The 55,873-nt window shown below is 41.7% G+C and overlaps 4 protein-coding genes and 1 long non-coding RNA gene across 5 annotated transcripts; 4 read left to right on the top strand and 1 right to left on the bottom strand.

The window, feature by feature from the left end:
* Nucleotides 1-12,316: 12,316 nt before the first annotated feature.
* On the top strand, nucleotides 12,317-14,703 carry LOC133732426 (metal tolerance protein 10-like). Its single transcript, XM_062159972.1, has 6 exons — nucleotides 12,317-12,613; nucleotides 12,738-12,850; nucleotides 13,086-13,331; nucleotides 13,480-13,560; nucleotides 13,671-13,901; nucleotides 14,047-14,703. Exons 1-6 carry the CDS (start codon nucleotides 12,424-12,426, stop codon nucleotides 14,389-14,391), a joined length of 1,206 nt encoding a protein of 401 aa, XP_062015956.1. The 5' UTR covers nucleotides 12,317-12,423; the 3' UTR covers nucleotides 14,392-14,703.
* A 517-nt stretch (nucleotides 14,704-15,220) lies between these two features.
* On the top strand, nucleotides 15,221-17,412 carry LOC133732427 (metal tolerance protein 10-like). The gene is made up of 6 exons (XM_062159973.1): nucleotides 15,221-15,486; nucleotides 15,571-15,683; nucleotides 15,892-16,137; nucleotides 16,275-16,355; nucleotides 16,464-16,694; nucleotides 16,835-17,412. Exons 1-6 carry the CDS (start codon nucleotides 15,294-15,296, stop codon nucleotides 17,180-17,182), a joined length of 1,212 nt encoding a protein of 403 aa, XP_062015957.1. The 5' UTR covers nucleotides 15,221-15,293; the 3' UTR covers nucleotides 17,183-17,412.
* An 883-nt stretch (nucleotides 17,413-18,295) lies between these two features.
* On the bottom strand, nucleotides 18,296-21,512 carry LOC133728701 (uncharacterized). Its single transcript, XM_062156128.1, has 11 exons — nucleotides 21,418-21,512; nucleotides 20,598-20,890; nucleotides 20,437-20,520; nucleotides 20,205-20,335; nucleotides 20,029-20,120; nucleotides 19,761-19,849; nucleotides 19,544-19,658; nucleotides 19,221-19,375; nucleotides 19,001-19,071; nucleotides 18,789-18,903; nucleotides 18,296-18,648 (listed from the first exon to the last, which is right to left on the bottom strand). Exons 2-11 carry the CDS (start codon nucleotides 20,841-20,843, stop codon nucleotides 18,502-18,504), a joined length of 1,245 nt encoding a protein of 414 aa, XP_062012112.1. The 5' UTR covers nucleotides 20,844-20,890; nucleotides 21,418-21,512; the 3' UTR covers nucleotides 18,296-18,501.
* Nucleotides 21,513-21,571: 59 nt separating this feature from the next.
* LOC133728702 (uncharacterized) lies at nucleotides 21,572-23,296 on the top strand. The gene is made up of 2 exons (XM_062156129.1): nucleotides 21,572-21,726; nucleotides 22,561-23,296. Exon 2 carries the CDS (start codon nucleotides 22,564-22,566, stop codon nucleotides 23,047-23,049), a length of 486 nt encoding a protein of 161 aa, XP_062012113.1. The 5' UTR covers nucleotides 21,572-21,726; nucleotides 22,561-22,563; the 3' UTR covers nucleotides 23,050-23,296.
* A 4,537-nt stretch (nucleotides 23,297-27,833) lies between these two features.
* On the top strand, nucleotides 27,834-28,988 carry LOC133728703 (uncharacterized). Its single transcript, XR_009855968.1, has 4 exons — nucleotides 27,834-27,946; nucleotides 28,047-28,126; nucleotides 28,255-28,326; nucleotides 28,492-28,988. It is a non-coding gene; the product is annotated as an uncharacterized LOC133728703 (long non-coding RNA).
* The last annotated feature ends 26,885 nt before the right edge of the window (nucleotides 28,989-55,873 follow it).

Consider the following 55,873-nt stretch of genomic DNA (forward strand, 5'->3'; position numbering starts at 1 on the left):
AATGTTCAACACAATCAACAACAACAAAAACGCCATAGCCACTAAAGTTTGAACCTTTAGCCTCATCATCACAAAAAATGTGCGCTAAAATTCACAAACCAAGTTACATCCAGAACAAACACAAAAGGAAAATTAAGAAAGAACATATGAAAGGGTAAAGTCAGAGACTTTCAAAGACCAATATGTATGCATGAAATGAAAAATTCAAATACAGAATCGAATCAATGGCAAGAGATAAATCTAAGCGCGGAGGCGGAGAGTGAAAATGAAGCTGAGAATTAGAAGTAGTGACCATTGTGGAGGTGGGAAGATAGCCGAATCTTAAACCTCGAACAGGTTGCAGAGAGAGGAATGTTAGGGTTTGATGAGTCTCTCTGACGCTAGTACGCACAAACAGAGTCGCTCGCTCTGTATATATCTCAATAGGATTAGGGTCTGGGTTCTTAACCTTTTTTGTGTTTTCTTAATTATTTTCTTTATTTTTATTTTTATTTTTATTTTTTTTTTATTTTATTTTTTTTTTAAAGTAAATATTTTAAAGGTTTTGGACCAATAAGATGATAAAGAAGGGAACTTTTTCCATCCAAAGAGAGAAGTAGAACAAGGGCAAAGAGAGAAGTGTGAAACTTTCAAGAGTGATAATACCAATATTTTTTCTTGATAAAACGTTATATTTTTGTGAAATTATTTTCAAAGTCGAATGAGTCAGTAACCGTTTTTTTGATATATTTATTTCATAATTTTTAAGAAATAACATTTGATGAATTGATTAGTGCAAAACCAAAATAGTTCGTACATTGACTTCTTCAATGGGGTTCACCTTGTCACCACCGATTTTGTGATTGGTCACCTTTAGATTTAATGTATTATCAAGTGCATACCAAAATTAAATGCATGGATTTTGAGTGTTTTAACATTCAATATTAAATTTGAGGTGGCCATGAAATCATGGTCATTAGAGCATCTTTAGCAATGCTAGTCATTTTTTAGTCAAATTTTAGCTAGCCATAGACCTGTAAATGGATCGGATTTTGATCCGGACCCGCTCCAGATCCGTGACTATTGGACGGGTTTGGATCGAAATTTTTGATCCGTTGATCCGTTAATGATCCGAATCCGTTAACCCGTTTATTTAACGGATCAAATACGGATCTAGGTCTATCCGATCCGTTAATGATCCGGCCCGTTTTTGTAATAATAATTTTTTTTAATTAATATATTATTATTTTTTTAAAATATAAAATATGAAGAATTTCTAATACAATTTTTTTGTAAAAATCTAAAGGACAGTCTATCACCCAAGATTCCAAGAAGCATTAAAAATTTTGATAATGTAATTCTACTTTTGGTGATACTTTTCATATTGTTTTAATATTTTATTAATATCTTATGAGGTATCATGATATAAATTTAATGTTACTATTTAAAATTTTAAAATATTTGAAATTATAACGGGTCGGATTAGCGGATCGGGTATCCGTTAACCCGGCGGATACGGATTTGGATCGAGCTATCAACGATCCGTCGGGTTAACGGAGCGGGTTTGGATCAAATTTTTTTTGTAAGTAAACGGATTTGGATTTAGGTCGATCCGATCCAGATCCGGTCCATTTACAAGTCTAGCTAGCCACTTTAAAATTATGTCTGCATCAATGCTCTCTATTTTAGCTAGTTTTGAATTTATATTATTTTTTAAATGAAGATTAAATAGTTTAAATATATTTATAAATTACATAAAATAACTTAAAATGAATGTTTTAAATTATAGAGAGCTTCATCCCGCTCTCTATATTTAGGAGCGAGATAGCTAAAAGTTATAATAGAAAGCCACTTAAGAGTCTGGTGCAGCTGTTAAAATAGATAAAAAGTTAAACATGCTCTCTAAAATAGCTAAGGAGTCAAAATAGAGAGTCTGCTAAAGATGCTCTTAGTGACTAGATGAATAACCTTATTGACTTATGTAATTCTAACATTGGAGAATGCTAGTTTCATCATCAAGACCCAAAACTTATCTGCTCATTTGGGAGTTTGCGATTTCTCATTTCTCTCCACCCTTTTATGGTGAGTTATTTTAAGCTTGGTCTCAAATCTAAAACTTTATGTCTCAATTTCATTCTCTCGGTTATCTGCTCCTACCCAATTTCTCACTAAATTTCCAATCACTATCACACATCTCATCCTCTTTCAACTCAAATACCTCATCCTCTCATATTCCATCATAATTTTCTCTTTTTCCACAACCTCATCTTCATTTTTTTTTTTTTTGAATCAAACCCAAATCGAGTGTCAATATATTGCATTACAAGCCAAAATAGGTCGTTACATACCCTTCCGCAGTAGACAAGAAGCTAGTGGTAATACCCATAGTGGTACATAGCTATAGACCCACTCATTAGACAATTAAGTACGTAGACATAGCGAGAATCCTTTTTCGGTACTACTCCAGAGGCGCTAGAGGTACATAGGGTGCACAAAAGTGCATAGGTTCCTAAAAAAGAAAATTATTGAAAAAAGACTAAGCTAAATTCATACTATAAACTTAGGGAAAAACACCCAGCCAAAATTACCAAACCCTAAAGAGCAGCCCAAAGCGAAAAATGCTCAACCCAAGGCCCAGCAAGACTGGCCTGACCCAAACCAAGCATCATCCCTTTCACTCGGGAGATCCATGTACAGTTCTGGTGCATCGCGGCCCGACCACTCCGCCATAGCCACCACGACCCGTACAGCCACGACCCCTGCTACCACAGCCTCCGCGACCGGTGCCACCAAGACCTAAGCAGCCTCGGCCCGCGCCGTTACGAAGCAAGCAACGATGCAGCGCCCAACAGTCCAAAGCTCCACGATCCCAACGCCCCGTGCAAGTCTCGAAAGCCTCCAATGAAGCGCCGACCAAGGTACAAGATGACCACCGTGCTCCAGAAAAACAGCGCCGAATTGCCCCCGCTGAAACACCCTGCTAACACCTCGAGCAAACCACAGTTCCTCCATGAACCCTCCCGGGCAATTGCATCAATCACTCGTCCGGCAGCAGACCACAACACGTCGGCGAGGCTAGAGGACAACCAAGACGTTCGAGCACCACCGAACAGGAGTGATTTCACGGAGACGGAAAAATGTCGGCCTTAGGGTTTTCTCAGCACGAGAGAGAGAGAGAGAGAGAGAGAGAGAGAGAGAGAGAGAGAGAGAGAGAGAGAGAGAGAGAGAGAGAAACTTAGCCTAATCCTACTTATTAAATATATGCTTTTAATAAGTGTATACAACCTCATCTTCATATTCAACCTTTAGAGTCTCAATATAATCTATTCACCTAACTTTATACTTGAAAATTATTGTTGTACCGGCACTTACCAGTGGTGTTATATTGCTTGGTAGTCTCTACTTCCACGACTACCTTGACTAAGTTCTTTGGTATCTTTGTTTTTCTTTTACATGCAATTTGGCAGTGGAGAATGATGGTGGAGAGATGTTTGGTCTCTTGAAGTAAAGCTCCTGTTGGAGTTTTTTTTTGTTACGACTTGGTGGTTGGTAGCCATGGCGGCGGGTCTCTGAATCGCTATGAAGCTTCTGGTTTGATATCTAGGGTTTTTGGGTTTCGGCTTTTATTTTGTAGCACATTTAGTGTGATGCCCCGGAAATTCGTATTTATTTTTCGAGGATTTTCTAGAATTAAATTAGTAATTATTGGATGGTTTCGTGGCTCGTGGATGGAGCGGAAGTGTTTCGGACAAATTTTTATTCGGAAAGTATGACTTTAGGGGGGTTGCAAAGGGTTGACTTTTGAAGCGTTGAGATTCTCTGAAAACTTCCTTCACAAAAGTTGTAGAGCGTGTCGATACGAGTTCGTGGACATGTGGAACGCGTCAATCAGAGTTCGTATGAGAAAGTTATGGCCATTTTAAGGAATTTTCATTTTGGTATAAATAGAAGTTTCCAAAGTGGGAAACTTACTATTTTCATTTGTTTCCTTTTTTGGAAGCCAACTCTTTTCTCTCTCGGTCGACTCCTTCATAAACGAAGATTTCCGTCTGACCCGACCCGAACCCGACCAGACTTTTCCGGCTGTTTCCGGCCGAGAAATTTTCCAGATAGGATCGCCTCCTCCGTCTGGTCGCCCCTGTGGTGTCCTCTAGCACTGATTCTCGGTGGTGGCGACGGTAGAAGGCGGCGCAGTTAGGTGTTTTCAGACCAGGTCGAAAATCCTTGTTCCGACGTCGGCGGGGCTTCTAGCTGGGCTTGGGAAACTCAGAGCAGCCTCATTGATCGATCCTTGGTGGTTGTTTGGATCGATTCACGTAAAACTTAGTTCAACTCAGCTTGGATTACTGTTCAAGGCTTGTGAGGTAGTTTTCGACCCTTTATGCTTGTTTTCTGACTTCGAGCTAGTTATGAAAGTTCACAAGCATGCTTAGATGAAGAACTTTGATGTTGGGAGTTTTGTGAAATATTGAGTTTTGGCCGGCGGCGGTGCACCACCGTCTGTGGCGGCGTTCTGGCTGTGTTCCGGCCATGTATGAGACTGTTTATGGTATTATATGTCTTCTACTCGTCGATATGAGCGTTTTGATATATAATACGTATATTTTGGAGTTCGTATGAAATTGTTATGATTTTTACGGTTTCATACCGGTTGATTTATTCGATCCGTGAGGATTCGAGCATCCAATCGACTTGTGGTTTGGTCATATCGATCGTGGACGTATTCCGAAGACTTTGGGAGGTCTCGGATGTGGTTTTGCCTCGATTGGCGCCACTTTAGGAATTTTGGTTCGATTTAGGGTTTCGAACGTTATTCCTTGTGATTCGTTGACTGAATCAGAGCTGTGCTTCCTTAGGTACTTAGCGAAGTATTTGGACGGTTATTTTGTGGATTGGCTGCTTTGTTCTATATTGAAGATGCAGCGGGAGTTTCGAGGTGAGTAATCTCACAAAGTTCAATTATGAACGGATTTAAATTGGTTGATTTTGATTAGCTTTCGAAATGAACTATAGATGATATTAGTGGCATTTCTGAGTGGATGACTATGTGTGTACATATATATATTATGGGATATATATATATACATATGTATTCATGTTTTGGTGGGTTGTGGATTGATGAAAACAATAGGCATGAATGATGCGTTTTATTGTTTTGGGTGTGGCTTTTGGAAAACAAATGATTGTGGAAATGTTGATTTCGATTTGTTTTGAAAAGCGTTGAGATTTGTGTATGAAAACAATATGCATGGAATGATGCTTTTTATTGTTTTGTGTTATGGCTTTTCGGAAAACAATGATTATGGAAATGCTGATTTCAATTGTTTTCAAAAGCGGTGCGATATGTGTAATGTTTTTGAGTCCTGTGCGACTGTTTTGATGATTTGCTCCAAGGGACAGTGCGGCCCGAGGATCGAAGGTCTATGACCTTGGGCAGAATATCAGGTAATCACGTCTTTGGCCGGACGAGTGGTTACGTTCAGTTAGAGCTCTAGTCTGTCTGCCATATAGGTAATTCATGGGGTAACGGGAATTGGTTATTGATAACTCATGACATTACGTGTTTTTAGGGAACAAAGTGTGAGTTGCTTCCTTATTAACGGTTTTTAAGGGGACAAGGTGCAAGTTGTTTTCCTTATTAACGATTTGGTACGATTTGGTACGATATGGTACGATTGATAGAAATCAAGGTGTGAGTTGCTTTCTATGTTATATTGATAGAATTCAAGTGTGAGTTGTTTTCTATGGTACGATTTGGTACGATTGATAGAAATCAAGGTGTGAGTTGCTTTCTATGTTATATTGATAGAATTCAAGTGTGAGTTGTTTTCTATGGTACGATTTGGTACGATTGATAGAAATCAAGGTGTGAGTTGTTTTCTATGTTATATTTGATAGAAACCAAGGAGTGTGTTGCTTTCTATGTTTCGTTTTAAAAGGAACCAAGGTGTAAGTTGCTTTCTTTTATTTCGATTTAAATGGAAATTAAAGTGTGAGTTATTCTCCTTTATTTCGTGTTTTTATGGATCAAAGCATGATTTGGTTTCTCGATTGAAAACGTGCGGGCTTTTATCCCGTGATTTTGGTGTGAGTTGTTTTGAGTTACTCATATGGGCTTGCAAAAGCTTACCGGGTTTGTTGTGTGACAACCCGGTGCACTTTCAAACGGTGTAGGGGTTAATCCTGCAGGTCAGGGTAATCGTGGCTGAAGCTGAGGTAGCTTGTTGGCAGCAGAACTGGTAGGAAGCAAATTTAATTCTTAAGCTTATGTAATATATGACTCTGTGGGTGGGTCAATATTGACATAGTGGGTTCAATGCATCAATACGTATGTAGTTTAAAGGGAAAAAGTTTCCAGGTATTTGGTATTGATGGTTGAACGATCACGCATATATAATTATGAGGTTATATATCGATTTTTATTTATGTTAAAAATCAGGGGCGTGACATTTAGATTATTTTATATTTTGTCTATTGGGTCTTTAAGTCTAGGGCGCTTGCTTCCTTCATATAACGATTGCAAAATGTGATTCATCTTTTTTTTTTTTGAATAAATGTGATTCATCTTATAAATGCGTTATTTGGAAAGAAAAAAAAACTTGGAGAATGCATTTGGTATATTATACTTTATTGAGAAAAGAAATTGAAAAAGACCATTAGTGACATGCCCTTGCTTTTGGATGAGAAAATTTTAGTTATGTAGAAATTTATAAATGAGGGAATCTACAACTCCGACCCATTAATTAGAGGAATTCTAATTTCAATTTCAATTTTTTTTTTCAAGAGAAAGAGATTTCATTAATCCCAAAGCTATAACAACACATACAATAAATAAGTTATACTTGCACCCTAAATCAGTGGCCAAGTAGTTCGGGAAAAACTAATACCATCATTCGTACATTGTCTCTCACTTATTAAAAGTGTTTGGACCCAAAATAAGCATTTTGGCCTGACAAGGCGTGTCTTGGAGAAATTGAGCCAATGTCAGTGGCTCAAGCTATATATTGTCGACAAGTTCGAAATATATATTTAGAGGCTAAATAAAGCCTACTATGAAAGCATGGAAGCATGGAAACATGAAAAGTCAACTTTAGCACATTTTCCTACTTCGGCTAGGAGAAATCGAGCTAAACAAGGAAGGAGGGGCGGCAGACTGACCAAATGAACTTGAAATGAGCTGAAACTCTGCAGATCCATTCTAGACAGCCCAAGGATCATTTCTTATGAATAGTGCCAGAGCTTTTTTTGAGTGGAAGGCCTTCAAACAATCAGCCCAATTTTCTACAGAAGCAAAACTGGAAAACTGGACCTGTAAGAGGTCCAGCAGCATTTTCGGCCCAACCACATGGAATAAAAATCTGAAAATTTGTCAGGATGATCTACACTCATAGTGGAACATTTCATATGAAGAAGTCGAAGGCATATAATGAAGTCTTGTTGGAGAAATAATTGAAGGAATAAAGGGGCAGAAACTGACCTAAAACCAGCTCAATATTCACATGTTCATGTTTCCTACCCACATGAAGAAAGCTAGATGCTTTTCTCTTTTTCCTTGGATATATTTTTTTACAACAATCTCTTTAATAGATCATCACCACTTCCATGTTGCTGCACCTTCATGCTTTGCTTTCATTTCATCTTTTCTCTATCTTTTCCATATTTTACAAGTGAACTTAGATCTACTTTCATTATTTTTCTTCCACTCATCATTTCACTCTTCTTTTTCTTCCCTATATAAACACCTTCTCCTCTCATTCTACAAACACACATTCACATTCAACAACAACATCTCTAAGATGATCTAAGTTCTCTCTAGAGCAAACCTCTCTAAGAGCAACTCCTCTCCCTCTCTTTCTCTTTCTCTTAGCGGTGATCACACTCCTAGTCCTAGTCTTCTCAGAAGCCGACTTTCAGTGCCACCAAACCCTCTGTCAACGTGCTTCGGTCCTAGTCTCCTCGGGAGCCGACGGTAGTGCCTCGACCACAACGGTTACAGAACCAGCCAAGCAAGGGTAACGCCCTAGCAACCCAGCCAAGCTAAAGTCACGCTTTAGCAAGATCTCAACATTTCCCGGTGATGTCGCTCTGCTCGATCTACAACATTGAGTATCGATTGTGTTAACAAGAAGAAACTTTAGCAAAGTCCTCACCACGAGGCAGAAAGAATCCCACGACGAGGTTGGTGCTCTCCTCGTCTACAATCGCTTGATAGAAGTCAGGTCAAGGGACACCCCCGACGACCGCACCCGAACGGTGCTGGCACGCCCGCGCAAGAAAAGAGACTGTTGACCAGCTGCAGCAAAATTGGAGACAAACAAAAAGCAAGCATACAAAAGACAAAAAGTCTCTTATTACCTAAGAAAATAAATGAATCTTCCACCGCCTGTACTCAATTGTGGTACACTTGAAAGATTCTTCGATCAAATGATTATGTGAAATTTTTCGCAATTGCAAGCTCAAGAAAACCAAGCATCAGGGGAAAAGTGAGGATGCCAAAACACTCTCCCTTAGGGCCTAGCCTAACATGGTAACCCACTCCAATTGAAGCTCAGAGTGAGACCTAAAAGCCCCACCCCGTACCCAACATATGCGAATCAGCCTGGCTAGGCCAAAGTTGGTGGAAGACAACACTGCCCAAATAGAAGAATCCGGCAGCTTGGACTGCCATCAATCCATTGTCCCAAAAAAAGATCCTAGTAAAAATCCGCCGACCCGCAACTATTGTCACTGCCAAATGCTTGAGCCGCCGCCAAATAATCAATAAATCAGCAAAAGCACCTGCCAAATATATATTAACTTAACTTTGAGAGAATCGATCTTGTGTGGTTTTCTATTGAACATATGTGTGGTGTATGTCTGTATGAAGTAGTTGTCATTTTTAGGTCATGTTTACTTTGTGAAATGAGACTGTTAAAAAAAAAGGGCAATGATATAGGGCCTCAATGAGGCCTAAGATTTGTGGCCTCAATCTTAGGTGTCAAGCCATGTCATCTATACACATCACTAATTTGTCAAATCATGCCATGTAATTCTTGAGTAAAAATACCATCTTATCATTCCAAAATCTAATGGCTCTAAATTATTTTAGCTTTCTTCTAAAAAATATATATTATTTTGTTTTTTTTTCTTACTTCTTCAATTACTAGATTTCATAGGTTTTAATTACGATTTCAATACATTTTCTTTCCATTTTTGTGGATCCAATTTAATTTTTGACTTTTCTAATTAATTTGTTAGTGTAAGGAAACTAATATTCCATTAATTTTATTAAATTCATTTATTAAAAGAGTAGAATATTACTTCAATTTACCAGATTTGATGGATTATAATTAAGATATTAATATATTTTCTTTCCATTTTTGTGGAATCAATTTTAAATTTGACTTTCTTTTTTATCAATTTTTTTTTTTTTACTTTTGTGGGTTAGAATTATGACATATATATATATATATACAGATCATATCCAGAGCGGAGCTCCGCTTTGAAATTAACGGTGTGAAGTTCGAGTTTTGAGTCACTTTTCGGTCGCACATCCACATCTCGACCGTTCAGTTTTTAGGTACTACTGTATAGATCATCTCTTCAAATTTTCAGCCAAAATGATGATCGTTAAGGCATTGATAACTTCCTTAAAGCTAGTACGGTTCATGTTGACAGATTCAGTCCATCCATTGGTTTAAGTGAGTTAGATACCTTAACGATAATCAATTTGACTGAAAATTTGCAGAGATGATCTACACAGTAGTACCTAAAAACTGAACGTATATATATTATATATATATATACAGATCCTATCCAGAGCGGAGCTCCGCTTTGAAAATTTACGTGTGAAGTTCGAGTTTTCGGTCACTTTTCGGTCGCACATCTACATATCGACCGTTCAGTTTTTAGGTACTAGTGTATAGATCGTCTCTGCAAATTTTCAGCCAAAATGATGATCCTTAAGGCACTTAGGCATTGATAAGTGCCTTAAAGCTAGTACGGTTCAGGTTGACAGATTCAGTTCGTCCATTGGTTTAAGCGAGTTAGATACCTTAACGATCATCAATTTGGCTGAAAATTTGCAGAGATGATCTATACACTAGTACCTAAAAACTGAACGGTCGAGATGTGGATATGCAACCGAAAAGTGACCCAAAACTCGAACTTCACACGTTAATTTCAAAGCAGAGCTCCGCTATGGATAGGATATCTATATATATATATATATATATATATATATAAATTTTGTACGAATTATATATATACATATATATATATATATATATACATATTTATATATAATTTTTTTTATGAATTATATATATATATAACGAAAAAAGAAAAAGAAAAAAAAATAATATATTTTATTTTTAGATGAAAACCAAAATAATTTAGAGCCATTAGATTTTAGAAGGATACTATAGTTTTTTTACTCAAGACTTACATGGCATGACACCTAGGATTGAGGCCACAAATCATTTTTCAAAAAAAAAACCAATCTTGAATAAAAGGTAAAAGCTTATGGTCGAGTTGTACAATGTGTGGCCAAAGCCGGTTTTTTTAAATTTTTTTTTATTTTTTATGAGATGTTATTGCTAGAGAATTAGCCTAATGTGAAAGATTTTTTTTTTCTAACACTTTACGAAAAAATATAATGTAATAGTTTATTGTTAAATGGGAAGTAGTACTAACTCTTTCCTTTTTGCAAGACAATGTTTTGATCTTGAATATGTATGAATGTATGATTTATGTTATTCATGAAATCTATTTTCATATCACACACAAAAAAATGAAAAAGGGAAAAGCAAACCCAATGCACCTCAGACCTTGTTAATTTGGTTAGCATAAATAAAAGTGATTCCTTTGTTTTTTTTATGGGATAGAAAATTAAGATTCCCATGAACTTTTAATTCCTATGTTCGGTAACATCGAAAAAGTTATTTTAAAAAATATGAGTAATTAGTGTAAGGATAGTAAGGGAAAATGAATCCTTTTGGGGTATGGGAGGATTCACTTTCCCCCACTTTTTTGTTTTTTTCTTGAACAATGGTATTTGGATGGGGGGAGGCAGCCCACTAGTACAGTACAGGAACATTATAACTCAACTGTGGCCCTTAGGAACCCAACTAACATCTGTGTCTAGCGCCAATTACCACTTGAAGGCAGTCAAATCCCGCTTGCCAAATTTTCCACCTTGAAAGCTCGCAGGCATTTGACAATCAGGTCTCGTGATGACTCAGACTCTCTGGAAGTTGACACATTTACTAGCGTCACATTGGTCCCGCATGATCCCAATACTCAGCAACCTACCAGTGAGAGACTTGTAAATATTGGGGCTCGAATTTGGGTGATTTTCGTGGATTTGCTGCTCTTGTCAAATTATTTTAATATTTAATTCCTACAATTAAATACAATTAAATTACTCAGGAACAACAACCCACAGAAATCACTAGGGTTCCACTTAAGCAAGTGTCTTGCCATCTTTGCCAAACTTCATTGGCTTTTTCTGTTCTTTGGTAAAACTTGTTTCTATCCTTGTCTTATCAAATACATGAAGTGAATTAGTTTCCTCTCCCAAACCATCAATTCCACTAACCAAACGAGACATAAAGGTTCATTTTCTCATCACTTTTTGGCAAATCTATTTCTTATGGGGCAGGAATCATTCTCCTAAAGTTTCACTTCATCAAACGTGAAAAAGTCACTTTCCAGATACATGCATCAACAGTTATGCAGGTTGAATCCATTGTTCGAAGTTAGAACCACCTAAAAAGTCGACAATGACTTGGAAATACACGGGTGATAGTTACTAATATCCACTTGATTTTGATTCATTGAAGAGACCCGATCTTGTGGGATACATAGAATGCGTTATACAGGCATTGATTTTTTTTTTTTTCTGATGCAAAATAATAACACACAGATTTGCAGCAGATATCCAAATCATACAAAGTATCAATCTGTGTTCTTTAGTCATTGTGCACTAAATGGAAATTAGAATCAGTGTTCTTTAGTCACATCTGATCCACATGTCAAGCAAAGCACACCAAAACTATTATAAATCTTTATCTCTATGGTCTGAACAAGAGGAAGACAGATTCCCCAAGTAGATGCTATGGTTCCTTCCACACACATTTTATATAAATGGGGTACATATTCCTTGCAGGAAAAGTCAGCTCTTATGATGCCACAGACGAATATAATTTAAAATTGTCTCCAATTGCTGAAAACTGCATGTTATTCCGTATAAATTTTCAAGGGTGACTTTGTACTGTTAGCATCAAACCAATAACATCGTCCATGCTTTATCTAGTGACTATAATATGATTCTTCAAGTTTCTGACTGATTCTTTCTTGACTCGGAAATCACATTATATAGTACAGGAAACCTTGCTATGTTTTTCTTTATATATTGAGTCACAATACTTGCCTTCTCTATAGCAAGTCTTTCTGCTCAGAAAAATGGTGACGGAACTTCGAACAGATTCTTTGGATTACCGCACAGAGCTGCTGTCGCCGGACCTGACAAGAGAGACTGTGACACTGCCAAGTGAGCCCGCATGGCAGCTCAATATGGATGGCTTCAAGCTTCCAGCTGAGAGAAACAACATGGATCCTTTTTTTGGCTTTGGCTCTTTTGTTCAGTCATTAAGTGAGGACTCATGTCCTCTTCATACAGTGCTTTGAATCTGATTCACAAAGACAAACTATTATTTGTGCTTAAAACTTAAGTTAGTATTGAATTTTTTTTTTTTAATTTTTTTTTTTTATCACAGGGACGAAAAGAAAGGTTGCACAGTATTACAGGAGGCAGAACAAACTTCTCAAAGGTTTCAATGAATTAGACTCATTTTCTGAAATGGGTTTTTGGCCTGGTAGTTTGACAAAGGTCTGCTTTTAATTTGGTTAACAGTAGGATCAGTTGTCACTTTTTGTTTACACATGTTTCTTAGATTAGTGTTTATTTGCTTGTATAGATTTTCTTTTAGTCAAGAATTTGCTTCAATAGATGATCAACATGAATTAAAATCTCAAAGACGCATTTCATTTACGTCACAAACTTAAGCAGTGTGATATAATCAAAACCTTTATGTTGATATTCACCTAAGAACTTTTGGTTTCAGGATGAGATGACACAGCTTGAAAGGAGTGAAAGGATAGCAATATATGCATCCAATGCGGCTAATTTGGTGCTTTTCCTAGCAAAAGTGTATGCTTCTCTTCAGAGCAGATCATTGGCAGTAATAGCTTCAACTTTGGATTCCCTCTTGGACCTCTTGTCAGGGTTCATCCTTTGGTTTACAGCTTCTGCAATGAGAAAGCCAAATCAGTATCGCTACCCGATTGGCAAGACTCGGATGCAACCTGTGGTAAGCATTAACTAACTTCAGGAGACATCAGAACCAAATGTTCTGAAAACCCTTAAGGAGTCATCAGTGATCATAAGTCATAACAATCTATTGCTTTTCTTTTCCTTTTGTCTTTGGCTGCATCTAGTAACTCTCAAATAAATTGCAGGGAATTGTTGTTTTTGCATCAGTAATGGCAACTCTTGGATTGCAAATTTTGTTTGAATCAGGCCGACAACTTCTCATGAAGGTATCTGAAGTGTTCAATCAATGGATGACATTCTTTACGTATACAAAAATGTAACAGAAATGTAATTTTGTTCAATACCATCTTATAAATTCACCATTCACTTCTTGCAGACTCAACCTGATAAGGACCCAGAGAAAGAGAAATGGATGATAGGGATAATGGTCTCTGTCACAGTAGTCAAGATTGTTCTAACGGTATACTGTCGAAGATTCAAAAACGAAATTGTTCGAGCATATGCTCAAGATCATCTATTTGATGTCATCACTAATGCAATTGGTCTTGCATCAGCAGTGTTAGCCGTCAGGTTTTACTGGTGGATCGATCCAATAGGAGCTATCATCGTAAGTTCAAGATACTAACTCTCAAAATTTATCTCTCGTCATACAATGTGACATGTCACGGTCTGAAAACATAACATGTCAGATTGACATCTAGTGCCTAAATTTGTTACTATGAAGAACATAATCATACACATAATGAATGCAGATTGCTTTGTATACAATGGGGAACTGGGCAAAAACAGTGATGGACAACGTGTGGTCACTAATTGGGAAGACAGCACCGGCAGAGTACTTGGCCAAGTTAACATATCTAATTTGGAACCATGACAAGGAGATCAAGCACATTGAGACAGTGAGAGCATATACATTTGGTGTCAACTATTTTGTAGAGGTTCATATAGTCTTACCTGGGGACATGTCTCTCAGTGATGCACATAATATCGGAGAGGTACTCCAAGAAAAGCTTGAGAATCTTCCTGAGGTTGAACGAGCTTTTGTTCATGTTGATGTTGACATTACTCACAAGCCAGAGCACAAGCCAAAGGGATGAAGATGAAGAAAATGGGACAAATGCTAGAATATATGCTATAATGTTGTGAGGTTATTATTTGGTGTCAATTGGTTTTTTTGTTACTATTACTTTGGTATCAATTTATTGTAGAATTGAAGGGTTCATTTCTTTTTTTTCTGAACAAGCAATTACAAAATTTGAAGGGGAAATTGGATATAAAAAAACCAATAAGGTGGGATGTATGGCCATTTGCTCAAGTTATTTCCCAACCTAAACTAGTTGAAGCTTATATGATTAGTAAAATACTTGTAATCTGATTGGATGTGAATAAAAAGTCCTTGTTTATGTGAAGTTTCTCCTAAAATAATGTTCAAATTGTAATTTCGAGCTATTTGAACCGCAACCAACTTTGCCGATAACGACTTATACATTCTTAACTTCTAGTCTTTTGAGACTCTTATGAGATTCTCTTACACGAGGAATAAGATGTATAAACACTGATGCTGTTATATTGTGTTGGTGGTTGGTAATTTAAGTGCAAGGCATTGATAATACCCGTGTTCATATTCAATAGGACTTCAGTTCACATCATTCCAATATACATATTTAGGTGTTGAACATTTCCTTTTTTATCATGTTGTGTAGATGGAGTAGTTGCATATATGGTTCTTTTTCCTTCTGTGCTGCTGTTAATGGAGTAGTTAGAGCTATGGTTACGTCGTTACCATACCTACGAAAACAAAAAAAGCAACATCTTAGGCGTAGATATTAGTGTCGTTTTGTAGGAGTGGATATTTCGGTATACTCTAAATTTTTTAAGGGGTCGTTGGCACAGTCAGAATCAAACCAGCGTCATTGAACATGCTTGCTATATGTTTTTGTTTATAAATTGAGTCACGGCACTTGCCTGCTATTGCTAGCAAGTCTTTCTGCTGAGAAAAATGGTGACAGAAATTCGAACAGATTCTTTGGACTACCGGACGGAGTTGTTGTCGCCGGACCTGACAGCAGGGAGTGTGACACTGCCAAGTGATTCGCCGGCATGGCGGCTCAATATGGATGGAGTCAAGCTTCCAGCTGAGAGAAACAATATGAGTTCTTGTTTTGGCATAGGCTCATATGTTGAGTCATTAAGTGAGTACTCATGTCCTCTTTTGCCTAATTAGTACTTTTGCTTAGAACAGTTAGAATTCAAATTCTCTTTCTTTTTTATCACAGGGAGGCAAAAGAAAGTTGCAGAATATTACAAGAGGCAGAATAAACTTCTCAAAGGATTCAATGAATTAGACTCATTTTCTGAATTGGGTTCTTGGCCTGGAAGTTTAACAGAGGTTTACTGTTAATTTGGTTGCAAAAGGATGAGTTGACCCTTTTTATTTATGCATATGTTTCTTAGATCAGTTTTGCTTCTGTACATGATTATCATGGACTAATATTTTAAAATTATATTTCATCTTATGTTAATTATCATCACAAACTTAAGAAGTTTTCTACAAGAAATTAAGAATAATGTTTGTCTTTACGGACTTTTGGTTTCAGGATGAGAAGAAAGAACTTGCAACCAGCGAAAAGATAGCAATATATGCATCGAATGCAGCTAACTTGGTGCTGTTCCTAGCAAAAGTGTATGCTTCAGTTGAGAGCAGATCCTTGGCAGTTATAGCTTCAACTTTGGATTCCCTCCTAGACCTCTTGTCAGGGTTCATCCTTTGGTTTACAGCTCATGCAATGAGAAAACCAAATCAGTATAGCTACCCGATTGGCAAGCATCGGATGCAGCCCGTGGTAAGCATAAACCAGCTTAAGGACGCATCACTGTAGTAACACTTCTGAACATTAAGTCATTAGTGCTCATAACAATTTCCTTTTTGATTGTTTGGTTTTTGGTTTACTGCATATATCAAATCTCAAATGCACTGCAGGGAATTGTTGTTTTTGCATCAGTAATGGCAACTCTTGGACTACAAATTTTGTTTGAATCGGGGCGGCAACTTGTCAGTAAGGTATCTAAAGAGTTCATTCTATGAATGAAATTTTAACGTCACAAAAGTGTAAAAGGAGAGTAAATTGTTTTCCTTATCATCTTCTAAACCACCATTTACTTTATGCAGACTCAACCTGATAAGGACCCGGAGAAAGAAAAATGGATGATAGGGATCATGGTCTCTGCCACAGTAATCAAGTTCATTCTAATGGCATACTGCCGCAGATTCAAAAACGAGATTGTTCTAACATATGCTCAAGATCATCTATTTGATGTCATCACTAATGGAATTGGTCTTGCATCCGCAGTTTTAGCAATCAGGTTTTATTGGTGGATCGATCCTGTTGGAGCCATCATTGTAAGTTCAAAATACTAGCGTATTGAAACTTATCTCTTTCTGGAAAATCTGGCATGTCACAGTCTAATAACATAACATGTCAGATAGATATCTAGTGTTTATTACAATCATTACTCTAATCATATACATATGAAATGCAGATTGCTTTGTATACAATTGGGAATTGGGCAAACACTGTGATGGAGAATGTGTGGTCACTAATTGGCAAGACAGCACCAGCAGAGTACTTAGCCAAGTTGACATATCTAATTTGGAACCATGACAAGCAGATCAAGCACATTGACACAGTGAGAGCATATACATTTGGTATTAACTACTTTGTGGAGGTCGACATAGTCTTACCCGGAGAGATGTCCCTTAGTGAAGCACATAATATTGGAGAGGCACTCCAAGAAAAGCTTGAGAATCTTCCTGAGGTTGAACGAGCTTTTGTTCATGTGGATGTTGATATTACTCACAAGCCAGAGCACAAGCCAAAGAGTACATAAAGATGGGAATAACAACTGCTTGTTTATGTTGAGTTGAACAACTCCTTGTCTATGTTAAGTTGATGCTAAAATAAACTCACTGATATTTAGAGGAATTCGAGCTTTTCATTAAAGGGGGAATTTTGCTTTCCTTAAGTTCTCCTAAAAAACCAGCTGATCAATCAGAGTTGGACTTATTGTACTAGTTGTGTATTATAAGTTCAAGGGTGTGTGAGATTTCTCCACTTAAAGTGTAACGCTGTTTCGGTAATACACTTAGAGTGTGTTTGGATGAGGGAAAAAATGATGGAATTTAATTGAAAGTGAGGATTTCATAATTCTTAAAAGCCAATTCTCTCGTTTGGCATTATCAGATTGGAAATTTTAAATTTCTCTGTGGAAAAAAAAGAAGGAATTCGTTATTTAAATTCCTCACTTCAATTTCCACCAAAATAGGTGTCATTTACGAATTCCTTTGCAGTATTCAATTTTTATTTCCAAAACAAGACTTTTTTTCTATTTTATCTTTATATTTGTTTTAAAATTTCTTAATTTATTACACATTTAAAATCCTAAATAGATGCAACCAAACAATAGAAATTGCAATTAATGGAATTTTAGATTGATGGAGTTAAAGATTCCATCATTTACAAATTCCTACGGATTTTATAATTTTCTCATCCAAACACACCGTTATATTCATAACCTTGATACACAAGCTGGGCTATTCCCGGTTCGCTCGCCGTTACTAAGGGAATCCTTGTAAGTTTCTTTTCCTCCGCTTATTGATATGCTTAAATTCAACGGGTAACCCTGCCTGACCTGGGGTCGCGTTGAAAGCATCGACAAATCGACACGCATTGTTTATGAAAGCACTCGATCAACACGCACGCACGACAAGAAACCAAGGTTTGACAACCACCGATTGTCGTGGCGTTAGCATAATCCAAGCAGAGGATCCTAGTTTGATATACATCTCTTTTTGACCATCTGTGAAGTGCTTGTGAAGCAATGAGTGCACTATCAAAATCTTATCACTCAGATTAAAAGCAAATATCATGACATTCTACATTCAAGGCTAGAAAATAGCAAAACTTGAACATCTAGATCTCAATATATGGGTACCAAAGCATATGGAAAGAGAGCTGATGGGTACGATAATTGGACCCAAGCAAATTCTTCTTTATAAGCACTATCAATATCCATCAACATCTTATCACTGGGATCAAAACAAAGGGTATGACATTCGTCATTCAAGGATAAAAAAAAAAAAAACAAACAGTAGCAAAAAGTTAATATCTATATCTCATCTCTGGGTACCAAAGCATCTGGGTAGAGAGCTAAGAAATTTGGACCCAAGCAAATTCTTCTTTGTACGCCACACTGGCATCACAAGAGGCTTCACATGTATACACAACAATTGTAGCCCAATCAAGAGAGTCTGCATCATTCTTCACATGAAAGTAATATAGCAACTGAGGCAAAATCTGAAGCCAACACAATAAACATGATTAAAAATTTGTTTTTTATGGCATCCATGAAGGTGAAAGAAACAAAGTAGCAAAAACTTTTCTTCCAGGCTTGAATCATAATAAAGGAGATTGAGAGCAGATTGATGATTCAATACCTGAAATTCAAAACACAATGGACCATCACAATAATGGCATTTAGGAATGTCAGCCTTTGATGGTCGGCCGCTAGTCAGGGGCCATAGGGGTTTAGCACCAGAACTCCTACAATACCTGCAATATTGAAACAAAAAAGAAATCGGTCCATAATCTTTAAAATAAGATAGGCTATTGTGTTTTGATCACTCAAGGAAAAGAATGCTAGAATCACCTTAATACTTGTTCAGGGGCCAGGTCTATTCGCTCTTGAAATGAGGCCCAGCTCTTTTTGTCACCATCACCCTTTCCATTACAGGGACATAAACATGTAAGGTTCTCATCATTACCAAATGACTTATCTTCTATGACGAACAAATAAGATGTCCAAATCAAACTTAACATTCATTTCTAACAATAGCATATATATTGATTATGAGTGATTAATCTAGTACCGCGAAATTGTCTGCTATCGACATCAATCCATCGTCCATCTGGTTCCTAGAGACCATGGAGTTAGCATTCACATTATCATCAGGCATCTGTGTGTCATAAGCACTTTCAAACTCCTGTATGATCTTGTATTCAGGCCATAAAGCTTTGCTTGCAACTGGTGGCAATTGAAAAACAGAATAGAGGTTCTTAGAGAAGTCGTTTATCAAGGACATTAGTAAGACTTAAAAAATGTGTCAATTTTATCAACAAGGAATCCTCAGTGCATTCAACTTCCCTACTAAGAAGAAACAAAAAAAAAAAAAAAAAAAAAACTTGTACTTGCCTTTCTGGACTACAGAAGAAGCGTTTTCAGCGGTAGCAGAGCTACCTTCAACCAACTGAGAACTTATCCTCATACGCTGACAGTCAGATTCATGACCGGAGCGGGAATGCTTGACCTACAAATCACAGAATAAGTTGGGCTACTTTAGGGATGACTCTTGCTCTTTTGGGGAGCAGGGGGAGAGAAACATAACAAAAACCCAAATACATTCAATTACCCAATGTTTCTCTGAGCAATAAAGTGTTTGTCTGCAACCAGTACAGCGTTTAATCCCTTTCCAGGTACCACACCAATTGCAGAGTGCAGCTGGACAATCAGAGGCCAAAGACCATCAATAGAACCTTTACATTGGTATAACATTTGAAATACGTGAAAAGTGCATGATTTATAATCGGAGGTGAATGTATTCAAGCAAGGATGAATAAGGTAATACAATCTAGCACAAAGGCTACCAACTATGAATATGAAGTAAAACTAAATGCTACCTCTAGCCAATGGAGGCTCAGTACCCTTCTTTGGGGGCTCACTTGGGTAGAAAGGATTATCACGAGGTAATTGGCAGCGGAAAACCTTCACACTTTTGAAATGCATTGCAAAATCAGGAACAGAAAGCACAAATCCTTTTGTCATAGACTTTATACAAAATAGGGAAGAATAATACCTTCTAGAAGGGTTTTCCCGATGGCATTTCCATTGCTCATGTTGATCTCGACGAAGACACGCCATTGACGTACACATAAAAACAAACAATGTTCGATGAAATGTGGATGGCTTCTCCTCTGGTGCATACACCTACCAACCAAGTAACTATTTATCACAACCTAATTGGCATTTCAAAAAACAAAGGATAATATTAAAAGGAAAAGTTTATACCAATGACATTTAAGTATCACCTGAAGCATAAATTGCAAAGGTTCACCGCATAGGTCACAAAGACAAGATCTTCCGGATGGCAAATTTTCTGGATCCAACCAAGCCTGCATGGAAAAGAAGCAACACCATATTAAGGGCTCATTTTGCAAGTAAATAGAAATTTAAGGGTTTAATAGCGTACAGGAACTCCTCCAGCCTTTGAAGGGAAGAAATGGCGTAGAAGAGAGCTGGCTTTCTTGGGCCTTTTCACAAAACCTAAAACCACAGAATCTCTTGCTTCTTCATCTTCTTCCTCTTCCTCCTCCTCATCATCTACAACAATTTCTTCTTTCTGTTGTAGTTCTTCTTCATCACTCTCATCATCCAGTGAGGTGATTCGAAGACCCTTAAGCTCTTCTGTTCCGTCACCTCTCAGACCACCCTCCATTTCCCTTTAGCAACTAAGAGCTCAAAAAATGGTGTCTGTATTCTTATCTGAAATATCAATAATTCGCCGAGAGATTTAGATACAACTGAATGCTGAATGATAATACATATTTCAATAAATTCCCAACACCAACAATCTGACATCACAGGAAAGTCCAGGAAACCCAAGTTTTAGACAAATCACAAATCTCGAAGCTTTACCATAAAAAATAAATTCACAGAACTCCCACAGATAAACTATCATGCAAAAGCATACAGACCAACAGCACAGAACAACTACACAAATTTTGCTTCTTTTTTAATTTTGTTTTTGTTTCTGACCAAGAACCAAAGAAAGACAACTTCTTTTTACTCTTACCATCCTGAAAAACCATGGCATTTCTGCACTACGAACCACAACCAGGTAGAACAATCCTATGGCTCCAAATTAACCATCAATAATACATCAAGCAAATTTATCAAAACATACATGATATCATTACAACCCAGAGCAAAATTAGAACACAAATACCCAATTACGCATTGATTCATTAAACCCTAAACCCTAACAGAGTGTGGAGGAGAGAGAAAGTTACCTGAAGAAATCGGCAGCTGGAGAGTGCTGAGTTCACAGGAGAGAGACCGGCGCGTGCTGTTTTGTGCAAGAGCTTTTTTTTTTTTTGTTTTTTTCAGAACCAAAACGACGTCGTTGGAAGTTTCTAAAACCCTAAAAAGGTCCAAAAACTAATAAAACCTTCGCTGACCGTCTCTACTGAAATTTGGTTACTCTGTCGCGGTGAGCTCCCTTCCCATTTTCCAATAAAGGCCTGCGATTTCGTCACCGTCTCCGGCGCCGGCACCGGCCCTTTTCTCATCTCTCTGTCTTCGTTAATCGGAAACTCAAGGTAACTGATCTCTTTCTCCTCAAAGATTAGATCTTTTGAGATTCGTGTACTTAACTAGATCAAATTCCGGCGGAATGTGATATATGATTGCCTAATCAGGATGTTTGGATTGGTTGAATTACTAATTACTGCAGTGAATTATGTGTTGGTGAAAGTCCTGAAGTGTTGTAGTCAGTGACTCAAAAGAAGCTTTTTGAGACTTGAGAGTGTGTTTAGTGTTCTGGTTATACATTTGTTGTGAAGAATATGCTAAATTTTCTTGGGTAGGTTAGTGACTTGTGCATTTCTTGTTGACAACTTGGTGGCTTTAGTTTCGTTTATAAGCGTAATTGGTTGTAAAATCGAAAATGCGGTGATGAAATTTGTGAGAGAATACTTTGAGAATACCATTTTTGAAGCTCTGCTTTGCTTCAGAAACATTGCAGACCTGCAAACTGCAGAGAGATTCTGTGACCTGGTGTGAGTTGTAGAGTGCTAGGGATTGGAGCTCTCATTTCTTTGGACAGACCATGTTGAGACTCAACTGTGATTTGGTTTAAGAGTACTTCTTTAGATGAATTCTTTGATTCTTGAGACATTAGTGGAGTTTTGGTGATGTAGGCGTGCTCTCATCTGTTTTTACTTTATTTAGACTGCTGCCATTTCCATAGCACTTCTGATTTGGAGTTTGAGCACATGCATTATGTGGGTTTTCTATTAAGGTCTTATTTCTATTTGCTTAGATGTTTTTGAGAACAGTGATTACAGCAGCCTAATGTGCGAATAGTATAGGTCAACTTTGCTTGAATTATTTCGTAGCTTGACTCTCACAGTTTGTGTGGTTGTGTGTATCAGAGAATGACGAAGTTAAGGAAGCTGAACCGAACCACGGCTCATCGCATATCCATGCTGAGGACGATGGTGTCGCAGTTGGTGAAGCACGAGCGCATTGAAACCACGGTTGCCAAGGCAAAAGAGGTTCGACGTCAGGCTGATAGAATGGTGCAGCTTGGAAAAGATGGTTCACTCTGTGCAGCGAGGCGTGCTGCTGCTTTTGTGCGTGGGGATGATGTAATTCACAAGCTATTTACAGAACTGGCCTATCGATACAAAGATCGGGTAGGTGGATATACAAGACTGCTTCGGACACGTATACGAGTTGGTGATGCTGCACCCATGGCCTATATTGAGTTCATTGACAGAGAAAATGAGCTCAGAGAATCAAAACCACCGGCCCCTCAACCACCACCACCAAGAGTTCCCTTGGATCCTTGGGCAAGATCCAAGCTCTGCAAGCAGTTTGCACCCCCTAAAGAAGATAAAAACAAGAGCTCCGAGTTTTGATCTCTTTGAGATTTTATACTCGTTATTTTGTGAGAGAAGGTTTCCATTTTCTTGTGATTATTCTCATGCAAGTCTCTGGGTTTTTTTATTCAAAGAACTATATGTATCTCACTGTTGTAGCAGTATGATCTAAATAATAGTCCAAAGTCCGAGTTCTAGTGTTATGTACTCGGGTTTTCTCAATGAGAATAGTGATGTCTGAATCAACGTTGTTTCTTCTAACAAAAATTTAGTCAGTCATTCTGTTTCTATGTTGGTAATATCTTCACTCTCGATAGATGTTGATTTAAAGTTGAACCATTGCTATACTAAATTACTAAGCCTTTTTGCAGAGTTGATGGTATTCTTTGTTTAACTAAGAATCTACGAGACTTTCTTTCAAAAAAAAAAAAAGAATCTACGAGACTACGAACATCACAAAGTGTTGCATTTTCCATAATTCTGATGTCGGCGTCAGGCCCTACACTCTGTGAGTGTGTGTTTCTCGTAGGGCGGGTATTATTTCCTAATGCCCTCTTCAGCTCATCGAATTTTGCCAGTAATTCTGCCACTTGATTCTGGGTTGCTTCCTTCTCTTTCCGCTCCTTCTCACGTTCTCTATTGGTGTGTGGGAAGGCCAGTGCCAATTCTAGCTTGGCCTGGGTTGTCTTCCACTGCATAGTGGAGTAGAGCGATGTCTATGGTTATGGCTTGATGCTGATTGTCAGCGTTAAGTAGTGTTTCGAACTCTAATGCGCGCGCTATGGCACTAGAGGATGACGGGTTGTTTTGACTGATTGACTACACCTTTCTCATTGTCGTTCGTCGTGGTAGTAATGAGTGAGTGATCTTTAGCTCAGGATTTCCACAGACGGTGTCAATGTTAATGCTCAAGATTCAAAGGTAGTCTGATCTCATTAATGCAGACGTGGGTCCGGAGTCTTAGATGATTTAGTGAAGGTAAGCGTCAATATCATCTGTCAAATGAAATACACTAACGTCAAAAGGGAGACCGTGGTTGGCGGTCTTAGCTTCTCCAATATCTAAGTCAGTCAATGTACTTATGTTGACATGATAACGTTAGATAGGTAATAAATGTGTATTTAATGAGGAAAGAGGAGTGGACCTTTTATAGGTTGAGGGAGGAGTAAACTCCATTTGGTTTTTGATGTGGGACTGATAGAGATCAGTTATGTGTTTTCTGAGACTTCTGTGAGGTCGTCTTGACGCAATGCGTGGCGGCGCGTCAAGGCCGATTTTGGCCTGAGTTTAAGCTCAGGCGAAAGCTCATCTGCTGGTGTTTCCAGGGGTTATATATCTGCTGAGGTTTGAACATGTTGAGGTAGCCTCAAGTCTTAGCTGATTATGCTTGACAATGCCATGTATATACAACGGTGATTGGTTACTGGGTTCAAATTTAGAATCAGCAGCCATAAGTGGAATGGTTCTTGCAAATCATGTAAGTAGCTCTTCAACTTTTATTCATAAGAGTTGTGACTGTGAATTTCATTGGAATATATCAGCAGTTTCTCTTTACAAAACATGAAAAACTGATCTTTGACTCTTTAGTTGGAGCTGAAACGTGAAGCACAGAGAAAATTACTACAAAGGAAAGCAAAGAAGAAGAAAGAGAACAATTGAGGGAGGCATAGAAAAGAAAGATGATCATTAAAGCAATGGAGTTCAGATTGTTAGCTTAAATTAATCATTATAAATGGGAGTCAAAACAGATTTTGATCCTAAAATTTATTTGTTATTGATGTTAGAATTAACATGGACTTGTCACACATTAACATATAGTAAATTGATAATTAGCTTAATGTCAAAACTAGTTCAACATGGACACAAACTGTAAATCAGTACTAATAACTTAATGAAGCAGTGTATCAATTAATTAAGGATAGTAATCCATTACTTAGTCTATAAGAAAGGCTATAAGATTTTGATACATTAAGAATCTAACTAGGAAACCTAATCCTATAAGGAATGCTTTAATGGAAAGCTTCTTGAGGGTTAAGTCACCTATATAAATAAGATGAATTGGTCCCTGTTACCACCACGTTTTAGCATAAGTTCTGTCCATTGAGAAGCTAGTTGGTAAGTACCAGAAGGCCATATTCAGTGATCATTGTTGTGCAGCTGCAGAGATGGAATCCATGCCAGTAATCGCTGAAGGTAAGTCTTGATCCTTTTGTGCATATGTTGTGAGCATGTATATGATTTTTACAATTGGTATCAGAGCATAGGCTCACAAATATGAATTAAGTTTTGCTTGGCATGAAAATCGTTTTAGGGTTTTGCAAAACAAACACAAAAAAAAGAAAGAGGGTTTTTGCTTTACGCGTCAAGTAACTGATCAGGTAACTGACCAAGTAACTGGTCAGGTACCTGATCAAGGTAAGTTATTTAATCTAGGCTCAGTCACAGCACGTGGACTATCCAAGCCCAAACCCGACCAAAACATGAAGAACAGGAGACCATTGTATCATAACGGTCAGTTTTGATCAAGATGAAGGTTTGGGACTGGATTCGAAAACCCGCGAGATGTTTTCATCTCGGGAGGGGATTCAAAACCCCAATTGCTGTGAATCAAGAAGCCAATAGAGTCGATTGCTGCATCTAGACAATGAATTCACGCTTCCGTTGAGATTTTTTGCAGCAAATTGGGGAAAAAGCAAAATCAGGTTTTTCTGTGAATATTGTTTTTGTTTCATAGCATAATTGTTAAGTTTTTGATTGTGCTCAAGAACCCTAGTAGCATTCCCGGCGTGCGTTAGGCTAGAGTAGATGGTGACCGGATGAAATTTACAATTTCTTGATTGTTCTGTGGTTTCTTGGAATCGAAACAATTTAGATTGTGCTTGAATATGCATGATGAATTGATTGCTTATATGGTATTGTATCTGTGATTGTGTAAAATTGTATGATGAACAAAAATCCCCCAGAAATTGTTTACACATTATTAAAGTTGACAGATACAAGAGCTTAATTTTCTTACAAGGATGAATCTGGATAGAATGTAAAGTAAAAGAGCTCATATGTTTTGTGGTTTTCTGTTGACATAAGTGATTATGATGCACAAAGCATCTTTCATTGATGTTGGTAGAAAACACTGATCAGGTATCTGGCCAAGTAACTGATCAAGTAAATGTACCTGATCGAGTAACAAAACTGAAATTGTGTTTTGTGTTTTAAAACTATGCTTCAGTTTATCTTCCAAAGAAGTGGTCAAGTGTGGTTTTAGAATGCAAGACAGCAGTATGCATGCTTTATGAAGATATATTTGGATACTTGGAAATTTTTCTTCTGTCTAAAGATGTGGATGAATCTCCTTGATAACATATTTTGATTAAGCATGGCATATTGATAAAGAACTCCAGGATATTAAGTTTCTGCTCAAAAGTGATGCTTAATATTGTTTTTGTTATGGACTGACATGAATGCAAGTATGGATTGTTTAGGTTTTTTGTATGTTCTTGTTTTGGTTGCTAAAAGCATAATAAAACACAGAAAACTTAAAGTTATTTTCTTTACAAATTGAGAACTCACATGAATTTTGTTTTGCTCCTTAGGTAACTCTTACGTGAACTTGAATAGTGTCTTGATGTTAACTGGAACCAACTATAGAGCTTGGCTAGACTCTGTGGAAAATTATATGGGAATGCATGAGAACATAGACTATTGCTTTATTGAGGATAAGCCTGAAGAGTTGAATGAAGAGGATAAGCCTGAAGAGTTGAATGAAAAGAGCACCAAGAAAGATACTGACCTTTACAAGAAGTGGCATAGATCCAATAGAATGGCTAAGAACCTCATTCGTACATCTATGTCTAAGACTGTCAGGGGAAGTATAGAAGAGCCTGAGCTAGCATAAGATTTTTTGGAACTCATAGGTGCTAAGTTTAAAGAAAGTGAAAGAGCAGAAGCAGCTAGGCTAACCAAGGAGTTTCATGATTTGAAGTACATGGGTTCAGGGGGAGTTAGAGAGCATATCATGAAGATGATCAATATAAATGGCAGACTCAGGGAGCTATTGATGGGGGTTAGGGATGAACAGGTGGTGCCACTACTACAGAAAATGAATCACACGACACCTCCCATACGACGTAACACTGTTTTCCGTGGTGTGAATAATTTCTCATTATTCAGACGACGGTTGTAAAATTTCCGCCTTCTAATATGAATTCAACCAACGGGTGTTTTTCATGCTGAAATTATGAATTGCTTCAGAAGACGTTTATAAATGGAAGCGTGGTGTGAGGTTAAATTGTCATAGAGGCAGCAAGTTTCGCACCAATTGGCACCAGTTAAATTTCCTCAGCATGTAGTGTTTATATATATGACGGTTACTTTAAAACTGTGGTGTGAATCTATAGATTTGCAAGTCAAAACATGTTGACTGAAATTCCCTCCCATATTTCCCTCCATTGTCTCCCCCCAAATTTAGTTCCCTCTCAGAGGCAATATGAGGAGGCAAAATTGAAAATTTTGAAGTGGCATTCAGACAACATATATGTAAAAAACCATGGTCTGATGTCTTGATACAACTAATTAATGACTTATCTGCCCGTGTGTCCTAGCTAGACAAAATAGCATCCATTCAGACAAAATTATTATTAGAACACTTAATGAAAAAAAATGTCTTCCCAAAACTAATGCTTAGATCTTGACATAGCATTGCCCCCAACTATACCTCGACACAGCATTGCCCCCAACTATACCTCGACATAGCGCCATTCACTCCACAAAAGCCCGACACATATAGCGCCTCCAAACCGCGACTCTCTCCAACTCACTCCATAGCTACCCCGGCCGACTCACTCCACAACCCTAAACCCTAAATCCACCGCCTCTGAAGGCCCGAATCTCTGGTGCGAAGCTTTCGAAGCCCTAAGTCGGAGATTTGTCTTCGAATCTGGTAAGCCCTAAAATTTTGGGGTTTCTGGTTTCTCGTCCTCTCATCCTTTTGATTTTACAAATCATGCTTTTGATTTCAGGTTCTTCACTTTTGATTTCAGCCTTTCAGGTGTTGATTTCGGGTTCTTCACAAAGCACTCTTTTGCTCTGGGGTTTTGACTAACTGGAGATTCTGATAAAGGTAAGTCGGAGATTTGTCTTCGAATCTGGTAAGCCCTAAAATTTGGGGGTTTCTGGTTTCTCTTCCTCTCATCCTTTTGATTTCACAAATCATGCTTTTGATTTCGGGTTCTTCACTTTTGATTTCAGGTGTTGATTTCGGGTTCTTCACAAAGCACTCTTTTGATTTGGGGTTTTGACGAACTGGAGATTCTGATAAAGGTATATATACCATCACTCTCATCTTTTCAAACTATATATGACATTTTCCGGCGTAGACTTTGAACAAATTGAGCTATATTGGTGAGTCAGAATGCTTTAAAAATTATTCTTCCATTCTACATTACGGAGTCGAAAATATATGTAATTGGTATGGTGTCAATGCAGGTGCAGCTAATGAAAGAATAGATAATGTGTTAGTCGATCTTATTGATTAGCGAGGGATGGTTCTTCTTTTTAAACCCCTTACATCTGATAAAATCAGATATGCTGTTGACATGCCACAGGTACCTTCAATTCATTTTTTGGCCATTTCTTTTGAAATAAACTTGAACTTCTTAGATCACATTGAGTTATAGATGGTTTATTTGTTTATCTATTCATTGTATCTGATGAACTCCGCATTGGCATTGACACCTACCAAAGGTGTGTGGAGTTTTTTTTTCCCGTTTCTTTTACTCAACATGGCAATACTCAATTTCTATTATGACTATGATGCTTGGGTGCATGAGTTTAGAAAACTTTCTTTCCTCAGCAATAATGCTAAGAGCAAACTGAAACCTTTAGAAACAATAACGGATGATCAACAACACTATAATATATTTACAATTGAGGCTGATTTGACTAACCCTTTTTTGTGTTTCATGGGGTTCACATGAAACTGATATTTCATTTACCATGTGTTTATACCTACACTAGCAAGCTAGTTCCCTTCATCACCAAGCATAAGTAACACCCTCTTTGGGACATCCACGAGCCATGGTGAGGCCCAACCGAGACTTGCATCTTGTAGCCCTATGTTCAAGTTACGCTACGGTATCCGGAAGTCGCAAATCCGCCGCCGGGAAGCCACCTTTCCGGCCTTGCCAAGTTGCCTCCGCAACTAGGCATTTCTACACTAGAATAGTTGTTTGCTTGTCCCACATCGAAAACCATGTAAAGGAGATGGCTTCCTTCACTTATAAAAGGAACTCTCCTCCCACTTAAACACCATTCATTCCACAACATCCCATTACATCTCTTGTAATCTTGTTAGGCCGCAATGCTCAACACACTAGTACAACATTCAAGTGGACGTAGTCTCCCGCTCATGCGGAGGCGAACCACTATACATCTCGTGTCAACTCTCTCTCTCTCTCTTTTACTTATCGTTAATTAGATCCCCACGGATCCAAACATTAACACCATGTCGAAAGATTTTGTCATAGTTTTTAGCTCTAGGAGTGTGATGCTTCTGCATGTTATTTGGTTTAAAATATTATTACGCGTCAAGTTCATTACTTGGACTCTTTAAGGTTATGTAAATTTTAATGTATAGTGCAATTTGACAGACAGCTCTTTGTATCATGTAGTATAAGTTTCATGAGCATGATCCCTAAATATCTATTTCATTCACAACTATATGACCGGGTCAGTTTTTTGGTTAACTGTTTTGGTAGTGGAATGATAGCAGTATGTGGAATATGTTTATTATGTTTGCTTATATGGAGGTGAATTGCTTGAATGCCATTTCTATTAGCAGATCAATCGTTTTGTTCATATAGATATGATATTTAAACCTTGACTACTCATTGGATGTCATAATTTCTCTATGCTTTTCCTTTATCTCAATTGTACATATCATTCTGTTTTTTGTCTATATCAGTTGATCTTCTGTGCTTATTCACTATCAATCCTATACTGTTACGATTTGCAGTGAATGCCAGATGCAATACATGTCACCAATTAAGGGAATCTAATGTATTTTTGTTGTATCTAACCATTTTTGTAACCAGTATCAAAAACAACTTTGGTTAGAATATTTTTTGAAAAACTGTAAATAGCCAAGCTTGGTCTGTTTAGAACTTCGATTTTTGGAACATATAAATATATGAAACTGGTTAGAACACCAGATTTTGAAATATGTAAATATACATCGTGTAACGAAAAATGTATACATATACCCGCAGCATCGCGCGGGATAACTATCTAGTACAAAACTAAGCATGAGTAATATGTGTCTGTGTGTGGTAATGTTAGATATAGTAATAATTGCTTTGGTGGGAGACTGTTAGGCGTACTAGTATTGTCTGATGGTAGTGGCTTGGAATAGAAAATTGTTGATGAGGTCATGAGGCTATAATGGCACTGGCTGATAGTGGTGGTAGGACTTAAAATTGATTAGAATTAAATGTGATTAAAAAGGAAAGAGAAAAAAATTCTTTAGCAGATTCGTTGTATCAGAATATGTTGGTTTTCATCCTTATCTATCCAAAATACTTTATAAAATGTGGTATTAACTAAAAAAAAAAAAATTGCTGCGTTTTCTCGTGAAACACTATGCTTCTCGTTTGGTTATGAGTTCTTGAAAATAGGACCATGCTACCATAAATTGTTTGCCACTGAGTGCTATAGTTACATGAAATTAGTTTGAATTTAAAGAATTAACTCGAGTCTAGGTATGCCCCTTGGTGGTTTGTTAAGTTTCAATCTTGGTTTCTAGAGAGTACATTCAGGTATTGCCATATGGACTTCTGATCCTTTAAAAATTAATGGCTGAATATATATTCATCTACCATGCAGCCATATAAGCAAGTATGTTGTTCAGTCATACGCTCTGGTGTTCTTATTGTTATTAAGATTTCAATGGATATCATGCAACTTGTATTGTAGCTTCAGATCAAAATGCACTTTCTTTTGTTTTTCTTAAACTGTGGATATCTCAATGTTATCAAAACTCTCATGTCCCGAGGACTATAATATCCTATTTCTTATATTCCTTTAGTAATGACTTTGTTTGTTTTCTAGTCTTATGTTTAACCTCGTATATATGTCATTGATTTTATTGTCAAACACACATCCTGCTACTACTGCTGATTCTCAGGCAAACAAGGAAGCAGCTGATGAACGTTCTGTTTTCGTTGGCAATGTGAGTAAAGTTCAATTTGTTTTGACCTCTTAGTTGGGAAGAGATGCTGCCATTGTGTAGGTATTCAGGACTGCTAGTTAAGGAATGATAGAAATTTATTTGTTATTGATGTTAGAATTAACATGGACTTGTCACACATTAACATATAGTAAATTGATAATTAGCTTAATGTCAAAACTAGTTCAACATGGACACAAACTGTAAATCAGTACTAGTAACTTAATGAAGCAGTGTATCAATTCATTAAGGATAGTAATCCATTACTTAGTCTATAAGAAAGGCTACAAGATTTTGATACATTACGAATCTAACTAGGAAACCTAATTGTAATACCCCGAAAAATCCAAATTAATTTCCGTGGATTTTTAGAAATGATTTCACAATAGTGGGAGCGAGTACGAGGCTCTGAGAAGTTGTGGAATTAGTTCGAACGATTAATTTTCGAAAACGTACGTTATTTAGGGGCACGCGAAAATCGACTTTTTATACGTATGGAATTTGGGAAAACTTCCTTCATGAAAGTTGTAGAGCTCGTCGACACGATCGCGTGCATATATGGAACGCAAAAATCGGAGCTCGTAAGAATTAGTTATGTTTTTTTGAAAACGTTTCCAGTTTAATATAAAAGCTTCCTTTTTTGTTAATTTTCCAAAAATACATTAAGTTTCCAAAATTGGAAACTGAACATTCTCTCTCTTCCTCACGCGTCCGAAACCGACGGAAACTGGGCAATCCTTCGCCGGCGTCTATCTTCCAATTCCGGCCACCTCTGGACGAGCAACCACGTCCATCAGCTTCGCCTCACTCCTCCGAAGCCATCTGTGGCAACCTTGCACGGCGGCACGGCCCCTAGCGGCGGCGGCGGCCCGGTTTCGATTTAAGCTCGATTTTGGTCAACGCCGGTTTTCTCCTAGCTCCGGCCACCAAAACTCACAATCATTAGCTCCTTGAACTCACCTCAACCTAGTGATCATGCTCGGAGAAGGATCGCACCTGGAGTGAAGGTTTTCACGTTCGTCGGAGCTCGACTGTTCTTGATCGAGAATCAAACCTTTCGATCGTGATATCTCGAGCTGTAGTGCATCGTTTTGATTGATTCTTGAACCAGTGAGTTCGCCTTGATGTTCTTAACAACTCTCCAGAAGGGATCGAGGCCGGAGGATGAAGTTTTCACGTCAAAGTCATAGCATATCGGTTTCTGCATTTCTTCGCCGGTTTCTGGAAAAATTCCGGCCACTCCAACTGTTCTAGGTAATTTTCGACTACTTCCGGTCATTTTCAGACTTCATGCTAGTTATGAAAATTGTTAAGCTTGTTGAGATGAAGAAGGGCAGCCCGGCCCCGACACCATTGGCGGTGGTCGGCGGCGGCTCTGCCACTAACTCCGGCGGCCCTTTCCGGCCACCTCCGGGGATCAAAAATATGGTTTCTGTACATTTTCAGATTCTATATTTCAATACGATCATTTTGATATATTATGCGCAATTTTTGGATATCGTATGATGAAGTTATGAATTTTTAAGTTTCGATCGATTTCGATCGTTAGATTTGTGATATGTGAAGTTAGGACCGTCAGATGGACTTGTAGTTTTGATATGATGATCTTATGACTGTCCCAGTGGCTTTGTGTGGTCATGGGCGAAGATCCGACCGTTGGATCTTCGTATAATTGAGAAATGGTGATTCGGAAGGCGATTCGTGAGAATCCGACCGTCAGATTTTCATATAATTTTGTGGAGATGTTTGTAAGGATGATTCGAGAAGATCTGACCGTTGGATCTTCATTATAATTTTGGAGGATGATCCTAAGGGCGATCCGTGAGGATCTGACCGTTGGATCATCATTAAATTAAGATTCGACCGTCAGATCATCATATAATTAGAATCCGACCGTTGGATTTCAGTATATGTGTGGTTTATGAGTAATTTACTAAGTCAAGATAGTATCTGATTAGGTGATTGACGAATCGAGTTGGTGGACGATTCAGATGGATATGTGGCTTTTAGAAGACGCAGCTGGAATTGGAGGTGAGTAAACCTCACGTGGTTCATATTACGAACCCAATATATTTAATTGCTTTATTTTGCAATCATATGAACTATTGTTGGTGTATTAGACATTCCTGTGTGAATGTCTGTATATATATTATTACGTGAAATAATATGTATTGTTGGAGTTGTGTTGAGTTTATTGTTGAGAAACAATATATTGTGAGGGGTATTGAGTTTATTGTTGAGAAACAATATATTGTGAGGGGTATTGAGTTTATTGTTGTGAAACAATATATTGTGAGGGGTATTGAGTTTATTGTTGAGAAACAATATATTGTGAGGGGTATTGAGTTTATTGTTGTGAAACAATATATTGAGAGAGATGTTGAGTTTTATTGTTGAGGAACAATAAATTGTTGTGATCTGTGGAGATCAATAGGTCACGGGGTGACCATGGCATACTATCAGCGAACCACGCTCTCGCGCCGGGTAGGTGGAACTGAATAGTATTAAATCGTGAACCACGCTCTCGCGCCGGGTAGGTGGAAACGATCAGTTAGAGCTCTAGTCTGTCTGCCAAATATTGAGTGACCTTATGGGGGAAATTGAGAGTAACTCATAAGTGTCTATATATATATATATGAGAGTGAGAAAGTAACGTGGGTTTGTGGTGGTCTTGTAATTTAATAAATCAACAGTTATGTCTTGTTTACTCATACTAGCTGTCAAAAGCTTACCGGGTTTTGTGTTGTTGCAACTCCCGGTACACTATTCAAATTGTGTAGCGGGTAATCCTACAGGACAGGAGAACCAGGACGGTGATCGTGCGGTTAAAGCAATTGTTAGAGTTTTACAGCAATTGTAAGTTGTGAGGTGTGTTATGCTCATTTGAGCTTTACAATATTGCTTGTGAGAGTGGATTGTAATAATGAACTCGAAGTTTCGAGATTTGGATTTTGTAATTGTAATTATTCATGTTTCGGATTTGAATTTATTATTCAAAATTCGGGGCGTGACACTAATCCTATAAGGAATGCTTTAATGGGAAGCTTCTTGAGGGTTAAATCACCTATATAAATAAGATGAATTGGTCCCTGTTACCGCCACGTTTTAGCATAAGTTCTGTCCATTGAGAAGCTAGTTGGTAAGTAACATAAGGCCATATTCAGTGATCATTGTTGTGCAGCTGCAGAGATGGAATCCATGCCAGTAATCGCTGAAGGTAAGTCTTGATCCTTTTGTGCATATGTTGTGAGCATGTATATGGTTTTTACAATTGAATCCAAGATTTTAGCTTAGTAAGATCATAGAAACTTTTGATCAATTCTTAGGTTTATCAAGTGTGAAACAACCTTTGGTTTGATTCAAGTTGGTTTTCAACGTAAAAATGGAAGAGAAGAAAAGAGAAAAAAAAAAAGCTTTTGAGTATCACAATCTGTTCATAAGTACAAAGGGAGGGGGTGGACTAAAGGTTTTGCATTTTTAACCTTTGAAGATGTTAGATGCATGTATAGTGGGTTTTAGTCAGCAATTTGCCTCCTTTCATATGAAAACAGTCACACACGTACTCACATTACCCTTTTGCTTCTTTCATGCTTAAATTACTCATCTTTTACTTTTCCTTTTCTTCTTTTTTAGATCAGTGCTCATTCCTCCTTCCCAACATAGAACATTGGGTTGAAGATCAGTTACTTTTCTAATTATTTAGTTAGCAGCAATTTTGTGATTCATTTTTTGATATGATTAAAGTTGTGATTCGTTGGAAGGATGGAGTATCAAAAGATATTTAATCTCTTTTGTCATAATTGCACAACAATAGTAATCTACAACTACCATTTTGACATTTCAGTTAGGAAATTTTTTTTTGATCAGCTATTATCTCTAACTTGCAGAGAAATTGAAATGTATACAAAGCATAGGACTGTCCTTAGGGGACTCGATAATTTTTATTCCTACAAGCAAGAGAATGCAATGGAGATATGGAAAGAGCAAAGCATATGTTATCGGATACTCAAGGTGGGGAGATTGCCTCCACCTACATGACAATTTTTGTACTGAAATCAGATCTACTATTTTGTGATGAGATAATAGTTCGTACATATATTGCATATAGAATGCAACTAGAGTAGACACAATGTAACCTAACTTATAACTAATTTTGCTTCATTTTATTATGCTCTTTCATTTCATTTCAACAAAATTAAGTTATTTTTATTAACCAAACCTCATAACTATAAAATTCTTAAAAAATAACAAAAAGTACTAAACTTTCTGCCGATGCGGGTTCATTTCCTAGTATAAACAACAATTCTCCATGGATCATACTTCTTTTTTGTCCCAAATTAATAACCTTATTAATCTTATTCCTCATGCTATTACCGACGCTAATAATCAATGCTTATTACAACCATTCTCTACCGAGAAAATTTATAGAGCCATTGCTCAAATAGAACCTCTTAAAGTTCCTGAACCTCATAGTCTTCATGCCTTATTTTTTCAATCCTTTGGAACACCGTTAAACATAATGTTTATAACTATGTCAATGCTTTTCAAACAGGTACGAAATAATTTTTTTTTAATTTTTTTTATTATTTTTTTTAAAATAGGCTCTCTCTCTCTCTCTCTCTCTCTCTCTCTCTCAAGTAGAGGGCGGCTAGGGTTTTTGGGTAAAGCTTGGAGGCTCTCGTCCGGCGGCTCCCGTGCCGTGCCAGGCTTTTAGCCTTGTCGGTGAGCGGTGAGTGCAGCCGGGCGGGGATCTTTTTTTGATGGCCGTATCTCAGCCTGTTGCTGCTGCGGCGCAGATCTAACCTTGACGAGCTTGCAAACCTTGTGGTGGTCCTGCGTCTTCTAATCGCTATGAGGCTCTAGCGGGCGCAAACTAGTGGCATCAGTGTCCTGTCCCTTGATCGGCGGCGGCTGGCAGGATAGTGTGAGGTGGGGTTTCGACGGGCTCCTTCGAATCGAAGTTCCGATCTGATGGGTGCTTCGAAACCATGCAGGGAGCAGGTGTTTTTGGGGGAGATGGTGCTTCGATCTTGTCGGCGTGTTGGCGATACTGGAGGAGTGGATGGTGGCCGACGGCTACTAGCGGCGGTGGCTTGAGTCTTGTAACCGGGGTGCCGGCGTGGTGGCTGCTGCAGCTTGGAAGTTTGGCTAGGGTTTGAGTGCCTTTGGGTCTGGGCTTTGTTTTGGGCCCAATTTCTTTTCTGTCTAATAATGCTCCAACTTTTACAGGTGGGTGCAGTGGGCCTTGGCCCTGTGTACCTTGTTTCTTTAGGACGTTACAATGTGCCAATGGATCAGTACTGATGTACACCATGAGGGTCTTAGGTGGATGTACTGATTTTTTGGTTTTGTAGCTTCCTCTTGTTCAAGGCGTAGTAGTCTAGGCGAGTAGTCATTTTTTAATGTGCAGTCAGTGCACTACTTGAGCAATGATTGTAATATGAGGGGTGTTTGTACCCTTCATGCTTGACCGAGTGAGGTCGTATGATTTTATATCAATGGATCAGTCTTCCATTCCCCTCAAAAAAAAAAAAAAAAAAAACAGGTAGGAAATAAGATAGAAGATAGATTTAGGTACAATTTATGATAATATATTTCTTTATTTTTTATCTTTTTAATTTTAGTATTTAAAAATTTACCATCATATCCTTCACTTTTAAATTATTTATTTTTAGAATTTGATTATAGAAAGGAAATTATTTTGATCTTAAAAATTTAAACTTAATTAACACGGATAGATAGATATAGAAGGTTTACATGTATCCGAAAAAGGCTGACAACAAAATAATTTGATTACGTTTTGTTGAATATGTAAACATATAAAACGTATCTAATTAGGAAGATGAACCGAGTACCATTTAGTCTAGTAGCATAAATCTCTTCTTTATAAGTAGAAGATCGCGAATTCGATTCACAATACACTAATAGCTTTATATGAGTTGTTTATTTAATAGAAAAAAATTAACTATTGAAAATTCCACTACAAATGGTCCCTACTTAGGGACTTCAATTCGAGAATATGATCCATGTGTCCCATGCTGACTAGTAATTAGATTCACCGGGGGTGAAAATGATGAGGGTGAAGAGGATCACATATACGGGGGTGCATGTCACAAAAATGACCATGTACGCTGCTTGTTTCCTTTATCTCAGGGATCTCTTCTTCTGCATTGGTATTAAAACAGTTGATTATTAATATAACTAACCAGGCATGTTAACTAAACAACAAATTAAGAAATTATTTGTGGGAAAGGGACTAACCTCTTATCGAATTGGAAACTCTGGCAAATGCTATTTGTGATGAACACAATAATAGCATCAGGAATATGAAGGGAATCAAGTAGACAGCGCTGCAGGCTTTCTTGTGAACCATTGTATGATCATATACCATTTATCAGTGTCAGGAACAAATTCTTTCTCGTTTCCTTTCTTTTATGGTATCATATATAAGATAGAACACGGAAGGTGCAGCTAACTTATCTTTTAGCTCCCTTTTATTATTGTTAAGGTCTTTGCAACTGGTGGCCACAATGGGTCTTTGTGTGAAGAAAGGTACGGCTAACTTATCTTTTAGCTCCCTTTTATTATAGTTATGGGAGATGATAATGGTCAAGGTCTTTACAACTGGTGGCCACAATGGGCCTTTGTGTGAAGAAAATTGGTTTAGCCTGCAAGTTTTCTTTTCTTTATTTTATTGTTATAGTATACATATGGCAGGCCGAATACCAATTTCTTGAGTGTGTGGAACACGGTTTCACTCTTTTCACCATCATTACTTCATCTTTCCACAAAAATTACTACAAATTACAGTCAAATTTCTCAAGAATGTGTAGCATGTTTTCACTCCTTTTCTTAACATTAAATTTTTAAGGATTAATTTTAGTTACCCCCTTGAAATTTGGGGGTGTCATCATGTCACTCTCTCTATTTTCAATTTTGAATTTTTATCCCCCAAACTTTCTAAATTCAGTCAGCCGTGCCCCATTTCTCAGATTCCGTGTAAATTGGTCGTTAACTCCGATAATGGTCATTTCAAGATAAAAAAAAAAACAAAACAACAAAAAACCCTCTTTAAGGACTAATCCGACGTCGTTTTGGCCTCTGCTCCACCATCCCCATTATCCTCATCTCAGCTCCCTCCCTCCCTCCCTCCCTCTCTCTCTCTCTCTCTCTCTCTCTCTCTCTCTCTCTCTCTCTCTCTCTAAAGCCACAACAAAAAATCCAGCTAAAACGTCACCTGCAACAAGCCTAAATTTTTTGTATCATCTAATTTTCAATCCTTAACATGATTTCACATCATATGGACCCATTAGATTAATCCCAATAACCCACAAATGCCGATCACTCAAACATGAAATTCCTAGTTTGTGTGAAACAAAAACCCAAAGTGAAAATTGTCTCAGCTTCCATCAATCCAGCACAGAACTGAAGATCTACCTCAAAATAATAATCAGGCCAGCAGAGCAAGAAGAAGAAATTGGATACCTTATGTTTAACAATTGGGCTTTTAAAGAGGCTTCAATACAAACTCAGACATCTCCTTGACGATACTGCCATGCGAGGACCTGAGCAGCTGGCAAATCTCCTTCAATTCGTAAACGAGAGCGACCTTGTCTTCATCCGACGCAGCTGCATCGACCATCCCACTCGAATCCACAGCTCTTCGACTCGAATCCATGATTCCCAATCCAAACACAAAACCCCCCAACTTGGAAATCAAAAAAGCGGTAACAAATCACAAATCCCTCAAACTGGGCTCCGAACGGATCCAATCCAAAAGAGCTGGCCCTCGAGATGCAATGTCATTTGGCGGAGGAATAACATTAACCACTGCCGCTGTCGTGGTCGTCGCCCGCGCTGTGGTGATGAGAGGAGTAGGGAGCGCGATAGTGACGGTGGAAAGAGCGGTGACTATGGTGATGAGGAGGGAATTGAATATGGAGGAAGGAGAGGCGGAGTAGATGACGTTTATCGTCGTCCTCGTCAACGACGTCGGCTTGGGAGGAGGAGGAGAGTTCGCCTTCGGGGAGCACGACGTCGTCTTGGTAGGGAGCATGGTGGTGGTGAGAAAGAGAGAGCATAGAGGAGGAAATGGTTAGGAGATCATCTCCGAGAGAGAGAGAGAGAGAGAGAGAGAGCTGAGATAAGGATAATGTGGATGGTGGAGAAGAGGCCAAAACGACGTCGGATTAGCCCTTAAATAGGGTTTTTTCTGTTTTTTTTTTTCTGTCTTGAAATGACCATTTTAGTCCTCAAAGTAGGCCCCATTATCGGAGTTAACGACCAATTTAGACGGAATCTGAGAAATTGGGCACGGCTGACTGAATTTGGAAAGTTTGGGGGATAAAAATTCAAAATTGAAAATAGAAGGGGTGACATGATGACACCCCCAAACTTCAAGGGGGTAAACTGAAATTAATCCAATTTTTAAAAATCCTATACCGCGACTTTCTCTCTCGCTCTCTCCCTTAAGGTCTCATCTAGGGTTAGGGTTTCGGATACCATTGATCTTATTGCTGTCTCTCTAGCCTCCATGACTGCTCGTTTGGCGACGAAACTGTCGCTCAAGGACGGTGAAGAACCACTCGATCTTGGAAACCTTCGTTGCCCGAGCAAAGGTTTCATGGCTCCTTAATTTTTTCTGGTTGGCAAACTTAATAGTGTTCGAGCTGTGATCTTTGATTCATTTTTGAGTGCTGTCCACTCCATGTGGAGGCTCTCGGGGCCGGTGGACGTCTAGACTCGTGGCGACCAATTCCTATTCACTTTTGCAAATGAACGTGATTTGGAAATAGTGAAGAAGGGCGGCCCATGAGGATTTCAGAGGGTAATGATCCACCTCAATGATTATGACAGCTTCTCTGACATTGCCGCCGTCCCCCTGGATTTCGTTTGGATCTGGGTGGAGATCCTAGGGTTACCTCTAGGTTTGATGACAGCTCTGACTGCGAAGCTCATTGATGAAACCATTGGACTGGTTTTGCAGGTGGACAACCTCGGGATCAGGCATGGGATTGCAAGGGTTCGGATCACGCTTCCTCTGAATGATCCAGTTCGCTTGAATTTCAGGTACGTGTCTCTCTGGCTGATGTGCTCACTTTGACTTTCAAGTATGAACGTTTATTCTGACGTGTAGATACTGTGCTACGATCAACCACTGCGGGGCTAACTGTCCTCGTGAACAAGAAGCGGAAGACCCGACAGCAATGGGAATTTTGGGTGTGCAGAATTCGGCGGCCCCTAGCCTTGTGTTTAAGGCTAATGTCCAGCAGACCTTGTCACCGGTCCTCCTCGCTCATCTTCCCTTTCCTCCACTGATGCATAAGGAGAAGAATGACATTACCATCATATCTCTCTCTTATGGGGCACTGGGCTCAATTAGGGTTTCAGGAGTTCATCGTAGTAGAGAGGAAGGGGACGAGGATGATGACGGCAAGCGGGCTAAGCATGAATTGGCTCTGGTTTGGGCTCTTTTCCAACCTGAAGACCTAGGATTCACTCTTTCCTTTGAGGGTTTATTTGAGGTGTCTGTCACCTCGGAGGAGAAGAGCACGAAGAAGCGTGGTAGGCCTCGGGGCCACCGTAACGCCCCTAAACCAGTGGAGGGGGTCAAAAGGCAGTGAGTCTATGGTTACTAGCTTAATGGTCACTGATGTGGGCTAAATTACGGATGTGGAGGTGATGTAGGGTCCCAACGTCCAGGCGGACTAGGAAAGATAGCATTGCATTACCTCAACCCTTTGCTTTTGCTAGTTTGATTTAAGGAGAGATACACCATAAGGGTCAATAGGCCTTAAGCTTATCTAATCAGTTGCTTAGGGTTGACGATGTCAATGCAGTAGTTTAGTTTCTTTATCCTAGGATGTAGTAATAAATAAGTGAGCAGTGGATGTAATTGAAAGATCTTTGGTTCTTTCTAGCTAGCTTGACCTACTGAGGTAGTATGATTTGATCAATGGAATTATTTCCGTTTCCCTCAAAAAAAAAAATCGGCTTCCTTCCACAAAATCACTACTAATTGAAGCCAATTAAGGAGATCAAAAACGGAGAAGAGACGAGCCATTTTTTTGGGGAATTTTATATACACCCAATTTCCTAATCACATATTAGATTAAAGCCATCTAAAAGATTCTTTTAAAATACACTCAAACCTATTAATTAGGTTCATCTCAAGATTTTGCTTTGTTTGGTTCAAAGCTTCTCCATGGTGGGGAGTCATGGCGTCCGGGTCAAGGGGCGGCGCGGGCTGGTGTTTGGCTCCAGGCATCGGTGGCTATGCAGCTTCATTGTCGGGGTGCAGTCGGCGTTCTTGGAGCACAAGGGATCCTTTTCTTTGGATCGGGTCTGGTGCTTTCTCGATTCGATGTTGTCTTCGCGGTGGTGGCGGTGTGGTATGCGGCGGTCCTTGCAGTGGGCGGAGACGATACGGTGGGGTCGGGCAGGGCTCTGGTTGCGGTGTGCGTCCTCCTCAGCGTAGGGAGGTGGAGGTGGAACAGGGCTGGATCAGCGATTTGGGCCTAGGGTTTCTGTTTTTTCTTTGCGCCATTTGGGCTATTTAATAGCTGGTTTTATTTTCCTTTTTTAAGGAACTCTAGGATAGTATTTTATTACTTTCAATAAGTCCCTAATTTTTTAGGGAGCTACGCACTTTTGTGCCTCTAGCGAATCTTCTGGAGTAGTACCGATGGAAGATTCATACTATTTCAATGTATTTAATGCCAAATGAGTGACCTAGTTTTATGTACCACTGTGGGTACTAACACATCTTCTTGTCTGTCTATAGATGGCAGCGGAAGGGTATGTAAGGGCCATTCTGGCTTTTGATCAATATATTGGCTATCGCCTTCTTTAAAAAAAAAAAAAGAACTACTAGAATAATTAATAAAACCTGGTCAGATTTGGTTCGTCCATTGATTTAATCTAATTTGATACCTCAACGGTCATCAATTTGGCTAAAAATTTACAAAAATGATCTATTTATGGAGTACTAAGAACTGAACTGTCGAGATGACGACATGTGATCGAAAAGTAGGTCCCACAAAGGATCCCTTTTTTTTTTTTTCCCTTCTTTAAAATGACAAAAAAAAGAAGTATTTTAAGAGCATGTTTAGCAGACTCTCTATTTTAGCTTTTTAGCTATTTTGGAAAGCATATTTAGTTTTTTATATATTTTAACAACTTTTCATATATGCCTTAATATCTCTAAAAATGATTCTCCAACACTTTACAATCGTCTAGGTTACTTTTGAACAACAAAGACAAACAAAAAGTTCATGTTCATCATCATTCATTTGTTTATTTACATATCAAATTCGACCAACTCTTAGATTATGTTAATGTCTAAAAGTCCGGCGGTAGCTGAACCTTTGTTAACGCTAATCCGGTGGGCGGATCGATACTTGTGATGCTCTCAAAGCCTCCGTTACCTGTCAAGTAAAATACAAAGGGCGTTAGAGGGAGACCGCGCTGGGCGGTCTTCAACTCTCCGATGCCTAAGTTAGTCAATGTATATATGTTGATAAAGTAACAGTAGGTAAGTATTGAATGCGTAATTAATGAGGAGAGAGGAGAGAACCTTTTATAGGTGAGGAGGAGGTTGATCTTCTCTTTGTTTTCGATGTGGGACTGATGTGCTTCAGTCCTCAGCTCTGGGAGCTTCTGATGCTATCTTGGCGCGGCGCGTGGCGGCGCGTCGGCGGTGATCTGGGGGTGATCCGAGGCCCAGGATGTGTCCCTCCTGGCTGTGCATCTGTATGTTATTCCTTTGGCGGGAATTAGTACCTTTAGCGGTACAATGAGCGTAGCCCATTATAGCTAATTATGCTTGCAAATGTACATGTATGTACAAGTCCCCCAAGTCCCCAGTCAAGGAGGGCAATCTTGGTTGGGGAGTTGTTCGGCGGTTTGAAGCGTTTTCTTCTGCTAGACTTGCAAGAGCATAATTAGCGTCAGTGCGTTGTCAACCGTGGGTTTTACTGAGCAAACGCTTTATACCCTTTCGGGTGGGCCCCTGCTAGGCCCCCCAAGGAGTCCCCCACTCCCCGGCGAAGATAGACCTCCGGATGGTCGGTAAATTGTTTGTTGAGGGGGAGCTGCACGGAGCAGAGGGTGTTGGGTAGCGAGCCCAATCTTTAGTACCCAAATGACGGGGGTCAACGTGCCTGATCAGGGCCGTCGTAGACTGTTGACAAGTCCCCGTGTCCCGTAGGGACGGTCTGACGGTAGCGCCGCGTGGCGGTCGCTGTCAGAGTGAGGCGTGGCCTCGGGATTCGCCGTTGGCGGGTATCCCCCCGCTGAATGTAGCAGGAAGCAGCGTCCGGTAGACGTGCCTGGCGGTATTTTGTTGAGCGATTGTGCTGAACAAAGTACACAGCTAGCAAGCCGAAAAAAGGGGGGTTCCGCTAGAGGTGTGCAGCGGAAGACGCCCTGCTTGCAGGATGGCAAGGGAGAAGTTCTGCTAGCGGGGTTTCGCTCAGCGGAGACTTCGTCACTTGGAAGATGACAAGGGAGAAGTTCCGTTGGCGGGATTTCGCTCAGCGGAGACTTCGTCACTTGGAAGATGACAAGGGAGAAGTTCCGCTGGCGGGGTTTCGCTCAGCGGAGACTTCGTCACTTGGAAGATGGCAAGGGAGAAGTTCCGCTGGCGGGGTTTCGCTCAGCGGAGACTTCGTCACTTGGAAGATGACAAGGGAGAAGTTCCGCTGGCGGGGTTTCGCTCAGCGGAGACTTCGTCACTTGGAAGATGGCAAGGGAGAAGTTCCGCTGGCGGGGTTTCGCTCAGCGGAGACTTCGTCACTTGGAAGATGACAAGGGAGAAGTTCCGCTGGCGGGATTTCGCTCAGCGGAGACTTCGTCACTTGGAAGATGACAAGGGAGAAGTTCCGCTGGCGGGGTTTCGCTCAGCGGAGACTTCGTCACTTGGAAGATGGCAAGGGAGAAGTTCCGCTGGCGGGGTTTCGCTCAGCGGAGACTTCGTCACTTGGAAGATGACAAGAGAGAAGTTCCGCTGGCGGGGTTTCGCTCAGCGGAGACTTCGTCACTTGGAAGATGGCAAGGGAGAAGTTCCGCTGGCGGGGTTTCGCTCAGCGGAGACTTCGTCACTTGGAAGATGACAAGGGAGAAGTTCCGCTGGCGGGGTTTCGCTCAGCGGAGACTTCGTCACTTGGAAGATGGCAAGGGAGAAGTTCCGCTGGCGGGGTTTCGCTCAGCGGAGACTTCGGACGGTTGGTGAATTTATCCCAAGTGGTTACTTCCACCAGACGCTTCATCTGGTGGTGGTTGACACGTGTCCAACCTGTAGAGGGTTAGCGTGCAGAGACTTGTCTCCTAAGCCTGGCCGTCTTCTCGGCATTAATGTTAGTAATTATGGATTTTGTAACCGAGGCGACGCCTCGGTTAATCCTGAGAGTAAGTGGAGACTTGCGACACGTGTACGGCTGGTGTGTGATGTCGTTTTTGAGTGGACGGCTTAGAACGCGTTGATGTTGACATAAAAGGGGGGGAACTTTAGCGAGATTTGACACTTTGTGAAAACTTCAAACCCGAGTCGTCGTCTTCAAGCTTTGTGCGATTTGCGAAAAGAGTTCTGTGGGACGAAAGCTGTGAAGAGTTATCGGATCCTGGGGACGAGGCTTCTACCGGTGAGGACAAGCGCTTTCAATCACACCAAAGATTTCACCTGAGGTTGGTGCCCTGAATCTCATCCCTGTTCCATTGAATTTCTGTGTGTTTGCTTCTGTCAGTTTTTGGGTTTCTTGATTTTGGGGTGTTCTGAGTGTGTAGAGTGGGTTTTGGGGATAGGTTTTGGTGTTTTTGACACAGTTGGGACTTCTGGATCTACTAGATGGTTGAATCTGGGTTAAGTGCTTGGGGGTTGTTTGTTCTTGTTTTGGTGTTTTCTGGGTAAACTGTTGCTGATGTTCTTGGCTATAACTGATGTAAGAGTAGGCTAGATCTGTGTTTGTGCTAACTGGTGTGGGTTTTAGGGTTTGGGATGGCTAACGTCATAGAGATTTCGAGCAGTGAGGATTCTGGGTCTGACGTGTCGTTCAGCGCGGCGGATAAAATATTTATTGACTCGTTGCGTCCGTCTGCCTATGCAGGAACCTCACTGCCAGAACCGCTAGAGGTTGAGCTGCTACAGACCATACCCTGGGAAGTAGTCATGGGTCGTGCTTCACGTCCAGAGAGCTCTAGGGCGGGTGAGGCCGCTGCGGCCAAAGCTAGGCACGATGAGCGGTTGGCAAGCAACAGCGCTGCCAGCGGCTCCGCTGGGGAAGAAGAAACAGCGGGGGAGGACGCTGAGTCAGCGTGGTTCCTCCAGGATGGCACCCCTGTTGACGAGGCAGGAGGGCGGATGAATGTTGCCGCCGTTAATAGGGTGAAGCGGACGTTCCGGCTGCCGGGTTCGGTGAAACTGCGCCCGCCGATGGTGGATGAGAAGGCCTCGATTCTCCCGGAGGGGTTTGCCGCCGTTCACGAGGCAATATTCCGCCAAGGAGTAACACTCCAGCTTGTGCCCAACCTTCAGATTTTAGTGTGCGAGTTTGGCCTTGCCTTCGGTCAAATTTTCCCCAATATGTGGCGGTTGATGCTTGCGCTAAACTCTCTGTGGCGGTTGTCGGGATGTGAGGGGCCTACCGTGGCGGAGGTACTTCATTTCTACGAGCTGGTCTATGTGAAGCGCCAGGGTTGTAGAGGGCAAGTGAACTTGAGCCGCCGCCAAGGAGCACCCAAGCTGATCGAGAATCTAAGGGATTCTATGTCCTACTGGCGGGGAACCTTCTGCGTCGCCACAGAGGGGTGGGAGTATCAGGCTGGGTCGAACGAGGAAAGGCCGACGTTTAGGATTAAGTCGGAGTTCCAACCCGTCCGAGGTTGGTAACCGGTTTCCGCTGAACGTAGTTGGCGGGTTCTTGTATTTGCAGACTTGTATTTTTACTAACGACTAGTGTTTGTGCAGCGGGACTGCGGTACAACCTAACGCGGGAAGAAGAGTGTCGCGTAGCACGGATCACAGGTTGCTGGCGGAACCGCAACTTGCTGGACTTCCGACTTCTGACCGGTTGGGAGTTGCTGGTCGATCAGCGGCTAACTCGCTCCGTTGGTAAGAAATCTCCGCCATACTGTTTTTTTTTGTAATAAATAACCCAGGCTGACTGGCTTTTTTTTTTTTTTTTTTTTAGAAACTCCGCCGGGTAACAAATCGAGTCGCGATGCTTTTGAAAAAGCAATGGACCGTGCGGATGTAGATAACTTCCTGGAGACCATGTACGCCGAGGGGCTGGCGGCCCAGAAGACACTGGTGAACCCCGAGACACTGGCGCTGAGCTAGTCCGAGGTTCCGGTGGTGCTGTCAATGCCGCACCACTCCCATCTTGGTGACGACGGCCTGCCTGTCGTCCAGGCGGGGGCCCCCGTTGCGGGCGGGAAAAAGGGGGCCGCAGCAGCGGCTTCTCAGAAGGAGAGGGTGCCCGCCAACAGGCGCGGTCCCCATAAGGAAAGAACGGTGCTGGCGGAGACCGTCACCAGGCCAAGGGAGGAGCCGCCGGCCAAGGACATGAGGGCCGCTGCCGGCAATACAGGGGCGCTGGAGAGAAAGCGCCGGCAGATTGACTCTCCTGACGAGGAAGAGGGGGAGGATGTGGAGACAATCGGGGCCCGTCAGCAGAAGAAGGTCCGTCGAGCCCCGTCGAAAGCTGCCGTGGTGGAGGGAGAGGCGCCCGCCGCCAGTGACTTGGACTCATTTGCCGCGTATGCGGAGTTTATGACGGATGGTGAGCGGGAGTTCCTCTTCCATCTCTGCGAACGGCTAGGGTTCGGCGGCCTAGCGGGGATCTCGCGCCCAACGGCTATTGACCAGTCGCCCTACAGCTCGGCGTTTGGTCAAATATCCGCAGGGCTGCACGACATGTTCCAGGCGGCGTCAAAGCAGCCTGTGGTCGAAGGGGAGCTCCGGGAGGAAATCCAAAGTCTCCAGAGGGAGCTGGCGGAGGCGAGGGAGAAACTGGCGGAGGTGGAACGGCGTCTGGCAAAGGCGGATTATGACGCTGCGGACGCCCGCGGCAAGCTGACGGTGGCCATCTAGCGGGACTTGGAGAGGAATGAACGCGTCTTTAAGTTGGAGCAGGACATCGCCCTGCTGCAGGAACGGATAGCCGCCAAGGATAAGAAGCTCATTATCGTGCTGTGGGAGTCCGCCGCCAAGGTAACGGAGGTGAAGCGGCTGGAGGGTCAGGTTGCCCTCCTGAGGGTTGAAGAGAATAACGCCGCGGCCGCCGCTGTTGAGGCATTCAAACAGTCGGCGGAGTATAAGAAAGCTCTGACCGAGTCGGCGAAGGCTGGGGCCTTAGCGAACGTAGAATTGCTGAAGCGGAAGGGCGCCATCGACTTCGCGAAAGCGTCCCAGCCCGGTGAACTGCCAGCTAAGAGTGCCCCGCCGGAGAAGAATGTCGTGACTGCCCCAGCGGGAGGTACCCGCTCAGGCAGTGGAGAAAGTGGCGCACGCCCAGCGGAAGGGTCCCAGCAGACTCCTCCTCCTAGCCAGTCGGAGGTGTCACGTGCTGGCTTCCTGGCGGCGCACACCCGGGCGGACGGCACGATAGAAACTCCAAGTCCCACAGCCCGAGGGTCTGATCAAACGAGTCGCGCAATCCTGCCGCCGCATGCTGAAACAGAAGATGCCGAAGGCAACCCTTGATGTTGGAACCTCCACTATATATATATTTTTTTTGTAGCCGCTGAGGCATAACAACTTGTAACGGATATTTTGGAATGGGATGAAGTTTTTTGAATGTGTTTGTTATGATGTGTTTGTACCGCTAGTACTTTGACTTTGAGTTTTCTTTTGTCAATTAATGAAACATTAAAGGAATTAAGATTGGTCCAAGTGCACCACGTAGCGGACGTGGTCCGCTGACGATTGCTGGCGTTGCCAGTTGCCCTCAGTGCTAGACTTGGTAACAATGGTTTGAATAATTCCTCGTTTCATTGATAGCTGATTGATCAGCATGTACAAAAGTGGGGTGGTACCCGTTGGGTAGCTTCCCTTAGCTAAATATTGAACAAAAATTTAGCTAAGTCAAGATGCTCCTGGGTAGCGGCATGACTATTTGTAGTAATACCGAAGGTGTTCGGTATTCCAAGGGTGGGTCGATGTGACGCCATCCTTGCCCATTAAGTAGAAGGTGCCTGGGCTAACGACTTCCACAATTTTGTATGGACCTTCCCAAGTTGGGCGGAGTTTTGTTGGCGGTGGAATGACTTCCTTCATTACCCAGTCCCCCAATTGGAGGTTCCTGGCCTTGACTCTGGCGTTGTAGAAACGCGATACCCGCTGTTTGTTTTGCAAGTTGTGCAAATGGGCCTTGTGTCTTTTTTCTTCTAGGAGGTCCCTGTCCAGGTTGACGCCGTCGCTGTTGGTCTCTGGGCAGTAGCCTTCGACCCTAGCGGTAGGCTGAGTTACTTCAACAGGTAGGACAACCTCTGTTCCGAACATCATACAAAAGGGTGTTTCGCCGGTGGCGGAGGTTGGAGTTGTCCGGATGGCCCGGAGAACTTCTGGAAGCTTCTCCGCCCACAAACCCTTGGCGTCGTCGAGTTTCTTTTTTAGCAGCTTCTTGATTATCTTGTTTGCTGCTTCAACCTGGCCGTTGGTTTGGGGATGGGCGACAGATGCAAAACTCAACTTGGTGTCCAAGTTGGCGGTAAAGGAGATGAGTTCCTTGTTGTTGAACTGTGTGCCGTTGTCTGTAATGATTGTGTGTGGGACACCATAGCGGCAGTAGATGTTCTTCCAGAGGAAGTGAATTACCTTGGCGGTAGTTATTGCCGTCAGTGGCTCCGCCTCTATCCACTTGCTGTTATAGTCGATGGCAACAATGATGTACTTGAACTGGTCCTTGGCTGTTTGAAACTTTCCCATCAAATCAAGGCCCCACGTGGAGTGAATCCATGGGCCGATGATGATTGACAGCGGTTCTGCCGGTGCATGTGGGAGATCTGCAAATTGTTGGCATTTGTGGCAAGACCTCGAAATCCGTCGGGCGTCATCACCAAGTGTGGGCCAGAAGTAGCCCTGTCACATTGTGCGGTTGGCCAAGGATCTGGCGCCCGAGTGGTTTCCACATTCTCCACCATGGATTTCAGCTAGGACGACCTTTCCCTCCTCTGGGGTTAGACAGCGGAGGTTGGGATGGGTGAATCCTTGCCGGTAAAGCTTGCCATTCTGAATGTTATAGCGGGTTGCTCTCCGTTTGAGCTGTCTCGCCTGAACCTTATCCTCTGGCAATGTGCCGCTGCGCTTGTATGCAATGATCTCGTCCATCCAGCTGGGACTGACCTCAATGCTGAAGATCTCCGCCAGGGTCTTTGTGATACTTGGTCTGTCAAGGCACTCCACTCTTGTGTCCGCTGGACTTTGATGTGGTTGGGCGGTTGCCAGTCTCGCCAATGAGTCAGCCTTGGCGTTCTTTTCCCTGGGGATTTGTGTGATGGTGTGAAATTTGAACTTTTTTAGCAACGTTTTTACGTACCCCAAATATGCCGCTAACTGCTGGTCTTTGGCTTGGAAGCTGTCGTTGACCTGGTTAACGACTAATTGAGAGTCGCTGAATATGTTGACGTTGTCAGCCCCTGAGTCAATGGCGAGGAGCAGACCGGCGATGAGTGCCTCGTACTCCGCCATGTTGTTTGAAGCTTTGAAGTTGAATTTCAACGCGTATTCCGCGTTCAGTCTCCCGGGTCCTGTTAAGATGACTTCGGCGCCGCTGGCCTTGGCGCTAGCGGAGCCGTCCACATGCAGGTTCCAATCCGAGTGTGAGGGAGCTGCCTCCTCAGCGGTTACCATTTCTATTCCGGGCCCTGTCTCGGAACCGGGTTCTGGCTGACGCTCGGTGAGTTCAGCGATGAAGTCCGCCACCGCCTGGCCCTTCATGGCGGTTCTTGGCTTGTAGTCTATGTCGAACTCGCTGAGCTCAATGGCCCACTTGCTGAGGCGCCCCGAGTGTTCAGGGTTCTGCATTACTTGCCTCAGCGGCTGATTGGTTAACACATGGATCGTGTGAGCCTGGAAGTATTGGCGGAGGCGTCTGGCGGCGACGATAAGTGCGAGGGCCAGTTGCTCCAAGGGAGGATACCTTGTTTCTGCTCCGTTCATGCCCCTGCCGGCGTAGAACACTGGGAGCTCGTCTTGGCCTTCCCGCCGGACAATGGCCCAACTTATCGCTGATACCGAGACCGCTAAGTAGATGAACAGTGTCTCTCCTTGCACAGGGACAGAAAGGAGAGGGACTGCCGCTAGGTATTCCTTCAGGCCCTGGAACGCCGCCTGACACTCTGGGTTCCAGTTGATGACTTTCTTGTGAGTTGTTTTGAGGAGTTTGAAGAATGGGGCACACCTATCAGTGAGTCTCGAGATGAATCGAGAAAGGGCGGTTAACTTGCCCTGGAGGCATTGGACGTCCACCTTATACTCGGGGTCCGCCAGGTTAAGGATGGCTTGTACCTTGTCCGGGTTAGCCTCGATGCCTCGCTCGCTGACGATGTAACCCAGAAATTTGCTAGCGGTGACCCCAAAGAAACATTTCTCTGGGTTGAGGCGCATACCGTAGGCCAGGAGAATGGTTACTATGATTTTGAGGTTTGCCACATGTCTGCTGGCCTTTATGCTCTTAACTAGCATGTCGTCCACGTAGACCTCGATGATTTTTCCCAGATGCTCAGCGAACATGGCGTTCATCAACCGCTGATAAGTTGCACCGGCGTTCTTCAGACCGAAAGCCATGACATTGTAGCAGTAGAGGCCTTTGTCGGTGGTGAAGGTGGTGCATAACTGGTCGCCGGGGTGCATCTTGATCTGATTATATCCGGAGAAAGCGTCCATCATGCTGAGGAGCTCATGTCCGGCGGTTGCATCGACTAGCTGATCGATACGAGGTAGCGGGAAACTATCCTTTGGGCATGCCTTGTTGAGATTCTTGAAGTCGACACACATCCGCCACTTGCCGCTGGGCTTTTTGACCATTACCAAATTGGAGATCCACTGGGGATAGATGACTTGGCGGATGAATCCAATGTCCTGGAGTTTGGCAACCTCCTCTCCGATTGCCAGATATTTTTCCTCATCAAAGGCCCTCCGCTTCTGCTTGATGGGATAAAAGGAGGGTTTGATGGTCAGCTTATGAGTGATAATTTCAGGAGAGATACCTGGCATGTCCGCGTAGGACCATGCAAAGACGGCGGCGTTATCACGTAGGAATTGAGTGAGTTCTGCCTCCACTTCTGGGTCTAGTTGGGCGTCTATGCGGACTGTCCGCTCAGGGTGCTCGTCTGAGATGCAGACAACCTTCAACGACGTGTCCGGGTTGACCGGCTCCTTCTTTACATATTTCTCCTCCTCATCCCTAGGATCCTCAAAGATGTTTGGTGGCGGTGCCTGATTACCCACCGTCAGAATTTCATGGCGGCGCGTTGACCGCGCTATAGTCTTTGAATAACATTCCCATGCCAGCTGCTGGCTTCCCCTGACACAGCCCGTGCCGTTGGGCGTGGGGAACTTCATGAGAAGCATGTACCCGGCAATAATGCACTTGAGTTTGTTAAGCGCTGGTCGACCAATGATGGCGTTGTACGAACTGAAACAGTCGACAATAATGAATTCCGTATGCACCTCCGCCATGCATGGGCTAGTGCCAATAACCAGTCGCATGTAATCCGACCCCAACGGTTGTGTGACGTAGCCGGAGAAGCTGAGCAGTGGTTCGTGATCCTGGAGTAGTTTCTTGTTCCGCTTGAGATGGTCGTAGCAACCACTGAAGATGACGTTGACAGCGGACCCGCTATCCACCAAGATTCTCCCCACTGAGAACTTGCCAAGAATGGCGTCGACCAAGAATGGGTTGTCATGGGGTAAATGCACTCCGCGCTCCTCCCCCTCTGAGAAGGTAATAGGTTCCCAACCTGATCTTGGGAGTTTGGCTGATCTTTCGTAGCGGATGTTGCAGACTTCCTTTGGGTCATTAGCGCGTGCATAGCGCTTCCTTGCCCTGTGGGACATGTTAGTGATTGGGGCACCGCCGTCGATGGTGTTAATACGGCCCAAAGTCTCAATATTGGCGATCACAGGTGGCGGTTGGCGCACCTTGAACTGCTCCAACTTGCCGTCACGATACAAGGTCTCAATGGCCGTTTTGAGAGCATTGCAGCTGTTGGTATTGTGGCCGCTGTCCTCGTGGTATTTGTACCACTTGCCGGTGTTCCTGGGTTTGCCCGTTTTTGGGTACTTTGGAGGGGGTGGCGGCGGGATCTGATCCTTGCACTGATTGTAGATGTCCTCATACGAGGCCGTGAGGACCGTGAACACTGCATACCGCTGCGAGGACTCCGCCTGCTTGTTGCGGTTATCCCCATGGGTTGGGCGGTTGCCCTTGTTGTAATGCTGGTCCTTCTGCCGCTTGTTCTGGTGGTGGCCCTGCTGCCACTCCCTTTTCTTGTCAGTTGGCGGTGCTGAAGGGGTCTTGTTAGCGGTTTCCTGATGACTGGAGGATGGCTGTGTTGACTTTGTTGGAGTTGCTGGTGGCGGTGGGGTTTCTCCATATGTGATGAATTCCGCCTGGGCGTGAATGACTGCCTCACTCATGACGTGGTCATATGTCGCGTTTGGATGATTGTAGTTGAGGTGATAGAGGAATGGTCCCTTGAGAAGTCCCTTCCTGAAGGCCGCCGATGCCATTATTTTGTCTAGGTCGCGGCATTGAGATGCTGCCGCTCGCCATCTTGTGACGAATGCCTTCAGTGATTCGTCCTCCCCCTGCTTGACGCTGAACAACTGACTTGTGTTGTGATGTCCGGAAGACAATAAGATGAACCGAGAGAGGAAGGCGTGCGATAGTGCATGGAATGAGCTGACGGACTCCGGCGGACACTCGAAGAACCAGTTCATTGCCTCACCATCCAACGTCTCGCTGAACAAGTGGCACAGGGTGGCGTCGTTAAATCCCTTGTTGTTGGTGACTTTCTTGAAGGTGTCCATATGGACGAAGGGGTCAGACATGCCGCCGTAATGTGACATCTTTGGGGTTTTTGCATACGCTGGTCTGACAGCTTGCAGAATCGCAGCGGTGAAGGGCCCAGGTCTGGAAGCGAAGAGCGGATTCTGAGTTGGCCCTGGGACGCCCGACTCCGCCCGGATCAACCGCTGCTCAAGTTGTTGCATCTTTTCCAATATCTGGGCGGTTGCATCGCCGGCGAAATCGGCCTGAATATTCCGCTGGACGCGGATTGCTTTCAGTCCTTGCCCTAGCTTCCGAGCGGTTGGAGTGCGGCAGCGATTCCGCCTCCTGCTCTAACATTAGTTGGGGGATGGGCGGTGGTCCCATCCCCAATAACTCAGGTGGGTCCAGCGGTACCTGCATTTGTATGACTGGCCCTGGTACCAATGTGCCAGTGCCGGGTCGACTACGCCTGGTGCTACGTGACTGTTCGCTTCGTGCTGGATTGGCGGTAGCTTCCAGCGTCCTCTTCAGTTCATCAAAGCGTGACATCAGCGTAGCCAACTGTCTTTGGGCCTCAGCCTTCTCCTTGCCTTCCTCTTCACGTTCTCTGTTTGCCTTATGAAGATCCGCCAGTGCTAGCTCGTAAATGGTGACGAGATCTTGGCCCGGCGGGCGGCTGCTGCTTGGATTTACCTCACCGCCGGGGTTGGTCGGGGTTGTGAATAGTGCGCGGTTAACGCCTACCGCTGGGTCGGAGGGTTGGGGGATGGCTGGATGGTCTGCCTGCTCTTCAGCGTTTCCCCCGCTACCGTTAGTCATGGTGATTGTGGTGGGATGACCTTTTGTTCAAGGATTCCCACAGACGGTGCCAATGTTAATGTCTAAAAGTCCGGCGGTAGCTGAACCTTTGTTAACGCTAATCCGGTGGGCGGATCGATACTTGTGATGCTCTCAAAGCCTCCGCTACCTGTCAAGTAAAATACAATGGGCGTTAGAGGGAGACCGCGCTAGGTGGTCTTCAACTCTCCGATGCCTAAGTTAGTCAATGTATTTATGTTGATAAAGTAACAGTAGGTAAGTATTGAATGCGTAATTAATGAGGAGAGAGGAGAGAACCTTTTATAGGTGAGGAGGAGGTTGATATTCTCTTTGTTTTCGATATGGGACTGATGTGCTTCAGTCCCCAGCTCTGGGAGCTTCTGATGCTATCTTGGCGCAGCGCCTGGCGGCGCGTCGGCGGTGATCCGAGGCCCAGGATGTGTCCCGCCTGGCTGTGCATCTGCATGTTATTCCTTTGGTGGGAATTAGTACCTTTAGCGGTACAATGAGCGTAGCCCATTATAGCTAATTATGCTTGCAAATGTACATGTATGTACAGATTATTTTCTTCTGTTAATGCTTAAAAGTTCAGCGGTAGCTAAACTCTGGTTAACTCTGGTCCGATGGGCGGACCGATACTTGTGATGCTCTTCAAATTCCCGCTACCTGTCAAGTAAAATACAAAGGGCGTCAGAGGGAGACCACGTTAGGCGGTCTTCTCTTCTCCGATGCCTAAGTTAGTCAATGTATTTATGTTGACAAAGTAACAGTAGGTAAGTATTAAATGCGTAATCAATGAGGAGAGAGGAGAGAACCTTTTATTGGTGAGGAAGGAGCTGAGGCGGTGATCTGGGGTCAAGTCGAGGCTCAGGCGGTAGCCTGCTTGGCTGTGTACCCGCGGGTCACTCTATTGGCGGGAGTTGGTACCGCTGGCGGTGGCATGAGCGTGACTCATTATAGCTAATTATGCTTGCAAATGCCTATGTAAGTACATCTTCTTTCATTAGAAAATATCCCTCACTATATCAAACCCAGTGAAGAACATTAATTGGAAACTATCATACCCTAAACCTCAACATTAAATCGTGGAAACTATCAAACCCTAATCCCTAAAGATAAATCAATTAATCAACGAAAACTATCAAACCCTAAACCCTGAACATGAACTCATACTATATAGCAGAAACATCTCCAAATCTACAACCTCCAACAGAAAATCAACATAAACCCTTGACCCTATATAATCATCCAAAATCTATGTATGAGCTAATATTAATGATTTCAAATTTTTCTTTGTTGAATTTAGAAAATTGTAGGCATATCAAATAAGCCCTTTCATTTGTCGAAGAGAAGAACACCTCACGTGAGAAATAAGAACAGCGAACAAATGAATTTTTTTTTTTTTTTAAAGGGGTTTGGAACCCAGCCAAGTTGGGAAGCTCATCCCCACGCCTGCCTTATTGAATTAAAATTATGCATCGAGGGGGACATAGGGTCTTGACCTCGAGTGAAATTTAATAAGGGTAATTGTGATATTTTGTCCTTATAAATGATAGGTTTTTAACAGTTTAAATAAATAAATAAAAAGTCAAAAAGTCAAACTAAAACCCAAAATATGGTCATTCTTCAAAATTTCTCTTGGAACACGGTTTCACTCTTTTCACCATCATTACTTCCTCCTTCCACAAAAATTATTATAAATTATAGTCAAATTTCTCAAGAGTGTGGAACAATTTTCACTCCTTTCATACTCCTTTTCACAAAAATGACTACTAATTGGAGATTCAAATTTGCTCACCACCTTTAGTAATACCACCACTCAAATGTGTAGAGT

The sequence above is a fragment of the Rosa rugosa genome, chromosome 2, assembly GCF_958449725.1.
Source record: "Rosa rugosa chromosome 2, drRosRugo1.1, whole genome shotgun sequence".
Taxonomy (NCBI): Eukaryota; Viridiplantae; Streptophyta; class Magnoliopsida; order Rosales; family Rosaceae; genus Rosa; species Rosa rugosa.

What these genes read in the sequence shown, in the direction of transcription:
- LOC133732426 (XM_062159972.1), top strand. Translation starts at nt 12,424, where the DNA reads ATGGTGACGGAACTTCGAACAGATTCTTTGGATTACCGCACAGAGCTG. An exon ending in GGCCTGGTAGTTTGACAAAG is followed by an intron (nt 12,851 to 13,085) that starts GTCTGCTTTTAA and finishes TTTTGGTTTCAG; the next exon opens with GATGAGATGACACAGCTTGA. An exon ending in GCCGACAACTTCTCATGAAG is followed by an intron (nt 13,561 to 13,670) that starts GTATCTGAAGTG and finishes CACTTCTTGCAG; the next exon opens with ACTCAACCTGATAAGGACCC.
- LOC133732427 (XM_062159973.1), top strand. Translation starts at nt 15,294, where the DNA reads ATGGTGACAGAAATTCGAACAGATTCTTTGGACTACCGGACGGAGTTG. An exon ending in AGCATCGGATGCAGCCCGTG is followed by an intron (nt 16,138 to 16,274) that starts GTAAGCATAAAC and finishes AATGCACTGCAG; the next exon opens with GGAATTGTTGTTTTTGCATC. An exon ending in GGCGGCAACTTGTCAGTAAG is followed by an intron (nt 16,356 to 16,463) that starts GTATCTAAAGAG and finishes TACTTTATGCAG; the next exon opens with ACTCAACCTGATAAGGACCC.
- LOC133728701 (XM_062156128.1), bottom strand. Translation starts at nt 20,843, where the DNA reads ATGGAGGGTGGTCTGAGAGGTGACGGAACAGAAGAGCTTAAGGGTCTT. An exon ending in CAAAGGCTGGAGGAGTTCCT is followed by an intron (nt 20,521 to 20,597) that starts GTACGCTATTAA and finishes TTTTCCATGCAG; the next exon opens with GCTTGGTTGGATCCAGAAAA. An exon ending in TGAGCCTCCATTGGCTAGAG is followed by an intron (nt 19,850 to 20,028) that starts GTAGCATTTAGT and finishes CTGATTGTCCAG; the next exon opens with CTGCACTCTGCAATTGGTGT.
- LOC133728702 (XM_062156129.1), top strand. Translation starts at nt 22,564, where the DNA reads ATGACGAAGTTAAGGAAGCTGAACCGAACCACGGCTCATCGCATATCC.